The 72,089-nt window shown below is 37.5% G+C and overlaps 1 protein-coding gene across 1 annotated transcript; it reads right to left on the reverse strand.

Annotated features, from left to right (window-relative positions):
- Nucleotides 1–9,979: 9,979 nt before the first annotated feature.
- On the reverse strand, nt 9,980–54,221 carry LOC127101920 (sugar transporter ERD6-like 6). The gene is made up of 9 exons (XM_051039346.1): nt 54,188–54,221; nt 54,045–54,107; nt 53,896–53,955; nt 53,615–53,680; nt 53,467–53,526; nt 53,248–53,362; nt 10,794–10,916; nt 10,090–10,148; nt 9,980–10,000 (listed from the first exon to the last, which is right to left on the reverse strand). The coding sequence occupies exons 3-9, from the start codon at nt 53,938–53,940 to the stop codon at nt 9,980–9,982; spliced, it is 489 nt and encodes a 162-aa protein (XP_050895303.1). The 5' UTR covers nt 53,941–53,955; nt 54,045–54,107; nt 54,188–54,221.
- Between the last annotated feature and the right edge of the window lie 17,868 nt (nt 54,222–72,089).

Below are 72,089 nucleotides of genomic sequence, written 5' to 3' on the forward strand. Positions count from 1 at the left end.
TGCAAGACATGACTCAACATAACAATGAGTCATTTAAGGAATACGCCCAACGTTGGAGAGAGCTTGCAGCTCGTGTCCAACCTCCTCTCCTCGACATGGAACTGATTGATATGTTTATGGGAACTCTGCATACCCAATACATGGAGAAAATGGTAGGATCCAACTTCCCAACTTTTGTTGAGGTTGTTTCTGTGGGGGAACGGATTGAGAGCCAGATCAAGAAGGAAAAGCTGCCTTGCACCGCCAATGCTTCAGGTGGGATGAAGAAATCATATCCCAATCTCCCAAAGAAGCTAGAAGGTTAGACCAATACCATAATGGGAGGAGGAGGATATAGGGCATGTCCATATGTTCCTATACCTTACCATCAGACCGCCGTTGTCATCCCAACACCATATCAGCCACCTTATCAGCAACCATATCAACAACAACATCAGCAGCCGTATCAACAGCCAGTTTACCAACAGCAATACCAAAATCAACAGCAATGTGCTCCACCGCAATGTCAACCTAACCATCATAGGGTAAGGAGGCCAGGAAGACATTTTAATCCTCTGCCAATACCGTACAGCAAGATCCTCCCCTACCTGCTAAAGGATAGATTAATTGTTTTGAAGGAGCTAACGCCTGCAACTCCACCCTATCCACTAGGCTATGACGCCAATGCTCATTGGGAGTATCATATGGGTGCCCTAGGGCACACAGTGGAGAATCGTAAGGCCTTCAAGCACAAGGTTCAAGACCTGATTGACAGCAAAGCGGTTTCTTTCACGCCAGTTAGGCCAAATGTTGCAACAAATCCCATGTCGGCGCATGCGGAGCAGAGTGAAGATCGAAGATAAAGCTCCTCACCGGCCTGAACAAGCAGAACAATCCCTAACGAAGAATCAAGAGATGAAGGCCCGTTTATTTAAATGAAGGCAATCATTATGCCATTTTTAACGTTTCGCATTCTTGTAATTTGTTCTTGTTTGTCTAAGTACTGTATGCTTTAAACATTTTTATTTGTATTTGGTCTTATTAATGAGATGATTATGCATGTTTTGAATCAATCTTTCATATTCACTCATATCATTTATTTGCAAAGCACAAACACATACTTTTCCGCTTCACCTTCTCTATCACACTATTGTTAGTAAATGTTGGAAGGAGGATGACGAAAACGAAATACTCATAATTGTTTATTGTATGCTTTCGGATAAAATCTTGCTAATGATGTACATGCATTGTTTCATAACCCCAAACACCGGAGAGATAAGGAGTTAATCCCTAGTCAACCACTTCGAGCCTAGAAGTGGGAGTTTCTTTCGAATCTACAAAGCCTTACGCTTAACCTGGGGCAGGGTAGTGTTCAGTTGATCTGACTACACGGTCAAATTACAAGATGAGATATCCCATATACGGATCAACCACATAATATTCTTCACACACATCCTGAAGTGCCGAAGGAACCATCCGAAATCTGAAAGTTATGTTGGTTGTTCTTCAATGAGCAATGACTTGGCAGTCACAATTCACCAAAGAGAAAAAGCCCGCTAAGTCAAACACCTTAAAAGGAGACTTAGGCAAAAACTGGGTCAATCCCAATGGATTAAATCCTTTAAATCCTCACAAGGAGATCCAGGCAAAAATTAGGGATCAAAACAAAAATCGAGAGAGACAATGAAAGTCCTCAATAAAACAAAAATCGGTGGCCACCATAGACAAATCAAAGAGTCACCATCATCCATGAAGAGCAAAATAAGATGACTGTTACTTCAAGAGATTTACACTATTGAACTCTTGTAAAAGTAAAGTGTGCATTGAATTAACTGAACGTAGGATTGGAGATCATCATGAAGAATGGATGGGTTAAAAAAAGTTTTGAGCCCTATATCCTCTTGTTTCGACAACCGTGAACCAGGTCACGTTACAACCTTCAAAAGACCTAATTGAAGTAAGGTTTATTCTGAAAGCATACTACAACAAGGTTGTGTAAACTAACTCCTAGAGATTTGCTAATACTCTATTCTCACTACATCACTCACACGCTAGATAAATCAACACCGCATTTGGACTCATGATCCACTCGCCACACACTACCACAACACTCCCAAATGAATGATTGTTTTTCAAAACTTGCATAACTAGTGCATTAAAATCACCATTTCTTGAATAACAATTCTTAACTGTCAGTCAGTACCCGACATCAAGAAACTCCAACAAGGGGCAATTCAAGTGGTAATTGACTGTTGGTGCCAACACGAATCAAAACCATCTCGTAACCCTATAAATCAGAGGCATGGCATCTTTGATAATGTTGACTTAAGAAGTAGTCAGTGTAAGACAGATCTCCAAGCATTGGTTGATCAGGGAGGAAAAACACTTCAATACTCAGTCCGTCTGAGACCAGTCCCTCAAAGGCTAATCGGGGGCAGACCATTGCAAGATTTAGGAGCTGGGAAAAACAGATTCAGACCATGCCATGGGATAATCACTCCTAAGGTTTCCTTGCGAGGAGAATTCTTTTGAATACCCTACAAACTGGGGCAAGGCAAGTTGCAAGGGGCCAGTTCCCTCCATATCTTCAAGTCAGTCAAGCAGATTGTGTCAAACACTAGTGACTGCTTGAATTCATAACAAAAACATCAAAAGTTCATGCTAGTACAACATCATATGTTAACGAGAATCCTTGGGGCACATCAAGGGCATAATCATCATGCGTTGATCGTGTCGCTATGCTCGGTTATAGGCTGGCCAAACAGCTCAAAAGAAGAAGTCGAACCCACCTTAAGGGCAAAGACACAACATATCAGCGAGAGAACAAGCTCGGGGCACCGAGAGTATCCATACCCGTTTATTCGATCATCACATCATCAACTACCGAGTGTAGGGAAGTCAGATCCTTTCACCAACCAACAGTCCAATCCACAGCAACAATTACCAGAAAATCCAAAGTCCACCTTGCTGGCACCTACACAAAAACAAATACAACGAGCATTGGTTTCCAGAAAATACATCGCCTTTGAAAAGGGGGGCCAATCCCAAACAAACCAATCATCCTTTGCATTCAAACATGCATCACATGCATCGCCTCATACATAACACATACATGTCATTTATGCATATAGCACGAATCAGGACCCAGGGTTTAGCTGAAAGAATCAGGGTCAACCCTCAGTCAACTCATTGGTACTTTCTCCGAGTGAGTTCCTACCCTATGTCGTTTTCTCGTTGGGCGTTCCCCATTGAATTACATCCCTTAACCTTTTGTTGATGAGATGTTATCCTCGGATAAAGTCATTGGTATTTTTGCTGAGAAAGTTCCTATCTTCTATTGTTGGGTGTTCCCCCATTGAGTTACATCTTTTAACCTTTTGTTGCTGAGATGTTATCCTCAGTTAAGTCGAGTGATGTTTCTTTAAACTCCTACTTTTTTTCTCATTGAGCGTTCCCCAATGAGTTTATTTCCTTTAACCTTTTGTTGATGGAAATTACATCTTTCCAGAGAATATTTTTTCTGCAACCTTTTGTTGTTGATATTCCCAAGCAAGTCTTACCGAGTAATGTTTCAATACTACCCAGCAAGTCGAGTTTATTGAACTTTGTCAGTAGCCTTATTTTTTCCAATATTTTTCTCACTATCATCCTTTTGGTGAAAGTATCTTGATGAATAAAAATCACCGTCCTGTTTACGATAACCGTTATCCTTTCGGCAATGGTAAATCCTTGACATTTGTGGTCTTACCGTCATCCTTTTGGTGTCGGTGATCCTTGAAGTTTTGCCCCAACCCTCATCCTTTTGGTGAATGGTGGCCACTCATTATTAAAGATTATTGTCATCTTTTTGGTGGTAACAAGTTTTGTCGTTTGATCTTACCGTCATCCTTTTGGTGTCGCCGATCCTTGAAGTTTTAGTCTAACCTCTATCCTTTTGGTGAATGGCGACCTCTGCAATTATTATAGCTTACCGACATCCTTTTGGTGTCAGCGATCCTTGTGGTGATAGGGATCCTTGTCAGTTTGGTTCAACCATCATCCTTTTGTTGATGGTGATCTTTGTTATTATGTCTAATCATCATCCTTTTGGTGATGGCGTCCAGTTCGATCTAAACATCATCCTTTTGGTGATAGATATTATGGAGGTTGCTTTAAACTATCATCCTTTTGATGATTGCAACGTTTGGAAAGTTCAACCTTACTGTCATCCTTTCGGTGTCAGTAATTTTTGCAGTTATAATCTTACCTTCATCCTTTTGGTGACGGTGATCATTTAAGTTATCGACTTATTATCATCCTTTAGGTGGTAACAAGTTTTGTTCTGATCTTACCATCGTCCTTTTGGTGATGGTGATCGTTTGAGTTTGGTGCTTATTATCATCCTTTTTGGTGGTAACAAGTTTTGTTGTCTAATAATACCTTCATCCTTTTGGTGATGGTGATTGTTGACTTATTATCATCCTTTTGGTGATAACAAGTTTTGTTGTTGATCCTACCTTCATCCTTTTGGTGATGGTGATCATTGAAGTTATTAACTTATTATCATCCTTTTGGTGGTAACAAGTTTTGTTGTTTGGTCTTACCTTCATCCTTTTGGTGATGGTGGTCATAAGAATGTTGTGACTTATTATCATCCTTTTGGTGATAACAAGTTTTGTTTGTTTGATCGTACTGTCATCCTTTTGGTGTCAGTGATATTTAAGGTTATTGACTTATTATCATCCTTTTGGTGGTAACAAGTTGCGTTGTTGATCTTACCTTCATCCTTTTGGTGATGGTGATCGTTTGAGTTTATTTTGACTTATTATCATCCTTTTGGTGGTAACAGGTTTTGTTATTAATCTTACCTTCATCCTTTTGGTGACGGTGACTGTTGAGCTTGTTGACTTTTTATCATCCTTTTGGTGGTAACAAGTTTTGTTGTTTGACCTTACCTTCATCCTTTTGGTGATGGTGATTGTTGACTTTTTATCATCCTTTTGGTGGTAACAAGTTTTGTTGTTTGACTTTCCCTTCATCCTTTTGGTGACGGTGATCATTGGTGATCATTGACTTATTATCATCCTTTTGGTGATAACAAGTTTTGTTGTTGGATCTTACCTTCATCCTTTTGGTGACGGCAATCTTTGAAGTGGATAAGTTAACTATCATCCTTTTGGTGGTAGTCTTGCTATATTACTTTCAGCGATGGAAAGCTTTATCAGAATAACCATCCTCCTTTTGGTGATGGACATCATCCTTTTGGTGATGGAAATCTTTGAATTGTGTCTAACTTTCATCCTTTTGGTGATAACAAATTTTGTTGTTGATCTTACCACCATCCTTTTGATGATGGAGATCTTTGTTGTTGTTACTGTAACCATCATCCTTTTGGTGATAACGATCCTGAAAATCATGGTGAATTACTATCATCCTTTTGGTGATGGCAATTAATTCTACTGTCATCCTTTTGGTGCTAGAAAACCTGTTCAGTTATTGTCCTTATATCAACAAATGACCTTTGCAAGAATTGAGTGTCGACTCGAGGGTTGGCATTAACTTGACATTCTACCCCTAATACCTTGGTGTTGTAGAAGTCGGTGCATTTTCTTTCTGCATTCCTCCATTGCATTTCAAAGGACAAAATTCAGGTATTTTTCGTATTTAATTATCTTCCACCTCGAATGTATGAAGACCATTGTCAGCCTCACCTTCTAATTCAAGTTAATTAAATAGGGGCATCTATCATACCCCAATTTTGTCCGGGCATTTTAATTTTCATAAATCTGATTTCATTTTTTAATTTGCATCATATGCACAACATGACATGCATTTCATCATAAATAATACCTAAAATGTCAGTCGAAATAAATTCTTGAATATACAGACAAATTGGTTAAATCACTTCTCAAGAACATGCAAAATCAACGGGTAAAAAGTTTCAAAATTAAAATTGTAGACGCCAGTATTATTCATCTACGGTTCACGTAGTTCAACCTGGTGCACTCGTTATATTTTTCAGCGACTGTTTCAGTTGCGTTTTGACCCGTCTGAGCCTTTTAACCGGTGAAAATTTATTTCAAAATTAAAAGAAACGTTGTATTTTTTCAATAAGTATATTTTGCACTGGTCGTTTTAATGCGTCCGATTTAATTTTTCAAGCAAATTTTTGCCCGACCTTTATTCATTTTTAGTCATTTTAATTTTATTCTTTCGCCAGAATATTCAAAAGAAATAAGTGGAATTTTTGCATGTTCTTATCCTATTTTTATCATGGGTCTTTGGAAAGATATTAATTTTACTTTGATTTGGTTGATGTAAGTTCAAATTAAAGTTCAAATAATCAACTATATTAATAAAAAAAAAAAATAAGTGATATCTCACTCCCACCCATCTTTGGACGGCTGGCGCATGTTTAATGGGATATTAGGGACAAAAAATATGAATTCCCTCTCTCTAAATGGACACACGTCAGGCTTTGAAAGGGAAGAATAAAAAAATAGATACTCATCCACTAAATACTCTCCTCTCTCCAATGGTTACAAAAAGAAAAAGAAAAACCAAGAAAAGAAGAAAAAATGATTCACACACTCACGCGTCCTTTAGGGCTCTGTCCACTCACTCACCACTCTTCTCTCTTATCTCTCAGCATAAAAGAGAAGAAAAGGAAAAGGCAAGGGAGGCGGAATCACTTCACTCCCTCTCTGATATCTCTGACACGGTACAAAAAAAAAGAAGAAAGATATTTGGAAAAATCTCTAACTCACTCATCACTCCTACTCTCTCTCTCTCACCCACTAAAAAAAGCAACAGGAAAAGAAAAAAAGAGATTGTTGGCTTTTATTCTTCAGCTCACGACTTCGTCTTCCACCTTCCGCCGGAGGCACGCCTCAACCTCCTCCGATCCGCCAAACAAAACCACAGAACACTGTGATCTTCTCCTCTTTCCCTTCACTATTCATCGTCTCCCTCCTCACAAACCGGCGAAAACCACAACCGCGCCACACTCTCATCGTCTCCACAAACTTCCCTCCTCCCACACAACCTTTTCCTCCACCAAACCTCCATAACCTCCTTCCTCACTCACTTCGACGTCGATACTCCCACCGCCGCAACCTATATTTTCCGGTGAAAAACACCACCACTTCAACACTACATCGCAGCCACACCATAACTCAACGGCACTACCCATTTATTCCGTCTCAATCCGCCTTCAGAAACTAGACGCCGTTGTGAGATATTCATCACCATCGTGTTTCTGCTATCTTCCGTTTAACTTCCATAACCAAACATACATCATCTTGTTGTCGACACTCAAAATCTCAGAGTGAGAAACTCCACCGCGACATTGCATATGGTTGTTCTACAAGTCGCCGACATCAGGCCCAAAAGTTATCAAAAACGTTAAAAACGTTAACACCGCTGTGAGGTATTCAACTTATTCTTAATTTTCGAATCCTCCGTGTCTTATTTCGCTTGCCGTGTTGTTATGAAAGAGATGAGTCGTGTAGCTTTTAATTGAATTTTTTTCTTTACGTTTCTTATGTTGCTTGCTATTCGGATGGCTGGAAAAGATGATGATGGGTTTCAATGTTTTGGGGCCAACAACGGCACTACACCATCCAATTTATATAAATGACCTTTGAGTTTTGTGATTATCAATATTGGATCTCAGGCTTATTATTTGTTCTCCTTTTGTTTTGGTGACTTGATATTACTTGGTTATTATATTGAAACAAACGTCTCTGGTTTGCATTGTGAAAAGACAAATTAACTTCATGTTGAGAGCAAATTAGTTAAAGCTTTTATCATAATGTATATAAATTTGAGTGTGAGTCAATTTAATGAGTAGATGGAATATTTTAATATAGTCTTGAATTATATATATATATATATATATATATATATATATATATATATATATATATATATATATATATATATATATATATATATATATATATATATATATATATATATATATATATGTGCGTGTGTGTGTGTGTGTATGTGAGTTATATTGAAAGTTGTAAACAATTTAATTAGAGTTTCACTTATTGTGAAATGAAGGTAAAATGACGTAGGTAGATTCAATTTCATTCTGGTGCCGCTGAACCTTGCTTTAAGACTTGTAGTAGTGAAATTATGGAAATACCATAATGTGTTATTATCATTTTACTCCATTTGGGTAATGTAAGATTCAAGTTCTATTTGAGTGTCATACCCTGATTTTGGTCCTGAAACATTTCCCAGTCAATCACTCGTATAGTCATAAATGTCTCATGCTTATATGATGGCCCCAAAGGTTTTAAGTTGATTTAGGTTTCGTTTGCCCTTTGGACGGATCGGGACATCGTGTACAACGGTGTAGTTTTGGAATAAGGTGAATGGTATTTTTGTTTGAACGCCAGAGTTTGAGTCACAATGAACATCTGCTGCGGATTTGGTCACGTGTAACACATAAGGAAAGAAAGCTTGCTCTGCGGCTGAAGCAAGTTCAAAAAAACACGGGGAAAACTTTGCCTTGGGATGTTCAAATCCATTGCATCAATAACTTATGGAGCAACTTCTTCAGGTGCAAGGTCATCATATTCGCCTTTATTGGCGGATTCAGCAAGCAAAGGGCATAAAGCATGCTCAAAACCTTGAGCTGAGCAAACCTTAAGCGAGAACGGTATTGTGGATGTTACTGAATCTCCAAGAAGAGGTGCAAAAGATTCAGTCAACTCATCGAAAACCTCGAAAGCAATTATGGCAACATCTTCTTCTCTAGAGACAAGACACTATCTTGATACATGTAAGATGCTTGGAATAAACTCACAAAACTTAATCACTTCACCCCCTTCATAAGTGAACTCCATAAAAGATCCCACTGCCTTGAAAGCAGCAACTCGAACCCGGTTGCTAGTCTCATGCTACAAACACTTAAGTAAAAGAGCTTGTAGATCTGCAAAATGCGGCTGGAAAACATTCCCAATTGTTTCAGTTAAAGAGCTAAATGGAATTAATACCAATTCACGTTGATCCTCTTGAGGACCCCGACTACTATGAAGGAGGGACGAAAATAACTCCGGCCACTCACCAGAAGGAACAACGTACGTCGCAACAATGCTAATAACATTCGCACTCGCAATTGCCATGAAGTTTTTGAGTTACATGTATTTGGTTTTGAATGTTTGATTGGAGTTCTTGAGTGTGGAAACGTTTGAGGTGGGTCATTTTTACTCTCAAATTTGAGGAAACATGCCTAAATATTTGTGTTACAAGAAAACTCATGAATTTACAAAAAGACATAGTACTTAAGTATGTTTTGCGTATATCTTTGTACATGTTGCAATTTCGCTCTAAGCTACTGTAAAACAAAAAGAAAAAGGTAATCTAAAAGTACATTGGTAATACAACGAGTATGCAAGATACCCAAAGTTAGAGCCTAAACTCGGTTCGATTTTGATCCACACAGACCATTCAACAAGTTAAATCCAATCTGTTGAAGCTACTGCAATGAAATTAAGTACTGAGTTAATAGTCGGTCCTGTTGTTAACATCGCTGTTGTTCTTAGACTTAATTTGGTTTCCGCTGGATCGGGCGTTGCTTTTGATGTTGCCATGGGCGACTTTATCAAGTACAATGCAGAGTCAAATGTTGCTCATGCTAACCTTATTGCATCTCTAATTCTCAAGACCAGAGATTCAGGTTCAACAGGCTGTACTGGCACCTTCGAACAACATTCCCGCTCCGAACGCAAATATTTTATCAAGAATTTGGACAAGACAATTGATTCCAAGGCTTTGTATGACACTTTTTCTACTGTTGGACATATTCTGTTTTGCAAAATGGCTACCGTTGGTTCTGGCCAGTCTAAAGGTTTTGGCTTTGGCCAATTTGAGAATGTTGAACCTGCAAAGAATGAAATTGATAAGTTAAACGGAATGCTGATCAATGATAAACGGTTACACGATCTCACGTCGATGCCGGTTTAATTCCTGAACCAACATTGTGCTTACAGACCTCAGTTAAAACTCAACGCGGCGCAATATCATCCTACAATAACAGTTCAGTTTCAAACTACCAAACACGTTAAATCTTAGAATATAAGAAGGAAGTAAATAGCATGGTAATCTCAATCAAACCATCAGGTTATCGGGATTTGCGAGAATATTTTGGGAAGATGTTAGTGTTTTAATCCAAACTGAAACCAAACAGGGCCATGTTATCAGTAATAAGGAGAAGAGAAACAAACACTTTTCACTTGAATGTTGGTGAAATGACAGTAACCCTTAAAGATGTCGCGCTCTTGCTTGGGCTGGCAATTGACGGGGAACCTGTAATAAGCCTGACATATACCTCATGCAGTTCCGCTTGTGAAAAGCATCTTGGCCGAGCACTGAATCAGGTTACACAAATGGTAGGATGGTGAAGCTAAGTTAGTTTAAGGAGTTTCTTTTCTTGATGTCATGATAAATGCTCCAATTGAAGTGATCGAGCAACACACCCGTGTTTATTTTGTAGGTAGCACCATACTCTCCACAACTATAGGGAATAAGGTCTCTGTAATGTATTTGCCGTTGTTTGAGAATTTTGTTAGATGTGGACAATATGCTTGGGGCTCAGCGGTTTTTCCATTCTTGTATAGAACACTAGGAAATGCATCATTAAGAACTCAGAGCACCATTAGTGGTTGTTTAACACTATTGCAATGTTGGAGTTACTTTCACCTAAATGTTGGACAAACAAAGCTCAATCTCGATATGATGATGCATGATCGATTTCCCTTTGTGCTTAGATGGAAAGGAGAGCATAAGACGTGAATCATTTTTGTCTCTAGGAATTGCACCTGTCTCTGGTGGAAGAATCCCTGTTGGAATTACTTTTCCCCTGTCTTCGTTGATGCTTGTGTCACATGGCCTAAACTTGAATTTCACATACATATGTTGTTCGTCTTCAAACCACATTGAGCCTGCAATAGTTTGAGTAGTAATGCAATTTGGCATATGAATCAGAATGTCTAAGGGAACTCCATACTGCTTCACGAACATGTGGAGCACCCTTTACCAGTTCTTCCCTTGCAGCAAGTCCACACAGAAGCCAGCTTGCAAAATCAGAAGAGTGTTCGAGCATAAACGCATTTCTTGTTTTTAGTATTAAGAATAATACATCAGCAAAATAATAGCACAATCACAAAGGTCATTACCAAAACAAGATAAGATCCAAGTCAAGCTGTTGAAAACAAGGAACCGAAAAATGTTTGAAACACTCAAGGACATTTGGTAAAAATGAATGTTTTGCACAACGGTAAAAATAGAATCTCCACCACGACATGCGAATGTTTTACAGCTAACACTCAATAGAAGCTCAAGGCAAGACCACGCATTGCGAGCAGACACTACAGACGAAAGACGTACCTGTCACAAGATGGTCCCCACAAAAACTTGAGGCAAAAGGAATCCTTCTCTAACGGATAATGCCAGCTCATGATGGTACCAAACACAGGACCACACACCTGCGCATAGAAGAGAAAAGGTTGAGCATTCAAAACGATGCTAAAAAAATCAGATAGGGAAATAAAAGAAAAACCCCATTTTCTTCGACAAGAAGAGGCGAAAATGGAGAAACCCCAAGGGAATCCGCGAACAACTCAGAGGATAAACCAGAGCATAAGTTGGAAGAAGATTGAGGCAAAGCATTACCTACACTTTCATTGATCAATCCAGCTGCAACTGGTTAGTTCCACCTTTGATCTATCTTTCATCTTTGATGTAGCTTCATGAACGTTTGCCTTGCATATTCGTGTTGTTACCATGGCTGTTGAATTTCGTTGTTGTTCACAAAATAAAAATTAATTTTGAGCGAGAAGGTATATTTTTTCGGAAACAGGAAATGTGAAGGTCATTTGTGGATTTTGAAGTTCGCTCCTTTATTTATTTTTTCCAACTGATACATTGTTTTGTTTTAAATGGTATGAGAAAGTGGGATCGATATATGTGAGACTTACAGAACCCAATACTGCCTTTTCTTGTTCTTCAGACATTTATTGTCTATTAATGCACTGTCTCTTCCATGTTCCCATATCCATTAATTAGCTGTTAATTGTCTTTTGCTTAAACCAATACAGCCATGCGGCTAGGTTACAACGGCCTTTGGTTTTCCTTTAGTTCCTTTTTTTATTTTATTTATTCATTGGGCCGAGGGATTTGAAACGAACCCTCTATTCCAAGCCCAGGTTAACCGCAACCACCCATATCGGGTTTGGGTTTTGTTTGGGCTAAGATCCCAGTTTCCATTCGCATACCATTAGTTGTTCGATTTTGGCAAGTGATGTTTCATGGCTGAGTGGTTGAAACGGCAACTTGCTTCCCACATATCTTGGGTTCGAAACCAACATGTTCCACTTCCTAATTTTTGAGCATGATTTCTTCCCTTTTCCATTTTTCATTATTTTGTTTCTTATATTTTTTTAGATTTATTGAAGGATTGCATAATCACTCATTATTTTGTGCAACTCACTTGCTAAATATTTTAATGTTCATTTTTTTATATTATTTATTTCTAATCCCTTCATGTTTTATTATTCTCATTCTCGTGACACTCGTTGATTTTTTATGTTTGTCCCTGATTTATTTTTCATGAATTAGACATTGATTTTTAATCTATAGATTCAACAATTCCCGAGTTGTTATTCCATGATTGTTTTATTGATATATTGATAGTATTTCGCCGCATTTTGATTAATCACATATGACATTTCGATTGTTGTCAATATGTGCAAACCGGCTTTGAGCACATTATTTAGGTTTTGTGTGTCCCTCGACTACCATCCATCTTGCATGTCTTTGCGTTATGTGACCTTGATTCACATCTTCGCATCCCAATTTTAATCTGTGCACGTCCCGATTTTACTCCTTTTGATTTAATTATCTTGTAAATCTAACTTTGTGTTGTTGCTTTCTTCACATTGATTGCTCTTGGGCCTTCTTACAATGAGACCGTCCTCTCGCACCTAAACTCATGCATTGTTTGTTCGTGATTGGGCCCGATTTAATTATTTCATTATCTTGAAACCCCATTCGGCAAAATGTACCCCCACTCCCATGGCAAAATGATCCAACGTCAAGCCATTTTCATAATAAAAACTCAAAAAAAAAAACTTAATTCATATTTAAGACCTTTTCAATAAAGATGGAAATGGAACGTGGCGGATACCACGCACTCTTGAGACTAGGATTCGAGATGAATATCTCTCATATCTTAGCTCTCACCATCATCCAAAATTGTCAATACGGTTTCGTCAAACCCTTTCTCAATCAAATTCAAAAACACTTAATTCTTATTAAATACTTTTGCAAATAAGATGGAAATGGACTGTGGTGGATACTATGTGTTCCTCAGACTAGGATTCAAGATGGATATCTCGCCCATCCAAGTTCTCGCCATTACTCAAAACACATTCAAACTAATCAAACTCTTTTCTCGCCGTCGTGCGATTGACCCTTAAGCCCTTTCTCAAACGAAAGGTACTTTGTTTCAAGACGATGCAAAGCAATGTTTCTCCACCTGTTTTTGGTAGTCCAACAATGTTTTCGTCGATTAACACAAAGTACCTTTCGCTAAAATCGACCAACAAAGAAACATTTTTCGACCCAGAACTACGTAAGCCTTGAGTTCTCTATTGAGATACGTAGGAGCGGGATTTGTAAATCTTGTCAGGCCCACTAATAAAAGAACTTAGGTTTAGTCCTTTGTCGAAAATCCAAAAACATTCTCCTCTCTTATATTCTTTCTTTCCCACCTAACAACTTCAGAAGCCTAACATTTCAAACTAACACTAATGCGCACAACTAAACTAACGGTTCCCGTTGAGTAAAACGGACGTGAAGGGTGTTAATACCTTCCCCTTGTGTAATCGACTCCCGAACCCTGATTTGGTTGCGATGACCATAATCATTGTCGTTCTTTCTTGGGTTTTATCGATATTTCCCCTTTCCTTTTTAGGAATAAATAAAGTTCGATGGCGACTCTGTTCAGTCCATCATTGCGAGCGTGCGATTGCGTTTCGCTAGGTCGTGTCTCTCATTTTTTTCCGAGGTACGACATTGAGTATAAGTTATGATTATGTTGTAAATATTGTAAATAAATTATGAATATGTTGCTACTATTTCTGATGATTATAATGCGTCATGATAAATCGGATTCTTTCCATTCAACGAATTCGGAAACTTTATGCCGATATGCCGCCAAATTTTAATAAATTGATGGAACATTTCACCGTGTTTCGATCCACATACGACACTCCAATTCTGTTGTCGCTATGTACAAACCGATTTATGAGCACATTGTCATCGATTTAATTCAATCAATTATATCAACATCATTACTTAATTCTTTTTCTTTTAATTATAACAAATTAATTATTAAATTTTGTCCAATTAGTTAATTACCATTAATTAATTTTAATTAACTTGATTATTTAATTTTAATTAAATAATTTTGATAATTAATCTTAATTAATTTAATTAATAGATTCAATCAAACATTAATAAATTAATTTTGATAATTACAAATTGATCAATTTCTTTCACCATCACCATTTCGCATCATTTCTAAATCAAAACCCATTCAATCTCACTCATGAGCGAAAACCTTGGTCCAATACCAAGCATTTTCGTCTAAACCCAATTGATTCTTTCAAATCACTTTTCCAAATTAAAATTCCTAAAGACTTTTTTTATATAATCTAAATTTAGGATGGGAGGCGTTCGCCTCATCATCTCGCGAATGATTGAACGATTGACGCCCGCCACATTGCTCAATTTCTCATCATGTAATTTAAACACTAATCGTAAATGTTCAAATCATTTCTCTTAAATTAATAAAAAATTCTAAAACCTTTTAATTCTAAATTTCGGATAATAAAAGGATGGGTGACGTTCGCCTCACTATCTCTCGATTATTCGAATAATTGGCGTACGCCATATTGATCGATTTCTCGACTTCTGATCAAAATCTTAATCGTACAAAATTCAAATTATTTTCCCAAAATTAATATAACATCTAAGAGCATTTTTATAAATCAAATCTCGGATGAAAAGGATCGGAGGCGTTCGCCTCACCATCACTCGAATAATTGATCGGTTGGCGCTTGCCATATTGCTTGATTTTCTTTTGACTTCCGATTAAAATACCTTAGATAAATTTGGATAAGGGAATAGGTGGCGCACACCTCATTATTCCTAGAATAAGCAAGTGGGAGGCGCACGCCTCACTACCGCGTATATTCAAAGTCCACAAACAAACTTTCAGTAACAATTCAAACGAAAAAGGGAGTAGAAGGCGCTCGTCTTGTTATTTCTCAGAAGAATTGGACAACACCATATTTCTCAATATTTTGTCGTTCTTCAAAAATATCTCAAGCATATCAAAACTAATTTCTCGCCCCGTGCGATCGAAACCAATTCAAACAAAACATCAAACACATCAATTCAACTTGTCACTCCCGCATGACCAAAACTTTTTCAAAAAGAACACTGTTAATCCTTTCTAATGCGCACAACAAACTAGTGCTTAAGCCTCCGCCGAGAGTAGACAAGCCAGCGTTTAGCCTTTAGAACGCGACCTACAGAGTGTTTCATTAAAAAAACACCAACCAAATTGTAGTCCCCGAACTACGAATGCTCTGATTTCCTTATTGCACCATAAGGATACGTAGGCAGGAGATTGTTGTATCTTCGCGAGCACACTGTTGGTTCTATGTGTTGGCAGCAATTATGGTAAAACCTAGAATGTTCACAAGTTGTCACAAGTGTTGTCTTGACATAAGATAACATGTACCTGCAGGATGTTTAAAATGTGATTATGCAGGATTTTACTGAGATGTCAGACCCGATGTCATGACATCTGTATACAGAACATTCAGTCTGAATGTTATGTATTATGTGATTGCGTTTTTAATGTTAATCTATGTATGATTGATGAGATGATTGAACGCGCTATCAATCAGTAATTACAACTATATTTACTTATTTTCCAAAGAGATATAATCATCTGTCATGAGAATATTTGAATGGAAAATAGTTTTAGGGTTTTATGATGTCCAAGCCCAGCCAATTGCTTCTATATAAAGGACATGGAAAACCTGGTTTTATACACAAGAAATAACGAACGAAATATTGAGAGAGAATAAGAGTTTTAATCTTGTGTGGTCGTGTGAATTATAAGCCATTCAATTCATCCATAGATGATTGAATTGGTCTGAATTTTGAGTTATAATTTGTCCACTCTAAGCTTTTAAGCATGAGTGTGTGTTTACTTGATTAAAGCTTTTAAGTAAGATCAAGTATGTGTCTTTGAAGAGTGTCTTCTTTTCATTGTAATTCTTGTTTTATATCACTGTTGTGATTGAGGGGGAGTGAGTAGGATCTCATATCTTAGAGTTCTTAGGTAGACGTCACACGGGTAGAGATTAGGTGAAAAGACTGTAACTTGAAGTTGTTTACTGAGAGTCTTTGAACTAATTCTGTTTAGTGGATTTCCTTCCTGGCTTGGTAGCCTCCAGACGTAGGTGAGTTTGCACCGAACTGGGTTAACAATTGCTTGTGTCTCTTGCATTACTGTTCTTTATCTTTTATCCTGTTTATATTGTTCAGATATTAGTGGCGTGACATTACCTTCGACATCTCATATCTGATACCAGAATTTCAATTGGTATCAGCGTAGTCATCCTGCTCTGGCTCTGGGTGAGATCTAGGGACGTTACTTTCTGGTACTATGGATAGAGACGGAGGATCTGTTCACAGACCACCTATTCTGGATGGATCCGACTATGACTACTGGAAACCTCGAATGGTAGTCTTTCTAAAATCTTTGGATGATAAGGCTTGGAAGGTTGTTTTAACAGGCTGGGAACATCCAGTTATTACTAAGGAAGGAGAGGCTACAACTAATAAGAAGGCTGAGGAACAATGGACCAAGGAGGAGGATGATCTAGCCCTTGGGAACTCTAAAGCATTGAATGCTATATTCAATGGAGTAGATAAGAACATCTTTAGACTGGTTATGAGGTGGCTAAAGATGCTTGGAACATTCTGAAAACCACTCATGAAGGCACCTCTAGAGTGAAGATGTCTAGACTGCAGCTGCTCACTACCAAGTTTGAAAATTTAAGGATGAAAGAAGATGAAAATATTCATGAATTTCATATGAATATCCTTGAAATTGCTAATGCCTCAGGAGCCCTGGGTGAGAAGATGTCAGATGAAAAACTAGTAAGGAAAATACTCAGGTCACTTCCTAAGAGATTTTCCATGAAAGTGGCAGCCATAGAAGAGTCTCAAGACATTTCCAATATGAGAGTTGATGAGCTAATTGGATCCCTCCAAACATTTGAGATGGGAATGTGTGATGGATATGAAAAGAAAGTTAAAAGCATAGCCTTCATGTCAAACACTGAGGAGAAAGAGGAGGAAAGTGGTCAAGATATTGATGAAGATCTGGCAAATGATGTAGCATTACTGGGAAGACAGTTCAACAGACTTCTGAAAAAGATGGATGTAAGGTCTAAGGCTAATGTCAAGAACATCTCATCTGACATCAGTAAATCCAATAATGCTGGAAGAAGAACAAGATCAGATGAAAAGCCCAAAGAAGGAAAAGGATTTTAGTGCCATGAATGTGATGGGTATGGACACATTAGAACTGAATGTGGAACCTACCTCAAGAAACAGAAGAAGAGTCTTACTGCTACTTGGTCTGATGAAAGTGAAACAGAAGAGTCTGCAAATCTTATGACTGCCTTGACTGGAAGATGGGGTTCTGATGAAGACTCAAGTGATGATGAAGTGACCTTTGATGAGTTAGCCACTACCTACAGAAAGCTGTGTCACAGAAGTGAAGAAGTGTGTCAACAAGTTGAAAGTCAGAAGAAAGTGATAGCACAACTAGAGAATGAGAAGGCAGAACATTTGGAAACCATCTCTAAGTTAAAAACTGAAACAGTATTCTTGAATTCTAAACTGGACGAGATGACAAAGTATGTCAAAATGCTAAACAATGGAACTGACACCTTAGACAAAATTCTCCAGACAGGACAAATGGCAGTAGACAAGTCTGGCATTGGGCTCAATGAATCTAAACCTGAGTGCAGTCACACTGGTAGCAAACCTAAATCCAAACCTGAGTTCAGTCACACTGGTAGCAAACCAGAGATGTCACATCATATGTCACAACATTATAAAGGAAGACAACAGAAAGGGAAACATCAAAGATGGAGATGTTATTACTGTGGAAATTTTGGCCACATAAAACCATTCTGCTATAAGTTGTATGGCTATCCTAGTCCTTCTCATCATCAACCTAGACCTAAACATCACATACTTGTCAACAGAAAACAATGGGTTCCTAGGACTGGTGTTACAAACCTGATAGATCACACTTCCTTCAGAGTTTCAGCCAAAGAAGACTGGTATTTTGACAGTGGGTGCTCCAGACACATGTCTGGAAACAAAAACCTGCTAACTGGCCTTCATCCTCATGCCACCAGCTATGTAACCTTTGGTGATGGAGTAAAGGGTGAAATCAAGGGAATTGGTAAGCTTAACTTCCTTGGAGTTTCTAATCTTGACAATGTCCTACTTGTTAAGGGACTGACTGCAAACCTAATAAGCATCACTCAACTATGTGACCAAGGTCTAACTGTAAACTTCACAAAAACTGAATGTCTGATTACTAATAAAGAAAATGAAGTGATCATGAAAGGGGTTAGGTCTAAGGACAACTACTATATGTGGAGTTCTCAAGAAACTGGTTATTCATCAATGTGTACTCTAGCTAAAGAAGAAGAAGTGAAGATATGGCATCAAAGATTGGGCCATTTGCATCTTAAAGGTATGAAGAGGATTATATCTGTTGAAGCTGTTAGAGGAATTCCCAACTTGAAGATTGATGAAGGAAGAGTTTGTGGAGAATGCCAGATTGGAAAACAGACAAAGATGTCACATCAGAAGCTCAGACATGACACCACTTCCAAAGTGCTGGAACTTCTCCATATGGATTTGATGGGACCCATGCAGGTGGAAAGTCTTGGTGGGAAGAAGTATGCTTATGTAGTAGTGGATGACTTCTCCAGATACACCTAGGTCAATTTTATAAGAGAAAAATCTGATGTATTTGAAGTCTTCAAAGATCTTTGTCTAAGACTCCAAAGAGAAAAAGAAAGTCAAGTTATCAAAATCAGAAGTGATCATGGGAAGGAATTTGAGAATAACAAATTTGCTGAATTCTGTGCATCAGAAGGAATTAGTCATGAGTTCTTATCTCCCATTACTCCCCAGCAAAATGGTGTGGTAGAAAGGAAAAATAGAACTCTCCAAGAATCAGCCAGAGCTATGATTCATGCCAAGAAATTGCCCTACCACATCTAGGATGAAGCTATGAACACAGCCTGTTATGTTCACAACAGAGTAACCTTGAAGAAAGGAACTCATACTACCTTATATGAAGTCTGGAAAGGGAGAACACCTATAGTCAAATACTTCCATGTGTTTGATAGTAAATGTTATATCTTGACTGATCGTGAACAAAGAAGGAAGATGGATCCCAAGAGTGATGAAGGAATATTTCTGGGCTACCCAACAAACAGTAGAGCATATAGAGTCTTTAATTCCATAACAAAAGTAATGATGGAATCTATCAATGTTGTGGTTGATGATTAGCAGACTGATGTCACAGACGATATTGAGACATCCCTAAACGATCCCCCAGCTGATTTCACAGACAAAAATAATGAGAGTGAACCTCCTCAAGTTGAACCTGAAGCTGACAAAATCAACAAGGGACCCTCCATCAGAATTCTGAAGGATCATCCCAAAGATCTCATTATAGGAGACCCAAATAAAGGGGTCACAACTAGATCAAGGGAAGTGATCTTACATGGTTGTTTTGTGTCTAAGATTGAGCCTAGGAATGTCAAGGAAGCCTTGACTGATGAGTTCTGGATCAATGCCATGCAAGAAGAGTTAGGCCAATTCAAGAGAAATGAAGTATGGGAACTGGTTCCAAGACCTGAAGGAATAAATGTCATTGGAACAAAGTGGGTGTACAAGAATAAATCTGATGAACAAGGGGTGGTTACTAAAAATAAAGCAAGATTAGTAGCACAAGGATACACTCAAGTTGAAGGAGTTGATTTTGATGAAACATTTGCCCTTGTAGCTCTCCTTGAGTCCATTAGACTATTGCTTGGAGTGGCATGTATCCTGAAGTTTAAACTGTTCCAAATGGATGTAAAAAGTGCCTTCTTGAATGGATACTTAAATGAGGAAGTATATGTTGAACAACCTAAAGGATTCACAGATCCAAATCTTCCAAAGCATGTGTACAAGTTGAGAAAAGCCCTCTATGGTTTGAAACAAGCTCTTAGGGCTTGGTATGATAGACTCACAATGTTCCTCACTAACAATGGATACAGGAAGGGAGGTATTGACAAGACCCTATTTGTTAAGAATGAAGGAGGAAAACTCATGGTGGCTCAAATATATGTGGATGATATTGTGTTTGGTGGGATGTCAGATCAGATGGTCAATCATTTTGTTAAACAAATGCAGTCTGAATTTGAGATGAGCCTTGTTGGAGAGCTGACCTATTTTCTTGGGCTACAAGTCAAACAGATGGAAGATTCTATCTTTCTATCTCAAAGCAAATATGCCAAAAACATTGTCAAGAAGTTTGGCATGGAGAATGCAAGTCATAAAAGGACACCTGCTCCTACACATCTGGAAGTCTCCAAAGATGAAAATGGTGCTAGTGTAGATCAAAGTCTATACAGAAGCATGATAGAAAGTCTGTTATATCTCACAGCAAGCAGACCTGGCATTGCTTTTGCTATAGGTGTTTGTGCTAGATATCAAGCTGAACCAAAAGTCAGTCACATAAACCAAGTGAAGAGGATACTGAAATATGTCAATGGCACCAGTGACTATGGGATGTTGTATACTCATGGTTCTGGATCTATGCTGATTGGATACTGTGTTGCTGACTGGGCTGGAAGTGCTGATGATAGGAAAAGCACATCAGGAGAATGTTTCTTCTTAGGGAACAACTTAATATCATGTTTTAGTAAGAAACAAAATTGTGTGTCCCTATCCACTGCTGAAGCTGAATACATAGCAGCTGGGAGTAGTTGCTCTCAACTGGTTTGGATGAAACAAATGTTGACTGAATACAATGTCACACAAGATGTCATGACATTGTACTGTGACAACCTGAGTGCTATAAATATTTATAAGAATCCTATTCAGCACAGCAGGACAAAACACATTGATATTCGTCATCACTTTATTAGAGAACTAGTCGAAGAGAAAATCATAGCCCTGGAGCATGTTACTACTGAAATGCAATTAGTTGACATATTTACAAAGGCTTTGGATGCTAATCAATTTGAATGTTTAAGAGGGAAATTAGGGATTTGTATCCATGAGAATTTATAGCAATTAATTTGGAGTGGAAAAGGTAATAAAAATATTGTCTGCCCACTTAAAAGAAAGTGCCCCATTTATGGTAAATCATTACCTAGTTTTGGAACTACCGTCTATAGCATTTTCACACGTAACCTCAGCTCAACCACTTCCATCTTCCTCAAACTTTATCGACCATCTCTACTAGGGCAACAAAAATTCTTTCACAAGCTCAACAAGATGTCACAACATCCTTCATCTTCTAGTTCTAAAAACACCAAACCTGTGCACAAAGCAAGAACACCATCCATGGATTTTCTTCATGAGGACATTTTGGAAGTGATTCCCCTATCAGTCATCCCAAGCGACGCTCCTGGTCCATCTTCCACTGCTGGACATACTCAAGGTAACAGTTCTGATAACCCTACCTCTAAAGATGACATGCATCATATTGATCGTGTCATTAGAAACCTTGTCACGAGGATCCTAAATGAAGGACACTTTGTAAAGGGTGTTTCCACTCCCCTATGTAGAAGAGACCCTTCTCCTGAGGTTGGACCTCACAATGAGAAAGATGATGATTCATCTAGGTCTGAGAAAGATATTGTTGCAGAAGGACTGTGTTCTTTAGAGAAAACCTTGCCTAGTAAGAAAGTTGTAGATGCTTCTCAGTCTAAGAAGCATGACTCTAGTAAGAAGGTGATTGACTTGGAAGAAGAAAGCTCAGATGATGAAGATGACAACTTGCTTCATCACTTGAAGCCAAGTGTTGCAAAGAGAATGAAGACCAGAAAGGGGAGGTCTGTGGCTGAGATGATGACAGCCAAAACTAGTAAGAAGGCTACTGATGTAGGCCCTTCAAAGTCATGGAGTAAAGTGGAGGTAAAGAAGAGAAAGGTAAGAGAAAGTTCTGATTCAGAGGAAGATGTTGAAGACGATGTCCCAGACATCTCTCCTGTCAAAAGGTCAAATGTTAGAAAACCCCCTGCTAAGGTTGTTGCTGTACATTTGGATAACATTTCCTTCCATCTGGAAGATGGTGCAGCCAAGTGGAAATTTGTAATCCAAAGGAGAGTGGTTGTGGAAAGAGAACTGGGAAAGGATGCTATGGAAGTTAAGGAGGTTATGGACCTGATCAAGTCTTCTGGTTTAATGAAAACAGTTAGTGGGTTATCTCAATGTTTTGAAGGTCTTGTTAAAGAGTTTGTGGTGAACATTCTTGAGGACATTGCTGACAAAAACAACAAAGAGTTTTGTAAGGTGTTTGTTAGAGGAAATTGTGTGAAGTTCTCTCCAACTGTGATCAATAAGTTCCTAGGAAGAGGAACAGAAGGTGTTGTTGAACTAGAGGCCACAGACAATGAGGTCTGTAGGAAAATAACTGTTGGTCAGGTCAAGGAGTGGCCAAGCAAAAAGCATCTCTCTGTTGGAAAATTAACTATGAAATATGCTACCTTGCATAAGATAGGGTCAGCAAACTGGGTACCAACAAACCACATCTCTACAATCTCTAATGCTCTTGGAAGGATCATATTTTCTATTGGAACCAAGCTTAATTTTGATTATGGAAGGTTCATGTTTGAACAAATTGTCAAACATGCTTCCACAAATGCAATGAAGTTGCCCATAGCTTTTCCCTCAATAATTTGTGGGATAATCCTAAGCCAGCAACCTGGAATACTGAGCACAAGTGATATCCCTAGTAGAAGAAAACCTCCATTGTCAGTTCATTATAAATTATTTAAAGGCAGTCATGTCAATGACATTGTCATGACATCTGCTATGAAGAAGCCAGCCTCTCAAGGTGGTCTGATTGCTGAACTGAAAGAGACCTGTAAGGAATTGGAGACTGGGATAAGGGTGGCTAAAGCTAGGAAAGAAGCTCTAGAGGTTCTCATTAATAGCTTGGAGCGAGGAGATATGGATAATGTTGGTCAAGCCAAGGAAATAGATGCCCACACCTCAAGTGAGAGGTCTGAATCTCAAGATAAATCAAGTGGTAGTTCTGGATCTGAAGCTGATGAAGATGCTAGCTCCTCTGACTGAGTGGTGGTGAAGGTGGTTCCCCTGTTATAATGATGTGTTGTTCTGGATGCTTTGATGCTTGATGTTTGATGTTTGATGTTTGATGTTTTTTTGGGCAGCCTTGTTTTGATGCCTTGATGTAATTTTTGGGTTCTCTTTGTGATTTCTCTGGATTTCTTTTTATCTTAGCTTATATAGCTGTGTATAATTATGGTTCTGTAACACCTGACAATATGTTTTAACATTCTATATGTTTTAACATTCTATGTGACATTCTCTGTTGGACTAATAGACGTTTATTTTGTCTCATTGGTCTCTTTGGTCTACTTTGACTAAAAAAAGGGAGAAGTATGTGGGGAGAGCCGCAGTTAATATGTGCTGAAGTAGCTAGGCTATAAATAGTTGACAGTTGCAGCAGTTAATATGTAGAGAGTTGAAGTTAATATATGCTAAAGTAGCTAGGCTATAAATAGATGACAGCTGATGTTGAACGGAATGATGTTCTGTGTTATATAGGTGATGTTGAAGGAGATGTTTGTGTTGAACAGACTTAGGGGGAGAAGAAGCACATATGTGTTTAATGTGTGTTTATTAGTTGCTATTATAGCTAGTAAATGTGTGGTTTATTACTTCTGTTGCTGCTTAACTGCTGATTTGTTTTTGTACTCTTGTGAACAAATGGACTGATGTATGTTTTAGCCAAAATTTGCCAAAAGGGGAGTGTAGCGGTGTACTCGTCGCTATATGATTTATCGATTAAACCATAAGCAAAGCATACAATGAAATTTTGAGTCGCCACCGCACTTTTATTTATCCAAAGGATTGACTAAAAAGCGAACAAAAGCCTAAGAAGTTTTACACGTAGAAAACTAATAAAAAGATCAGAGAGTCTGGGTAAGGGGTAAATTACGCAATGGGAAGGTGTTAGGCACCCACTACGTCCTAGGTACTCCTAGGGAGCCCTTTTCACACTTGTTGTATAAAATTGTTATTTGTTATGACATAAGTATTGTGCAAACATGATTGGGATGATGAGAAAAGAATGTACAATTTTATTGGGTTTGAACGGATGAACCCGCTGCCTACGTACCTTCCATCAAAGGTAAGGATCAAAACGCCGTAGTTCGGCTAAAAAATTTCCAAAAGTTGGTGGATTCAATTTTAAACAATAGCACTGAGGCTTTTCATTATCAATGGGAGAACACTCGACCAAGACCAACATCCACCATGCGAGGATAGCTTCGACGTACTAGAGGGGTTAACCCTGTTTTCAGTACGGAAGTCTTACTGTCGACTCACTAAAGATAAGGTGAGGTTTACATCAACCACAATGATAATTGAAACCTATGGCTAATGCATGAAAAGATTAACAATGGACAAAGCCAAAACAAGTGAATGGGTGAAGTTAATTGATTGTGATTATGAAAATGAAGTCAAAGTATGATTAAGATTAATTCAAAAGAAGTGTTATGAAATGGAGTTTGGAAAAAAAGTCAAGGACTTGGGTCCAGGTTTTTAGTTAAAAAGCATGAAGATGTTTGCACAACACTTATGTCAAGTTTGAAAAGTAATGTGTGAAAAGGTTTAGGACATAATGGGGATGAATGGATGAAGATGGATTGTAAAACTTCTTAGAAGGTTCACTTCTTGAGATCATATAGGAGATGATTCAAGTGTGTCCTTTGGAATGGAAAATGAGTAATAACAAACAAACAAAGAAGAAAACCAAAAAAGCGGATACCAGATGCCAATCACTGGGCTTATACCAATCTCCTAAAACAGAACTGGATATCAGAGGCCACTCAATGGTCTTACACTAATCTCCTCAAACAAAGAAATAAAAGGCGGATACCGGATACCAATAGATGGATTTACACCAGTCTCCTAAAACAGAACTGGATATCAGAGGCCACTCTATGGACTTACACTAATCTCCTCAAACAAAGAAATAAAAGGCGGATACCGGATACCAATAGATGGATTTACACCAATCTCCTAAAACAGAACTGGATATCAGAGGCCACTCTATGGACTTACACTAATCTCCTCAAAAGAAAACAAGAATGAAATATGGAAATCAACTGCCAATCTATCTGGACTTAGGTTAACTCCACATATGATCATAGGAAAACCAATGCCACATTACAGGGACTTACAATGGATCCTCACATACAAGAACAAAAGCAACATATGATCATAGGAAAGCAAATGCCAACTTACAGGGACTTATAATTGCAACCTCACATAAACAAAGAAAAGCAAAATATGGATGTCAAATGCCAATCTGTCTGGGCTTACTCTAACATACACAGTATGATCCTAGGAAAACAAATGCCAACTTGCAGGGACTTACAATTGTATCCTCACATACTAACAAACAATGCAACAAGCAAAGATAAGATGACTGGCCAAGGTGATGGTCTTATACTCACTTCCATATCATAGGAGCAATGGCCAATGGATGGTCTTACAATTGTCCTCAATGGGTAAACAACAATGATAATGTCACACAGACAAATGAGATGATCATGCACTAATGGGCAATTAATGATGATAAATGCATAAAGCATACAAGCAAACATGTGTATATGAGATAAACAATCAATCCAATGAAGTCAATCAGCACACACTATAACCATACAATGAGGCTCACACAAAGGGTTAGGCACTAAGGCCAACTGGAATAGGGTCAAAAGTTGCTCTTAACCTTGCCATTGAGAGGCTAAGGTGAAGCAGATGAAAGGATATGAGGGGTGTGCCTCATTGCTCTTATCCCTGATCAGGGAGAGCATTTGAATATCAGAAAGTGTGGGAGCTCAGAAAGATGGAGCTCTTTCCACATATTATTGACTCGATAGATCTTGGGTTTTGATCTCAATGCTACAACCATGTAATGGGAGCAAGGAGAAGACTCACAGAATAGTAGGAGATAGGTTGCTTATCTCTTTGATCTACCAATTGCCTTATTTGAAGGACTTTTCCTGCTTGGGACAAATATAAACACACACAAGCATTGCCTCTTAAGGAGGACTTCAGACAGTTGCCTGGCCAAGTAACAGGCCCGGTCTTCCAGACTACATGAAGAAAAGGGATTTATACCTCAATGCAAATTGCTATAAAAGCAAAGCAAAGCAAGTTCAAAGAACTAAGCAACTAATGGTACCTGAAATAGTCAAACAAATCAGTACACAATTCAAGAGTTCAAGCAAAAGGAAGTAAGAATGAACAGTTAAATCAACAGACAAATGTGCAAAAGCACAAGACCCAAATCATATGAGTCAAGTCACCTACAAAACAAAGGTTAGCTCATGATAAACAGATAAACCCAATCAACTTGCAAAAGCACAAGACCCAAATCATATGAGTCAAGTCACCTACAAAACAAAGGTTAGCTCATGATAAACAGATAAACCCAATCAACTTGCAAAAGTTTCTTTGAAGCATTTGTTGCTCAACCTGAAACAATGAACTCAAACATAAGCCAGGAGACCCCTAGGACAAGCCTAGGGTCAAAAATGAATGAGAAAGTCAAAACAGCAAGCCATAGTCAACCAAAATCAAGTTTAAACATTTAAGAAGCAAACTCAATTGGTCCCACATTCATATCATTCATCATCATGATTTCATAAGCAAAAGAAGTCAAAGCATGGCAAATGAAGGCTCATAAAAGTCAACAGCAAGACTTAGCTCAACACCAAACATAAACAATTCCAAAAATTACCAAATAATTCATGCTCAATCACAATCCATAACATGACATGCATATAAAATTTCAGCTCAATTGGATCATGGGAAGATGGTCAATAAAAATCAGAAAGTCAAAGCAAGTTTAAGCATGCTCAAAGAAGTCAACCAAACATGTATCAACTTCAAAAAATCATAAGTCAGTGATAACAAATGATAAATGGATGGGATCAACACCATGGCAAAGCTTAGGATGTCTAGTAATCACATGTAAAATTTCAAGTTCGTCCAATAAAGTATGAGAATTTCACAAATGGAATGGCAAGATGTGTCACACAAAGTCAACATTTGACTAGACAAGGGAGAAAAATCTCAAACAATTAGGAAATGGCATAATTAATTCCAAGAAAAATCACAAGTAAACTAGACATATAAGAGAAGGTTCATGCAAAATTTCACATCAATTGGAGGTCAGGAAGCATGTCAACAAAAATCATGAAATTGCATATCATTGGTGTGACACAAATTGTCACACCCTACTTCAAAAATTCATAACTCAGCAACCAAATAAGATAAATTCAAGAACTCTACATCAAAATAACCATGGATGAATGTAGATTAAGCACAAAAATTTCAGGGTCATTGGATATATCCTCATCATTTCACAATTGAATTGGCAAAGGGTACAAAATATGCATACATGAGCAAAACCCTAATACCATTTAAAATTCGACCAACCAAAAATTCAGCAAAAATTATGATAAAATACTAGACATCAAGATGAACACAATGCTGAAATTTTCATGAATTTTGGATTAACAATGAATGAGTTGTGATTTTTGTAAGATGATGAATCAAATTGAAATAAATCTTAAACAAAAAAAAAGAAATACCACATGATTATTTAAACAAAACATGGCACGGTGGCAATATCGTAATTCTGGGCACAAATAAATGAAACGGTGAGTATCGATGGTGATGTGGCATGCTGGGACAGGCAGCATGGCTATGGAACAGTAACAGGGCAAGTATGCAATACGTGAAAACAAGAAAATCTGGGAAAATTAGGGTTTGCTATACAGCAACAGTAACACTCTTCATCATCTCCAACAATCGTGGAATTAACAGGTGCCCAGAAATGGAAGTTAAACATGGCATTCGAATCAACAAACATCCAGCATGCATATTCCAAACATCATTTGCATTGAATCCAACTAGTTAACACGAATCGAGCAACAATCATCATGAACAACAAATTTCAATTCCAAATATTTCACTCAATACTCAACCATTTCAAATGATACAAAGTTCAATGGAATCAGCATCAAAAGATCTATCAGAAACATCTCATGATTTTTGAAATAGAGAGGGTCGAAAACTTACTTGGATTTGAAGAAAAGAGTGAACCAGTTGTTATTTTGGAGATGTAGGCTCAAACAGATGAAGATTATGGTTGATATTGATGGATACTTGAAGAAGCTTAGCTCGAACAACTCAAATCCAACTTGGATCAACACTTGCCATGGCTGAAGCTTGAAGAAAAACAGAACACGAGATGAACTTCCAGCTGGGGTTTGATGCTACAAATTGCTTCCAAATGATGGCCAGGTGATGGATCAACCAATGTGGCTCGTGGTTCTTTGGAGTTTTTGAGCAGAAATTGTAAAATGTGAAAATGGTGTTCTTGAGAGAAGAGGGTTTTCCGTCTGTTTGTGAGGCTGCCGCTAGGGTTTAATGTGCAGAAAATGAGGTTTTATACTTCTGTTTTAACTTGGTTAATGAAGTGCTAAACATGCTTATCTTAAATGAAGCCATTTTGCCAATTGCTAATTTTGAACCAATATGCACATGGAGGTGTGGTCTGCCCGAGTTTGGGCCTTGGACAAGCTTCAAATATCATCCCAAAACAATTCCAATTGGCTACAAGTGTTAAAAATGACTAAATCAAAAAGTCAATTTTTCAACATACTTGAATTTAATTAAGGAAAGTCCAAAAATGCCATTTTGCATGGTGTGGTTTTGATGAATGATGAATGCATTTTTGGAAAGAGGGGAACAAATAGAGCTTGTAGGAAAAAACCCCACCAAAATTGGCCAAATGGTTCATGAGATATGGCCTTTTGAAGTTCACAAAATTTTGAAATTGAATTGATCATATCTTGCCAACCATACATGGGAATTGAGAGTTCTTGGACTTTTTGGAAATGGGAGAACAAGATATTCAACTTTCATGTTGGGCAAAAATTCATTTGAAGCTTGTATCATGATGCAAGTTTAAGATCAAGAAGTTTCCATTTTTGGCAAATTCCAATTACAGGTCAACTTTCTATTTTTGGAAATTTCTTGTCTGACTTTATTTTCTTCACTGTGGATGCTTGACATGATATATGAAGCTTATATAAGCATGAATGAGACCTCTCAGACCAAATCCCATCACCAAATCCTTGATTAAATGGACAGTTGACCAAGTTTGACTTTCTAGGGTTTTGCCTGACTGAAGCACCTTCTGATGAATTCCAAACCCTAATTCCTTGATATCTTGATTCCAAATGATGTCACAACATATATGAACCCTTGATGATTGATCATGGTGCCCAAATTCTGCAAGAATGGCCACCATCCACTGCAATGCCTGATCTTGACTGATTTTGACCTAATTGGCTGATGACTGCTTCAGCTGCAAGTAACATGGTTAGATGACAATATTTTTGTACTTTTTAGTTAGTAAACATATGAAAAGCAAAGATGTACAAAAGCAAGTCATGCTTGGTGATCAAGAATCACACTCACAAGGCAACCTACCCACTAGGAGGGAAACTAGGGCATGCAATGATCCTTGAGGCCATGATATGATATGATATGGGCCATGAGGGGTCCTAGGGCCAAAATTGGGGTCTTACAGATGCCCCTATTTAAGGTCATTCTAGCCGGAGAAGTGAAGTTTAGAAATCTTCATCTCGACGCGGTAGAATGGGCTTAAATAACAGTAATGAGACAAATTTTGGTCCCTAAGAGACCTCATGATGCAAATGTATGTATGCAAAAGACACAAATTCTGTGGGGAATATGATTCACACAGAAGAAAAGACGATCCATCGGAGTAATGCACTCACCAGGAACAGAGACTCTGACAAGACTCTAGTTGGGGATAAACAAAACTGACACAGCGTGAACAAGACACGACTCTGATTAGGAAATGAAATCTGACTGGAGACCTCACTGGGGAGTGAAGGACTCACACTGGGGAAAAGAAAATTCCAAAGGAAAATAAATCCTTTGGAGAGACACAAGCTGACTCCTGGGGAGAAGCAGCAAGAACACTTCACTGAGGAAGCACCAAAGAAAATGAGGTGTTACCGGGTATAAGGGTAACAAACTCAGGAAGGAACACCAAGGATACCGGGTTGTAGGTATGTAACAGGTGACCGACCAAAGACGTGAATTGGTGTGTGTTCCAAAACACTCATCATCCTGAAGAGAGCGAAAGCAAACTTGTTTATAGGATGGATATTTGATTCTGTAAAGAATGCAAATCTTACTCAGTTGGGGAAACAAACAAAGTGTTCGACAAAAGAGTGCATGAGATATATTATCTATAGCCGTCGAAACGTAGATAATATACTCGCATGGAAAATTATCCTGAACCGGGTTGTAGGTTGTTTATAGGATAAGATCCGAAGACGTGAATTGGTTTGTGTTCCAAAACACTCATCATCCTGAAGAAAGCTAGAACAGCAGACTTGTTTATAGGATGGATATTAAATTCCACAAGGAATATGAACCTTACTCTGCGGAGAAAACAATCAAAAGATTGACCCAAGAGTGAACGAGATATAATATCCATTACCGGCAGACCGTGGATAGTATACTCAAAAAGGAAGATTATCCTGAACCGGGTTGTAGGTTGTTTATAGGATAAAATCCGAAAACGTGAATTGGTTTGTGTTCCAAAACACTCATCACCCTGAAGAGAGCGAAAGCAAACTTGTTTATAGGATGGACATTCGATTCCACAAGGAATACGAATCTTACTCGACTGGGGAAGATCAACAAAGGACTCCAACCAAAGAGCGCATGAGACATATTATTCATTACCGGCAGACCGTGAATAATATACTCGAAAGGAAAAGACACTAGAGATACCGAAGTATATAATAGGTGACTAACCAAAGACGTGAATTGTTATATATGCCAAAACACTCATCATCCGAAAGGAGGGCTTGAAAAAAAAAAGCAAATCGACTTACAGGATGGGCATTCGAATCCACAACGGGAAAACGAATCTTACTCAACTGGGGACACAAACCCAAAGAGTGCATGAGATACAATATCCATTACCGGCAGACCGTGGATAAGATACTCGCATGAGATATATTATCTATTACCGTCAGAACGTAGATAATAAACTCGCATGGTAAGAAACACCAGAGATACCGGTTACTGGGTATATAATAGGTGATTTACCGAAAACGTGAATTGGTATATATGCCAAAACACTCATCATCCAGAACACAAACTGGTTAAAGGATGGATATTCGATTCTACAAAGAATACGAATCTTGCTCAGCTGGGGAAAATCAACAAAGGATTCCAACTAAAGAGCGCATGAGATATAATATCCATTACCGGCAGACTGTGGATAAGAATACTCGCATGAGATATATTATCTATTACCGTCAGAACGTAGATAATAAACTCGCATGGTAAGAAACACCAGAGATACCGGTTACTGGGTATATAATAGGTGATCTACCGAAAACGTGAATTGGTATATATGCCAAAACACACATCATCCAAAACACAAACTGGTTAAAGGATGGATATTCGATTCTACAGAGAATACGAATCTTGCTCAGCTGGGGAAAATCAACAAAGGATTCCAACTAAAGAGCGCATGAGACATATTATTCATTACCGGCAGACCGTGAATAATATACTCGAAAGGAAAAGACACCAGAGATACCGAAGTATATAATAGGTGACTAACCAAAAAGAGAGACCATCGATACCAAGCATCCGGGTAAACGAAAGATAACTCAAAGGGATAAATTGCAAGCATCCGGCAATTATCCGACAACAAAGAAATATTCGATTCCGCAAAGGGAAATAACGAATCTTACTCAACAAAGAAAACACAAAAGGCTTCGACTGAAGAGTGCATGAGATATATTATTCATTACCGGCAGACCGTGAATAATATACTCGCATGGAAGATTATCCACAACCGGTTACTGGGTTAATAAAGGATAAATCAACCGAAAAGAAAGGCATCGGGATACCAAACCAGGTATATAATGATAACCAATCAAAGGGAGCGACAGACATTACCAACAAGAGGGTAAATGAAAGGCGATCTGCTGAGGATACATTGATGAATCAATGGTCCGGGGAACACAATCACTGACACAAGGTGAAAGGACCCGCTGGGGATAAAATTGCTAGCATACGGCAATTATCCACAAAAGACTTGCTAGGGATATAAGTGCTGATCTGAGCAACTTATCCGAGCAAAGGGAAATCAACATCAAGAACTAGATGAAGATAACCACAAGGGGGGAAATTGTCATCGGTTGGGATGAACAACAAAGTTAACTCTGCAAGTGGAGAAAACAGGGTTTATGACTACCGGTTTGTAGGTAGAAAAACCGCAAAGATAGGACTTACGACTGCTGGTTTGTAGGCAGAGGGCCAAAAGGGTGGAGATAACCACAAAAATTAGGGTTTACATCTACCGAATACGGGGTAGAAGACCAACAACTCCGCGTGGGGATAGAACAAATCACAAATCTGCACGGGAAACCAAGATAGGGTTATAACAAACCACAAACTGCTGAAGAGCAGGAAAATAGGATTTACAACTACCGGTATGAGGGTAGAAAACCAAAACTCTGGCTGGAGAATAAAAGGTGTATAACCACAAATTCTGTCAAGAAAGCCAGGAAAAATAGGACTTATAACTACCGGTATGAGGGTAGAGGCCCAAAACTACTCCGCTGGGGAACAACCCACTGGGAAGCACAAGACATTTGACAAATAGCCAATTCGGGAATAATCCGAAAAGGCAGACTGAATCAAGACACGTCCTAATGAGGATATAACTCAAATAGGAAAATCCATCCCAATATATGTGTTGGGAGGAAACGGAAGAAACCGTCATCCACGAGGATATATCTCAGTGGGGAACTGCAGAAGGAAAGACAACATTTTCCACTTATGGGCTGACTCTATATGGAGAGATTTATAACGCCCGACATCTGCTTGGGGAGATCTATAAAGAGATCTGTATTACCATAGTAGGAGACACGACAAACAAAAGATATATGGCAAGAAATGCGACATGAATATCTGAATGTTTATGAATATGCATGAATATGCGTGATTTATGTTTGATGAATGCTGACAAAACAGACAATTCTAACACAAACAGGTTCAGGAACCAAACGTCCGGTATTATACTTCCAGGGGAAAAACCAGCTGGAAAGCCAATCTGCGGAGATCTACATGCTGTAAAGCAAAGATCTGCGGGTACTGCTGAAGAAGCAGAGGATCATAGATATCAGGAAACAACCCAATCGGGTGTACAGAAAGTCACAACAGGCAAAACAGCCACCAAGACTAATCTGTAGGGGAACAAGAGAAGTCCCAAACTATATGCAGGAGATCCCAGTGTTAACTGAGAAACAAAAAGTGCATTGCACAAGTACGAACTGCTGTAGAAGCAACTCCACATAACTCCACTGGGGAATAACCCACTGAGGGAGAATGATATCATCCAAATAGAATCTGACTGCATAAGCAACTCTACTGGGGAAAACTGTTGGCTACTCTCTTGGGGAACAAACCACTGAGGGAGGACAGATCAAACAAGTAGATTCTGCGACAAACCACTCCACTTGGAGAGAATATACATAGCCAGCTGATCACAACAAGTAGATTCTGCAATATAAGCCACTCTACTGAGGATCACAAATAGTCAGGAAATCAATCCATTCTCTGGATGCTAACGTCATCATCCGACCATACTGGGGATTGAAGGAGTAACCAACGGGCAAAAACCGCCACAACAAACACTCTGCAGACTATGCTGAGGAAAAGATGATTGTAATATACTAGGATGTCAACCCAATCAACCACTGAATAGGAAAATAAATCCTGCTCTGCTGAAGAGGAAAACTCTGATGGAGAGATAGCAACAATTCCGCTGACGACTTTGCCGGGGAAAAGGTAAAGTACTGGGTATCAAACCACTGACTTACCGAGTCTTTAAAAAGAAAGCGATCGCGCCGAGGAAACAGACAATTCCGCTGGCAACTGCACTGGGAAGAGTGATAACAACTCTGCTCGCGAATCCGATGGGGATATCAATAACAGCTCTACTCATGACTGTGTTGAGGAGACAAATAAAGTCTGGGGCAGGCGACCCACTGGAGAAAGTGACGGGGCACCAGGATGATAAACCATCAACCGCCGAAACTTCTACAAGGAAACACCCATGCTGGGAAAAACTGTTGCTGGAGAAAACGAAGTCTTCAACAACACTCTGCTTGCGACTATACTGGGGAACAACCCCACCAACAAATCTGTTTGAGGAACAGCCTCAACAAAGATCTGAAGAAAGAAGATACAACCAAACCAGGAATATGAACCAATGTCTTACCTGTTGGAGATCGTGCCACCCTCGGGAGAGCACTGAGATATTCTTGAGTATCCTTTCAATCTTGTGAATGTTCACTTTGTTTAAAACAAAAATTTTGAAAAATTTGATTTGTTTAAAACAATGACATTTTATCAATTTAAAACATGCAAAACATTTGTTGAATTGAAACAAATAAGAGTGCAAATAATTGGATAAAAAGCTCAAATTGATTTAATGGAATGGTAGCCTGCAAATGGCAAGACTCCATAGATCTGTACAAATTTGAAATCAGTGATATATATTGGAAGAGGGCTACATTGAACATAATGATCCTTTCTCTACCAATTTGAATCTCGATGTATCCGAAGCTTCAGTTAACGACGAATCGAGAATCTTCTGACGAAATGACGACTGATAAACCAGAAAGTCTTGTCAGGATGCAGTTACTTGCCAAATCCCTAATTTTTGCCTAGATTGCCCCAGGGTGAGGTACTCAATCTAGCGGGATGCAAATATTCTCTTTTTTTCAAGTCTCTAATTTTTGCCTGGATTACCCTTGCAGGTTCTCCACCGAGACGCTCATTTTTGCCTAAGCCGCCCTTTCGGGTTTTCAACTTAGCGAGCTATTCTGTTTTTTTCATTTGCATATACTTTTTTTTTAGGCAAAGTATCTCTTAACTGCATCTGAATTCACAGGACGAGTGAAATCCTCCCCATCCATTGTTGTAAGCATCAAAGCACCGCCTGAAAAGGCTCTCTTAACAACATATGGACCCTCGTAGTTTGGAGTCCACTTGCCCCTGGAATCGGGCGCGAAAGACAAAACTTTCTTGAGCACGAGGTCACCTTCTCGGAACACACGAGGCTTGACCTTCTTATCGAATGCTTTCTTCATTCTCTGTTGATATAACTGACCATGACACATGGCAGTTAATCGCTTCTCTTCAATCAAATTCAACTGGTCGTAACGACTCTGAATCCATTCAGCATCAGTCAACTAGGGACTTGAGGGTATACTTTTCTTTTTTCCTTTGGAAATATTTTGAAAATTTTTTCCTGATTTTTGATTTTTTATCTTTTTCACCCTCTCTCTTTTTTTTTTTTTTTTTTTTTTTTTGTTTTGCGATGCCCCAGTTTAACTGTTTAGCTGATTCTTATGATACAGCTGAATGAACTCCTTTTGGTGCTCAAGAAGGTGGGTAATCTCATCAGGAATCCCCTTCAACATCATCTTCCTCTGCTTCGAATACAAAGAATTCAAGATTGGGAGATGGCGTTGGATCATTATGTTCAATGGGTTTAGAAATCCCTGCATAATGATTCTGGATAATGAAAAGCTTTTGATATTTAAACAAGCAAATCATTTATGCAGATGAAAAATGTTGTTTTCTTGTTTTTCAGGGTTTTTTGTGATCACTGATTTCATGCAAAAGCAAAAAGTGAAAACAAATGGAAAAACAAATGTTTGACAATGCATTAATTGAATGAAAACATCATTGTATTAAATGCTGCCAACAATGTCATCGCTTCTCCTTTTGGCATGGGAGAAGGGTTTTGAACAAAGTGAACAAATCACGCTGACTTATGAATGACTGTAGGAACATCCACAGCGACCCAATTGTGGCAGACACCACCAGGAATGATGAAATTGTTCAGGTCCTCTGCATCCTCTTCCAAGATAGCAGCAGCTTCCTCTTCAGGTTGATCAGCATGGATGAATCCTCCACTCGTGAACAAACCTTGCTCATTGAATGCCCCAGAACAGTAGACAATGCCAGCCCGGGATCGGTTAACCAGGAATAAATCCATCAACAGGAATAAATCCATCAACAGGAATAAATCCATTAAAAGCACTTAGTCTAGCAAAATCCTCCTCGAGTTCACAATTCTCTTGCTCAGGATGATCCATCAATCTGGCAGAATCGGCTCTGGTATAGTACCGGCGAAATGCGTCTTCAAAATAAATGAAGATCGCAGGGTCAGACCACAGGACGGGAGACCGGAACAAAACACCTGCTTATGCAAATGATGCATGAAGTGTTTATGCATATGCTTGTTTTTATATCAAAGGAACCCGAGGGTTTTATTTGCAAACTTTGAAATATTTGAGCATTTTGATCATATATGAGAATATCTCATCAGATATATCAGGTGAAAAATTTTTCCCGGTTTTTTCATGTTTTGAAATTTTTTGCAAATAAACTCCTTTAAGTTCCTTGAAAATTTTCTTTTTTCTGATGACATGAATGCGGATGAATGCGTGAATGCATGAATGCAACAAACACACTCAAGGATCAAGCAAGGCACACCAAACAAAGGTCGTGGGAAAGCTCATTGTATCCCTAATATCAATCATCCATTTTGGTGGATTTAGGTTTTCACCTTATCGACACCCAAGTTCCATTGATATTAACGGTATATGAACCGACTCGAACATTCTTAATATCAACCAGCCGCTTTGGTGGATCTTAGGTTTTACACCTGATCCGGGTTCCATTGATATTAACAATGTTTGAACGACTCAACCACGAATCACGGGTTTGCTGAGAGTCACGAGCATAGAGTCTCGGTTAAGAACCACCCAAAGGGAGTGTACTAGGGTTTAAACCTGCCAGACATGTTCTATCAGAGGTTCCCATAATCATCTTTCCATCTTTCGAATATTATCGGAGGAACGAATACTCGTATTCCAAGAATATTCTCAAGAGAAACTCTTATGAGTGTAGTATCGCGTAACAATCGTATCAGAACTGACATCTGAACGACCTCCGCACTACGGTCCTAAAAATAGGCCAAGATGGGTTTGGTAAACTAAGGTCCTTGGCTTCTGCGGCACATGATTGAAAGAATAATGCCTAACCACAAATAACTTGTGTGACATTATTAGTTCAACATGACCTCCACCAAGTGAATGGACTCGCAAGTCAACTGGCTAAGGAATACTCCACGCCAGTCAACAAGACTATGCCATTCTCCTATCCTAGAGTGCACTCGAGTTCGGGTATAGAACTCATCTCACAGATCACCAAAGCAAACAGCAATTGTATATCAAGCAATTCAAACATTACAATCAATACAGTGATCCCAAATTGTACAAAAATATGTCAAATAACAAATAATAGTATAGCACAACAAGGGTGAAAAGTAGGCAATACCACCAGGGAAGGTCTAACGTCATCCCCAGCAGAGTCGCCACTTTCTGTAGCGGTGTATTCGTCGCTATATGATTTATCGATTAAACCATAAGCAAAGCATACAATGAAATTTCGAGTCGCCATCGCACTTTTATTTATCCAAAGGATTGGCTAAAAAGCGAACAAAAGCCTAAGAAGTTTTACACGTAGAAAACTAATAAAAAGATCAGAGAGTCTGGGTAAGGGGTAAATTACGCAATGGGAAGGTGTTAGGCACCCACTACGTCCTAGGTACTCCTAGGGAGCCCTTTTCACACTTGTTGTATAAAATTGTTATTTGTTATGACATAAGTATTGTGCAAACATGATTGGGATGATGAGAAAAGAATGTACAATTTTATTGGGTTTGAACGGATGAACCCGCTGCCTACGTACCTTCCATCAAACGTAAGGATCAAAACGCCGTAGTTCGGCTAAAAAATTTCCAAAAGTTGGTGGATTCAATTTTAAACAATAGCACTGAGGCTTTTCATTATCAATGGGAGAACACTCGACCAAGACCAACATCCACCATGCGAGGATAGCTTCGACGTACTAGAGGGGTTAACCCTGTTTTCAGTACGAAAGTCTTACTGTCGACTCACTAAAGATAAGGTGAGGTTTACATCAACCACAATGATAATTGAAACCTATGGCTAATGCATGAAAAGATTAATAATGGACAAAGCCAAAACAAGTGAATGGGTGAAGTTAATTGATTGTGATTATGAAAATGAAGTCAAAGTATGATTAAGATTAATTCAAAAGAAGTGTTATGAAATGGAGTTTGGAAAAAAAGTCAAGGACTTGGGTCCAGGTTTTTAGTTAAAAAGCATGAAGATGTTTGCACAACACTTATGTCAAGTTTGAAAAGTAATGTGTGAAAAGGTTTAGGACATAATGGGGATGAATGGATGAAGATGGATTGTAAAACTTCTTAGAAGGTTCACTTCTTGAGATCATATAGGAGATGATTCAAGTGTGTCCTTTGGAATGGAAAATGAGTAATAACAAACAAACAAAGAAGAAAACCAAAAAAGCGGATACCAGATGCCAATCACTAGGCTTATACCAATCTCCTAAAACAGAACTGGATATCAGAGGCCACTCAATGGTCTTACACTAATCTCCTCAAACAAAGAAATAAAAGGCGGATACCGGATACCAATAGATGGATTTACACCAGTCTCCTAAAACAGAACTGGATATCAGAGGCCACTCTATGGACTTACACTAATCTCCTCAAACAAAGAAATAAAAGGCGGATACCGGATACCAATAGATGGATTTACACCAATCTCCTAAAACAGAACTGGATATCAGAGGCCACTCTATGGACTTACACTAATCTCCTCAAAAGAAAACAAGAATGAAATATGGAAATCAACTGCCAATCTATCTGGACTTAGGTTAACTCCACATATGATCATAGGAAAACCAATGCCACATTACAGGGACTTACAATGGATCCTCACATACAAGAACAAAAGCAACATATGATCATAGGAAAGCAAATGCCAACTTACAGGGACTTATAATTGCAACCTCACATAAACAAAGAAAAGCAAAATATGGATGTCAAATGCCAATTTGTCTGGGCTTACTCTAACATACACAGTATGATCCTAGGAAAACAAATGCCAACTTGCAGGGACTTACAATTGTATCCTCACATACTAACAAACAATGCAACAAGCAAAGATAAGATGAGTGGCCAAGGTGATGGTCTTATACTCACTTCCATATCATAGGAGCAATGGCCAATGGATGGTCTTACAATTGTCCTCAATGGGTAAACAACAATGATAATGTCACACAGACAAATGAGATGATCATGCACTAATGGGCAATTAATGATGATAAATGCATAAAGCATACAAGCAAACATGTGTATATGAGATAAACAATCAATCCAATGAAGTCAATCAGCACACACTATAACCATACAATGAGGCTCACACAAAGGGTTAGGCACTGAGGCCAACTGGAATAGGGTCAAAAGTTGCTCTTAACCTTGCCATTGAGAGGCTAAGGTGAAGCAGATGAAAGGATATGAGGGGTGTGCCTCATTGCTCTTATCCCTGATCAGGGAGAGCATTTGAATATCAGAAAGTGTGGGAGCTCAGAAAGATGGAGCTCTTTCCACATATTATTGACTCGATAGATCTTGGGTTTTGATCTCAATGCTACAACCATGTAATGGGAGCAAGGAGAAGACTCACAGAATAGTAGGAGATAGGTTGCTTATCTCTTTGATCTACCAATTGCCTTATTTGAAGGACTTTTCCTGCTTGGGACAAATATAAACACACACAAGCATTGCCTCTTAAGGAGGACTTCAGACAGTTGCCTGGCCAAGTAAGAATGAACAGTTAAATCAACAGACAAATGTGCAAAAGCACAAGACCCAAATCATATGAGTCAAGTCACCTACAAAACAAAGGTTAGCTCATGATAAACAGATAAACCCAATCAACTTGCAAAAGCACAAGACCCAAATCATATGAGTCAAGTCACCTACAAAACAAAGGTTAGCTCATGATAAACAAATAAACCCAATCAACTTGCAAAAGTTTCTTTGAAGCATTTGTTGCTCAACCTGAAACAATGAACTCAAACATAAGCCAGGAGACCCCTAGGACAAGCCTAGGGTCAAAAATGAATGAGAAAGTCAAAACAGCAAGCCATAGTCAACCAAAATCAAGTTTAAACATTTAAGAAGCAAACTCAATTGGTCCCACATTCATATCATTCATCATCATGATTTCATAAGCAAAAGAAGTCAAAGCATGGCAAATGAAGGCTCATAAAAGTCAACAGCAAGACTTAGCTCAACACCAAACATAAACAATTCCAAAAATTACCAAATAATTCATGCTCAATCACAATCCATAACATGACATGCATATAAAATTTCAGCTCAATTGGATCATGGGAAGATGGTCAATAAAAATCAGAAAGTCAAAGCAAGTTTAAGCATGCTCAAAGAAGTCAACCAAACATGTATCAACTTCAAAAAATCATAAGTCAGTGATAACAAATGATAAATGGATGGGATCAACACCATGGCAAAGCTTAGGATGTCTAGTAATCACATGTAAAATTTCAAGTTCATCCAATAAAATATGAGAATTTCACAAATGGAATGGCAAGATGTGTCACACAAAGTCAACATTTGACTAGACAGGGGAGAAAAATCTCAAACAATTAGGAAATGGCATAATTAATTCCAAGAAAAATCACAAGTCAACTAGACATATAAGAGAAGGTTCATGCAAAATTTCACATCAATTGGAGGTCAGGAAGCATGTCAACAAAAATCATGAAATTGCATATCATTGGTGTGACACAAATTGTCACACCCTACTTCAAAAATTCATAACTCAGCAACCAAATAAGATAAATTCAAGAACTCTACATCAAAATAACCATGGATGAGTGTAGATTAAGCACAAAAATTTCAGGGTCATTGGATATATCCTCATCATTTCACAATTGAATTGGCAAAGGGTACAAAATATGCATACATGAGCAAAACCCTAATACCATTTAAAATTCGACCAACCAAAAATTCAGCAAAAATCATGATAAAATACTAGACATCAAGATGAACACAATGCTGAAATTTTCATGAATTTTGGATTAACAATGAATGAGTTGTGATTTTTGTAAGATGATGAATCAAATTGAAATAAATCTTAAACAAAAAAAAAAGAAATACCACATGATTATTTAAACAAAACATGGCACGGTGGCAATATCGTAATTCTGGGCACAAATAAATGAAACGGTGAGTATCGATGGTGATGTGGCACGCTGGGACAGGCAGCATGGCTATGGAACAGTAACAGGGCAAGTATGCAATACGTGAAAACAAGAAAATCTGGGAAAATTAGGGTTTGCTATACAGCAACAGTAACACTCTTCATCATCTCCAACAATCGTGGAATTAACAGGTGCCCAGAAATGGAAGTTAAACATGGCATTCGAATCAACAAACATCCAGCATGCATATTCCAAACATCATTTGCATTGAATCCAACTAGTTAACACGAATCGAGCAACAATCATCATGAACAACAAATTTCAATTCCAAATATTTCACTCAATACTCAACCATTTCAAATGATACAAAGTTCAATGGAACCAGCATCAAAAGATCTATCAGAAACATCTCATGATTTTTGAAATAGAGAGGGTCGAAAACTTACTTGGATTTGAAGAAAAGAGTGAACCAGTTGTTATTTTGGAGATGTAGGCTCAAACAGATGAAGATTATGGTTGATATTGATGGATACTTGAAGAAGCTTAGCTCGAACAACTCAAATCCAACTTGGATCAACACTTGCCATGGTTGAAGCTTGAAGAAAAACAGAACACGAGATGAACTTCCAGCTGGGGTTTGATGCTACAAATTGCTTCCAAATGATGGCCAGGTGATGGATCAACCAATGTGGCTCGTGGTTCTTTGGAGTTTTTGAGCAGAAATTGTAAAATGTGAAAATGGTGTTCTTGAGAGAAGAGGGTTTTCCGTCTGTTTGTGAGGCTGCCGCTAGGGTTTAATGTGCAGAAAATGAGGTTTTATACTTCTGTTTTAACTTGGTTAATGAAGTGCTAAACATGCTTATCTTAAATGAAGCCATTTTGCCAATTGCTAATTTTGAACCAATATGCACATGGAGGTGTGGTCTGCCCGAGTTTGGGCCTTGGACAAGCTTCAAATATCATCCCAAAACAATTCCAATTGGCTACAAGTGTTAAAAATGACTAAATCAAAAAGTCAATTTTTCAACATACTTGAATTTAATTAAGGAAAGTCCAAAAATGCCATTTTGCATGGTGTGGTTTTGATGAATGATGAATGCATTTTTGGAAAGAGGGGAACAAATAGAGCTTGTAGGAAAAAACCCCACCAAAATTGGCCAAATGGTTCATGAGATATGGCCTTTTGAAGTTCACAAATTTTTGAAATTGAATTGATCATATCTTGCCAACCATACATGGGAATTGAGAGTTCTTGGACTTTTTGGAAATGGGAGAACAAGATATTCAACTTTCATGTTGGGCAAAAATTCATTTGAAGCTTGTATCATGATGCAAGTTTAAGATCAAGAAGTTTCCATTTTTGGCAAATTCCAATTACAGGTCAACTTTCTATTTTTGGAAATTTCTTGTCTGACTTTATTTTCTTCACTGTGGATGCTTGACATGATATATGAAGCTTATATAAGCATGAATGAGACCTCTCAGACCAAATCCCATCACCAAATCCTTGATTAAATGGACAGTTGACCAAGTTTGACTTTCTAGGGTTTTGCCTGACTGAAGCACCTTCTGATGAATTCCAAACCCTAATTCCTTGATATCTTGATTCCAAATGATGTCACAACATATATGAACCCTTGATGATTGATCATGGTGCCCAAATTCTGCAAGAATGGCCACCATCCACTGCAATGCCTGATCTTGACTGATTTTGACCTAATTGGCTGATGACTGCTTCAGCTGCAAGTAACATGGTTAGATGACAATATTTTTGTACTTTTTAGTTAGTAAACATATGAAAAGCAAAGATGTACAAAAGCAAGTCATGCTTGGTGATCAAGAATCACACTCACAAGGCAACCTACCCACTAGGAGGGAAACTAGGGCATGCAATGATCCTTGAGGCCATGATATGATATGATATGGGCCATGAGGGATCCTAGGGCCAAAATTGGGGTCTTACAGGGAGTTTGTTGGTTCTATGTGTTGGCAGCAATTTTGATAAAACCTAGAATGTTCACAAGTTGTCACAAGTGTTGTCTTGACATAAGATAACATGTACCTGCAGGATGTTTAAAATGTGATTATGCAGGATTTTACTGAGATGTCAGACCCAATGTCATGACATTTGTATACAGAACATTCAGTCTGAATGTTATGTATTATGTGATTGCGTTTTTAATGCTAATCTATGTATGATTGATGAGATGATTGAACGCGCTATCAATAAGTAATTACAACTAGATTGACTTATTTTCCAAAGAGATATAATCAACTGTCATGAGAAGATTTAAATGGAAAATAGTTTTAGGGTTTTATGATGTCCAAGCCCAGCCAACTGCTTCTATATAAAGGACATGGAAAACCTGGTTTTATACATAAGAAATAACGAACGAAATATTGAGAGAGAATAAGGGTTTTAGTCTTGTGTAGTCGTGTGAATTGTAAGCCATTAAATTCATCCATAGATGATTGAATTGGTCTGATTTTTGAGTTGTAATTTGTCCACTCTAAGCTTTTAAGCATGAGTGTGTGCTTACTTGATTGAAGCTTTTAAGTAAGATCAAGTATGTGTCTTTGAAGAGTGTCTTCTTTTCATTGTAATTCTTGTTTTATATCACTGCTGTGATTGAGGGGGAGTGAGTAGGATCTCATATCTAAGAGTTCTTAGGTAGAAGTCACACAGGTAGAGATTACGTGAAAAGACTGTAACTTGAAGTTGTTTACTGAGAGTCTTTGAACTAATTTTGTTTAGTGGATTTCCTTCCTGGCTTGGTAGCCCCTAGACGTAGGTGAGTTTGCACCGAACTGGGTTAACAATTGCTTGTGTCTCTTGCATTATTGTTCTTTATCTTTTATCGTGTTTGTATTATTCAGATATTAGTGTCGTGACATTACCTTCGACATCTCATATCTGATACCAGAATTCCACACACTAATAAAAAAAACCTCCCTTTTCCCCCTTCTGAGGTTCCCATCCATATCTATTATCTATTTAATCACTCGAAGAAAGCGAATAACATTCAACTAACATTCAAATATTAGACAAAAAGGTTCCCGTTGAGTACAACGGACGTGAGGCGTGCTAATACCTTCCCCTTGCGTAATCGACTCCCGAACCCGAATATGGTTGCGACGACCATTATTCTCCATTTTTAAAGGTTTTATCGATATTTTCCTATTCCTTCATTGGAATGAATAAAGTTCGGTGGCGACTCTGTTCGAACAAACATTTGACGCGTCCATCGCGAGGGATCGTATTTTTTTCGAGGTGCGACAATTGAGAATCAAATCAAAGATCAAACCCTTCAGATTGTCAAGCTTAGGTTCCTTGTACTTAAGTGTGAAAGTGTTTCTCCTTGGAGTTGTCATTTTCAAGTTCTCAATTCCTGAAACAAATAAGAGACAACTAAGAGTTTGCTTTTTATGATGTTGATGCAATGTATGTGTATGAATGTGATGCATTTTTTTGTATAAGTTCAATAGGCTTAAGCCATAGATAAGTCTAATTGCTTCGTATAGAACAGGGATCTCACCAGGTATGATCTAAGGTTTCAAAAAAGGTTCCTAGAGTCATGGATCCATTAGATTGTTTGCTACCTGCGATAACTTACTTGTCGGGCATCAACTTCATCTAAAGAATCTACTCTAAGTGAGGTTCTCGCATCGATCCAACGAGAAATTCAACCCGCAAACCCATGCTACGCAACCATATTTCCTAGTTGGACAAAGGATTAAGGTTCTACAAATGGTCCCTATAGTCATGGATCCTAAAGAAAATATCTAAGCTTACGGCAACTTACTTGCCGGGTGACAACATCCTCTCAAGGATCTACTCTAAGTAAGGTTCTCACACTGACCCAACGAGAAATTCATCTCGCGGACCCGCACTACTCAACCTCGTCCTATCTTATGTTTTTACTCGAGACTCGGGTAAAAAGTTTTCCCCGCAAGGTTTGCAATCAGAGTATCCAAGTACCAAAGCATAATGGAACCAATACAACATATTTTATCAATATGACAATAAATATAGCAAAATCAATAATGAAAGGCCACACAAGTAAACAAACAAAGGCACACAAACGACCTAACTAGGCTTGACTCACTTAGGGAGATTGGATGTTCCCCAGCAGAGTCGCCATCTGTCGCACCTCGAAAAAATGAGAACGCGACTTAGCGAAGCGCAATCGCACGCTCGCATGATGGACTGAACAGAGTCGCCATCGAACATATATTTATTCCTAAAAAGGAAAGGGGGAATATCGATAAAACCCAAGAAATAACGATAATGATTATAGTCGTCGCAACCAAATCAGGGTTCGGGAGTCGATCACGAAAGGGGAATGTATTAGCACCCCTCACGTCTGTTGTACTCAACGGGAACCATTAGATTAATTGTGCGCGTTAGTGTTAGCTTGAAATGTTAGGCTTCTCAAGTTATTATGAGGGAAAGAATAATAGGATCAAAAGAAAAAGAGAAGATGTTTTTTGATTTTGCAACGAATGGGACTAAACCTAAGTTTTTTATTAATGGGTCTGACAAGATTTACAAATCTTGCTCCTACGTATCTCCGGGTGCAATAGAGAACTCAAGGCTTACGTAGTTCTAAGTAGAAAAATATTTGTTTGTTGGTCGACTTTAGTGAAAGCTATCTTGTATTAATTGACTAGAAACATTGTTTTACCCAAAATAGACGAGGAGCAGACGTATACATCACATCGAATGGATTTACAAATCAACATTCGGAAAAACGTCACTTATCTCAACTCAACAATTATGGATGAAACATTTCTTTACATCACCTTAAAACAGGATGTCTTTCGTTTATGAAAAGGTTTTTAAAGATCAATCGCACGGCGGCAAAAAAAGAGTTTGATTGGTTGAATGTATTTTTTGGCTTGAAAGACGAATATTTATGACTTGCAAGCTCTTACAACTTGGGTCTAATACTCGGGACTACGTTTGGACCTTTCACCCAGGTAATCTTTTTCTTTCAATTTTAATGAGAAAAGACGTTTGAATATTTACAAATATTTTGAAGAGAAGATGAATACATAGGGCTTACAAGCTCTTACAACTTGGGCCTAATATTCGGGATTACGACTGGATATTCCATCCAGGTAATCTTTTTCTTCCAATTTTATTGAGAAAAGAAGTTTGAATATTTACAAGTATTTTAAAGAGAAGACGGATACATGTGGCTTACAAGCTCTTACAACTTGAGCCTAATATTCGGGATTACGACTAGATATTTTATCCAGGTAATCTTTTTTCTTCCAACTTACTTGTGAAAATAATTTGAATATTGGAGCATTTTGAAGAGAAGACGAATATATATGGCTTACAAGCTCTTACAACTTGAGCCTAATATTCGGGATTACGACTGGATATTTCATCCAGGTAATCTTTTTCTTCCAACTTTAATTAGAAAAGATGTTTGAAAGATAATAATATTGGAACATTTTGGTGACGATTTGAGATTGAAGTAACTGAAGCAGAAGTTTAGACAAACATTTAATGGAAGTTTTTACAAAGGTTTGATGTGGGGTAGACCTAAATATGTTGATTATAAATAATAAATAAATATACGAATAAAATATAAGTTTCATTTTGACGCCTAAAAAACGAAAATAGAAAAATAATAAAAAATAGAGTTTTGAAATAATTTGAACTAAATGGAGATATAAAAATTATTAACCTAAATAAAATAAACACAGAAGAAAAGAGAATAGATAAATATGAACCTACAAGAAATAAAAATGAGGAAAAGAGAAAATAATCAAGGCAGGAATCGAACCTAGGATCTAGTGGGAGACAAAGGAAGTTTTAACCACTAGGCCAAGAATGGTTAGTTGTAAGTTGGATGCATATGTAGGTACATATATAAAACTATAAAGAATAATTAAAAAAAATAAAAAAAAAAGGTTGGGACGCACATGAGCGGGTGAGCATGCGTTCTTGGGGCGGGTCGGGCCCGACCCAACCCCACTTAGTGATTACAAAAATTCTGGAAAACCTAAACCTAATGAGAAGTCGCCGCCCCTTGGTCCAATTACCTCCAAGTTGAAACCAAATATGCAGCAACTAATGAATGCTCGACCAACTAAATACCAACGGTCACTATGTGGGAAGTGGAAAGTAACTTTTGGCATTTCCTAACAGACCTCGAGCCAACCAAAAGGACAAGACATTGATGGTAATGGGTAACAGTAAAACTAGCAGATTCCCATTAACACAAAGAAAAGGGCAAAATTTGTACATGTCTCTTCTAGCTTCTCTGATGGAACCGAAGCAAACTCTCCAAACTCTTCTAAAAAAACGGCCAAAGAACAACTCACGAACCAGATCCAAAAACCTAGATCACAATTCCGGCCTGTCCCTCACCGCATTCATGGCTTCGTCCACCTTCATCAAGAAACGGCGTCAAGAAACCGCAACTGATTTCATCATGATTCTGAATGCAACGTGCTTGCGACGGTGACGTTGATGAAAAAGAGCTCGATGGCTCCGACTATCAAGGTTCGTGACGCATATGGCGTCAAAGACGGCAGCCACGGACGCGATTCCGGCCTCACCACCTGTGACGGCGACGTTGATGAAAAAGAGCCTGAACGACTCCGACCGCTTGCATGCTCGTGACGGCGGACGACCGCCTAACATACGATTCCGTCCGCATCACCCTTCATCAATCACCAAATATCCAACAGGGTTTATAAAGGTCACAAAGAAATACTTGCAACAAATCAAGCTATGCAAAAAAAACACCACGCACAGGAAGTTACAACAAATAAAATGTGAAAGACAAAGGATAACTCACCGATGGAAACCGGGTAATATCTTCCTCTTGCTTTTCGTTATTTCTGCTTCTTCCTCTATGTCCACTGTATGAGTCCAATAACCTTGGATATGTTGCTTCGAATTTTTACTGGTTACCGAGAGATTTTTTTATATTAATTCAGTAACAGTCTTAGGATTTTTTTTGTGTCAAAAATTTCTCTTGTGAAAAAAATCCGCCCCCTGTCTCTGATTTTTTTCGAATTTATGTGGGAAGAAATTAGGGTTTAATTTGATGCATGATGATGAAGGTGGAATAGTGCAGAGGAATCAAATCTGTTAGGTGTACGTTTTTGCTATTTTGGTGAAATTGGGGTTGCTGTACTTTTTGTCTTGCTGAGTTTGTCTCTTTGTGACAATGAAGATTTTACTGTTATTTACAAATTACTGTACTTTTACTTACTTCACTCTCTTTTTTTTGAAATTTTTCTTTCCTTTGCTTAGGTCTCAAGGTATTAAGAGGAAGATTCAAGTGGAATGTGCTCTAGTGATTTTGGGATTGTAGAGACATGGAGTAAGGATCATGGAAGATTGAAGAAAGTGCCATAATTTCTTTATGGCATTAAGTTTGTCATTATAACTTGTAATGTAAACATTCATGGATGTTCCAAATCCAATCTTAATTCAAAAAGAAATTATTTTGTAATTTTCTATTCAGGAGTTCTTCTTATGATGTAAAAACTCTTTTTAAAACATTTCACTCTTGAAATGAATTGCCTTTGAAATCAACTCGAGTCAAAAAGGGTAAGATGGAAATATAAAGAAAAATTAAAAGTAAAGTAAAATGTTTATTTATAAACGTTTTATGAATTTTTCTCAAAAGACAACAATATGATTTAAACCAAGAAAAATAATACACTCATTATTTAAATCTAAATTCCAAGCCAAAGTCAAACATTATTCAAGAAATAAGACTTATTTGTAAAAATGGAATTGTGATGACCATGGTCATAGATGGTAGATTCAAATGGTATGAGATTTACAATTATTCTAAATTGAATGAAAAGGATGTATGCATGATAACAATATATGCATTGGTCTTAACAAAATAGCACAATCAAAATTAACTAATCCTTGATTAATGAATTCCGACATGTGCATGGAAATGAGATCTTATGAAAGGCTCATGATGCACTGTACAAATGAGATGCTAGTGAATCATACAGATAATTTTATGCAAATGAATGTATGCAATCGAATGAATGCAGATAATTGAAATACAAATGAAAGGTCTTAGGTGGGGCAAAATTTAAGGTGTGACAAGAGGAACATTAGAGAATTCACCACAACTATCCATAACATCCACACTACTCAATGTAGAATCATACCAAACGATATCATCATTAGTGAGAGACATAAGTCTCTGAGACCACCGTAGACATTGTTTGTTCTCCATAAAAGCAGGCATCTGAGGCAAGTGCGAAATAAACCACTTGTACAGAAGAGGAACACAACACACAATAGTCCCACCACCTTTAGAATTCCTCAAATGCAAAAAGAAGTACATATCACCCAACAAAGTAGGCACAGGATTTCCAATCAAGAAAATTCTAATGGCGTTAACATCAACAAAATTATCAATGTTAGGGAACAAAGCCAAACCATAGATGACGAACACAAAAATGGCTTCAAAAGTATCCACACTACTGGCTTCAGCAAAAGTAGTAGCTTTCTCAATAAGGAACTCAGAAGTCAACCCAAACATTCCTCCTTTCTTCACCCAATGAGCCTCAATCTCATACTTCTTCAGATGAAGGGCTTCGGCTATAATATGAGATATGGGAATCTCCTCAAATCCACTAAAAGGCAACTTGTCAGAAACAGGTATTCCCAAGAGATGGGCATACTCCTCCAACATAGGCATAAGCTGATAATTGGGAAAAGTGAAGCAACGGTAGAGAGGGTCATAAAACTGAACCAACACACTCAAGAGTCCTTCCACTACATCAGCAGATAATACAGATAAAAGCTTCCCATTACGTTGCTTGATGTCCAAGGGATCTAATACAAAAGATGATAGCTTCCTTAGCTCTTTCAAATTGGGACATCTGAAATTGTACTTCTTAGTGTTCCTTCGTCCATAATCCATGGTCTGAAAATATTTGCAAATAAGACCTCAGTTCCTTGAAGTTATTTTTTGTGTGATGAATGTCATGATGCACATGGATGCATGAATGCAACAATCACAAATAAGGGATCACACACAACGTAAACAAACAAAGGTCAAGGGATGAATCAAGTCATTGTCAAGATCAATCATCCATTTTGGTGGTTTATGGTGTTCACCTTATCAACACCCAAGTTCCATTCATATTGATAAGACTTGATTGGATCAATCAAGAATCAAGGGTTTGTTGTGAGTCACGAGCATGGAGTCAGGTTAAGAACCATCCCAAAGGAGTGTACTAAGGATAAAAACATGTAAATCATGTTTTGAAAAGTTCCCATAGTCTTACTTCCATCTATCGGATATTATAGGTTAGGATGACTGACTCATCAACCCATAATATTCTCAAGAGAAACTCGTTTGAGTGTAGTATCGTGTAACAACTGTTATCAAGTCTACACTTGAAGAGTCTCCGCACTACGTCCTAAATAGGCCAAGTGGGGTTAAATGTTCTAAGGTTCTCAACTTCTCGGACCCCAAATCAGAGAAAGTAATGCCTAACCACAAATAACTTGTGTGACATCAATAGCTCTAAAAGGGTCTCGACTGGGTAGATAGGTCTCAAGCCAACTTGTTAAGAACTACTCCACACAAGTCGAACATGATTATACCATCCTCCTATCTTAATTGCACTCAAGTTCGGGTTAGAACTTATCTCACCACTCAGAGATCACCAAGCACAACAAGCAGATTATATCACATAAATAAGTATACAAACGATATACAATTATATACACATAAAAAAGTAGGCTAAACCCACTGGAGACTACTCCCCAGCAGAGTCACCACTTAATTTTTGTAGCGGTAAATTCATGACCATTAAACTATGGATAAACTTAACATCAATAAAACCAGAGTCGTCACCGCGCTTTTATTGTTTCCAAAGGAAAAGGAAAAAGTACGAACAAAACCCAAAGATAAGAAGTTTTCAAATCAAAACTAATAAAATGTCAGAGATTACAGGTAAGGGGGTTGGTTACACAGAGGGAAGGTGTTAGTATCCAAAGTGTCCTAGGTACTCCTAGGGAGCCCTTTTTTATGTGTGTATGTGTTTTTGGTATAAAATATGTTTGCAATAAATAGAGTGTGGGGATAAGAAGAGAATTCATTAATTATATTTTTGTATTTGACAAGATCTTCAGACTTGTGTCTACGTACCAACATAAAAATGAGGGATCAAAACCTCATAGTTCATGGTAATAATTTCAAAGTGAGTGAATTGCTTTTAACAAAAATTTAAATTTAAAAGAGACACAAAAATCCTAAAAGAGTTTGAATGAGTGTTAGTTCTTTTTGTCATTTGAAAATTTAAGTCAATATGGTTAGATTCATTTACAAGTTTGATTTAGGAAAAGAGTTTTAAAATACAATAGCATAAGGCCAAAGTTTCTAATTTGCAATAAAGTCTAAGTTTAGAAATCACAAACAAAGAAGGTTTTTGAAAAGAGGGAGAGATTTGAAATTTAAGAGAATGGGAGGAGATGAAGAGACTAATCCTAAGAAAAAATTTAAAAGTTAAGAGTTGAAAAGATCTTACCAATGGGATCACTACGCCAAATAAGGGAAAAGAGGGCGCTTTTTTTGGCCTATAACAGCGCTTTAAAGCGCCCCTCTAATCTGGCGCTGGCATAGGTAAAGATAGCGCTTTTTTTCCTGGTGAAAGCGCTCTCTAAAGTGGCTCTTTAAGCCCTTTAAGGGCCACTTTAGAGGGCGCTTTTTAAAGAAAGCGCCCTCTAAAGTGGAAACTTTTAAGGGTTTAGAGGGTGCTTTTACTGGAAAGTGCCCTCTAAAGTGGAAACCTTTAAGGGTTTAGAGGGCGCTTTTACTGGAAAGCGCCCTCTAAAGTGGAAATTTAAAGGGTTTAGAGGGCGCTTATTTTGGAAAGCGCCCTCTAAAGTGGGTGGTTATTTAACATTTACATGCATCACATGTCTCTGTGACCATATTCTCATTTCAGGTTATGTTGCAGCCACAAGAGGTAACCAGAAGAAAATGGCATACAGCTGCTTGTTATAATTCACAAGAGCAACTAAAGGTTCTTTTTATGCTTTTATAATATTAAAATACAAATACTGATATATGCTTATTGTTTATATGATCCTCTTGCTATTTGAAATGTCATGAACCGAAACCACTGCTACTCTAATTGAAATGTATAATAACCACTCTCTTTCATTTATTTGTTTATAATCAATCAATTACAACAAAAATGCAAGTATGCTGCTAGATTAGAAAATCATACTGTTTTGGTATTTTTCATATTTAACAAGACCAAAGAGCACCAAAATGAATTGAGTTGATTCAGAAAAAAAAAATATGAATGTGAATACATGAGTGAACACTAGCTGAAGTGCTACTCGAAAGGAAACTTCATCTGAAAAACTGTTGTATTTCTTCAAGAGTTTTTCCCTTTGTCTCGGGGACCCAAATGGCAACAAATCCTGCTGTGAAAACACACACTGCAGTATATATTGTGAAGGTTCCTGATAAAAACATAGGAAACTTCTGGTTAGAAATAATAGAGATTTATAGAAAATTAACATAGGCAATGCACACAAACCTCCCGAACTCCAATCCAAGAGCAAATTTGCTGTTAATGTAACCAACCAGGAAAAGAACCAATTGGCAAGTGTTGCAAAACTTCCAGCTAGGCCTTTGATGTTAATCGGAAGAATCTATTATGTAAAATATATTCAACACATCAACTATCACATTATATTACAACAAAGGTTTGTTCATATAGGGTTGTCATGCATATTATTATTGAAGAAAATTGTACCTCAGACATTATAATCCATGGCATTGCTCCTAATCCCAGAGAGAATGCAATAACCATGACCTGAAAGAAATTGAAAGTTTATAATAATGAAGTTAGGGAAACAAACAATAGAAACCATCATTTGTGTAATAAAGTTGTATTTACACACCACAACTCCAGCCACCGATACGAGGCTCAATGTCGCATATAAATCAGAATCTGGTGATATATATTCCTGAGAGCAAATTCAACATAAAATATATTATCCATATAAAAAACCAAAAATATAAAGAAGAATTTACTGATATATAATCCTGTGAATCTGTGTTACAAATTTCTGAACATTTATGCATGAATGCATGTGTAATATCTAGTTAATGTTTATGTATATATAAAAATAAACAAAAAAAAATGTTCAAAAAATATAACAAACAAAAAAATTATTATTACCTTCAAGTAGAATGATATTGAAACAACCAAAAGACTCAAAGCCATTGCAGATGAAGAAACCTGCAATAGGAGATTTTGATTAATCTCTTATTACCCTCCAAATAAATAGTAATGTGAATGCAAAAATTATCGAAAAAGCTCAGACTCACAATAAGTAAAAGCCGGCGACCAGATTTGTCTGCTAACCACAAAGTTAAAATCGTAGCAAGAACCTAAATGACATGTAAATATTGTTCAGATTATGGTCTGATAAATTTGGAACGTTACAAATTTAGTTTCCTTTCGGTCGAACCTGAACAGCACCGACTCCAAATGTTGCTACATCACTCGAAACATGCGTCTAAATCTCGGAATAACAGGAAAATACCACAAGACTTTTGCTGGAGACAACTTGTTCTTATATCGCGAGACACCGCATTTAGGACACTCATTTAACGATGCATACTCATTTCGAAACAAAACGCAATCGTTTGGACTTGCATGTATCTTATCATAGCTCATGCCAATAGAGCACAATAATGCCTAGTCTCCATTGCTAGCATTGCAACACAATAATTATTGTTGAGAATACTCAATAAATGTATGAACCAAGAAAAATGAAACCAAAAATGAACAATAGCGAACGTCAGAAGAGAAACCAAGTAATATGAAGATTAGAAAAATACTTATGGTGTCAAAATCGAACAGCTAACAACGAATTAATAGAAGGAGGAAACGTCGTAGATCTAACAGGGGTGGAAGGAGAACACCTTAGAAGTAGCGAAAATCGTAGCAGTGAGAACCCTAACGTGAAAAAGAACGAAAATAACAGAGAGTGAAATAACAAAACGCGCAGTATGTTATAATTTTAATGTTTACTAAAGGGGACCTTAGAGGGCGCTTGTGGAAAAAAAGCGCCCTCTAAAGGGGGCCTAAGAGGGCGCTTATGAAAGCGCTCTCTAAGGCTTTCCAAAAGCGCTTTATAAACTGGAAATGCACATGGACTTATAGAGCGTTTTTTTAAAAGCGCCCTCTAAGGGTAACCTTAGAGGGCGCTTTCTAAAAAGCGCCCTGTATTGTTGTCCCTCTATCTCCTCCTTATTTTTTCGCTTCACCTTAGAGGGCGCTTTATTACAAAAGCGCCCTCTAAAGTGCGCTGTCTATTCCAATTGTTCGCTCCTTATTTTTTCGCTTCACTTTAGAGTGCGCTTTTGTAATAAAGCGCCCTCTAAGGTGCGCTGTCTATTCCAGATTTTGGCGTAGTGGATGCAATCCAATAGACAAGAATGTCATATAGAAACCCACTTTTCCTTTGAACTTTAGAATCAAGCAATATTAATAAACAAGTTGCAAGATAAAGAGCAAGACATCAAATAAAGATAGCCACATCCAAGAAATCAATATCATAGTCTTCTTCTTAATCTTCCCATGTATCAGATGAAATACTCCTTGATTGACTCAGAATAAAGCATTAGACACAGGTTCAAAGTAACATTTGCATCAAGACCATGTAGCAGATGAATTTATGTGGATCCTAATACTTGCATCAGATGGAAGCTCAACTCACAATAACTTGGTCTCAGAAAAGTTGGTATTTGCCAAGTCCTTTAGCATATGGAAGGTTGCCTAATTCTAAGTCCAAAAGCTCAGATCAAATCCAACAGTCCACACAATCATTTTTTAGGGTTTTTTTTGTTTATTGAGTAATTTAAGGTCCTAATACCATAAACACAAACAAAATATACAAACAAATATATACAATCACAATATATGGCTCAAATGAGCAAAGTGAAAATGACATAAACATAAACAAGTTAAATGATATGTAAGTGACAAATGAAATGGTAAATGACTTGAATTTAAATTGCATAAAGTAAATGACTTGAAAATAAAAGAAATATAAATAAAATTTAGTCCAATGTTAGTTGTTTAGATGTTAGTGATGTTTTACTTTTCAATTGATTAAGTCATTCTTTGGAGAACACTCAACCCTCTATTCACAAGCATGGATCCTTGAACCAAGACATCTTCCAAAGAAAGGAAAAAAGGTCAAGTTTCCACACAATACCATGAAAGGGGGGAGACTTACAATCTCACTTACTAGAATGTTATGCTTTTGGGTCAAAATTTAGCGCTATGTTAAGCAATCGTAATTGGACTTATGTAGAAGTCACAACTATCTGAGGTTGGGCAATAGAAATTTTGGTGTTAATGCATGTTACAGATATGGTATTATGAACCATACTCCTAAAATATACCACAGACAAAAACAAAATGATCAAAGGATGGACCTAATCTCATCCATACTTGAATTGGTTCATCTAACATAAAGTTATTGATGAACCAATTAGCCTTAGGATATTGAGACTTCATTGGTCAATGAAAGGAATGGGATAAAGTGGGATTGAAGATGAATAGGGAGGGGAGATGAGATAAACATAAATTGGTCATGGGAGGAATTTTGTCAAATTAAAATCATTCATTTATTTTGGGAGATGAAATATACATTTCATCAATCCCCTAAATCCAATGATTTTAATCCAACAAAAGTCAAATCAACCTTGACCAAGGCCCAAACACATAGTCAAACTTCACAAGTCAATAAAAATGGCTCAACATAATTTCTACACAATTACTCAATTAAAAATCAAACTAAAATGCATTTAAATTAAATTATGTTTAATCAAAAACCTAAAACCTCTTCAAAACACCAAATAAATAGCCAAGAGATTTATCCTAGGTCAAATAAGGTCATAGGACCTTAGACAAAAAATTTCATAATTTTTAAAAAGTCAGAAGTATTTTTAAACAATTAAAAATATGCACAAAAACAATTAAATCATGAAAAATATCAAAATAAATCCAAAAAATAGTTCTAATTTAGAAAATGAATTAGGAAAATATTATAAATTTTTTGGTGAAAGTCCCATATTTTTTGGATTAAAAATAAAATTGATATGAATTAATCAAAATAAAAGGATTAAATGGAAAAATCAAAAAATCAAAAAGACAAGGACCATCTGATCTCCCTCATTAATTGAGGTGGCAGAAGCGCGCATTCCACATGGACACAAGTCAAATGCGCTTCAGGCATGGTAATCAGTTTGGACGCATAAGATTAAAACATTTCAAATGGATCATATGGCCTGGATTGATCCAGCGCACCACCGGAGCCCTAGCTTCGGTCATCTTCTCCGGTGAGGACCACCAGACTGGTGCAACTCAAACCTTATGAAAAATGAAATGTGAATACACTAATTTGAAGGAAAAATGCTCAGGAGCACGAATCTGGCCTCAATTTTGTCCAATTCCAAGTATATAAAAAGATCAGGGATTTGAATTTTGAGGATCATGAACTGAGTTACTTCGATTTGATCTCAAAGCAACTCAATCTTCTTGCCTACATTGATAGGACTTCAAACAACCAAAAATCAACAAGAATGATGAAGAATTGAGGGAGAATCGAAGAGATAAAAATTCTGAAAATTCACCTTCAATGGAGCTTCAGATTGGCACGACCTTGCTTTCAATTATGCTTGGCCTTGCTTCAGATGCTTGATGGAGGTGAAATGGATCAAGGAGAAGTATGGACTCTTGGAGTTTCAATCTCAAAATAGATGGAGAATTGAAACTCGACTTTCAAAGAAAATCCTCAAGTTTATCCTTCAATGGTGAGGGTTTGGGGTTACCGGTTCAAAGCTTGGGCATGAGGTCCTTAATTTTGAGCAATAAGGGTCTTATTTATAGGTCATGAGATTGATTTTTGCACACTTCCAAGTTTGGCAAAATTTGAAAATCCTTTTTGCATGGTTGCATGGGCGTGCACTAGGCCTGTGAAATGATGTGATCCGATCCATAATTGAGTGTGTGTCATGCTGAATTCATGTTGGAAGGCCATGCAAATGTGTATGAAAATGGAAGTGGAGAACATCCAAATGGTCCTTCAACTTACACCCATGCGCAAGTCACTCATTCTTTGGACAAATGAGGTGATCTTAGACTTTTTGGAAAGGTGAGATCAAGGGGAACAACTTTTATGTTTAACACTTTTTCATTTGAAGCTTGGATAATGATAAATTTTGAGGTGTAAGTTTGGGAAATCAAACATATTTGAAAATTTTCTAAGTCCCAAGTCAAATGTTCACTTCTTCCACCTTGAATAACTCTTTCTATGGACTTCAAATGAGAAACATTTCTTCATAAAAGTTATATCTCTTTCAAACATATTCAATTTGGTCACAAATTTTACCTCATTTGGATTTGGCTTAAAGGAGTTATGCATTTTAGAAGTTGAGGAAAATCACTTGTTCAATGGTATTGGCCCAAAGTGACCTATAATGTTTCCTCTTGGCACATGCATTTGCAAGTTGAATTTGCACTTCCTCCAAACATAAAAGTTGAATTAGATATATTGAATTTAATCATGGAATTTTAATGGCTTTCATATCATAAAAATTTAGCAAGTTATGGTCTTGGGAAGTTAGCCTCCAAACTAGGGTTCAGACAAAATGACCTATAATCTTTCATCATAAAAAATGACTTTCCAAGAAAAAATAGATCTTGAACTCAACATGAAAGTTGTTTGGAATGTCATTTTGAGTAACGTTTCTCTTGGAATCATTTTCATATGACAAAATGTGTAGGAGATAGGGTCTAGGGAACCCCAGTTTTGACCAATTGACTTTCTCTAGTCAACCACCATGAACCATCTTGCTAGCTTGACATTCTCTTGACTTTTGGGACTCATGGAGGATCACATATGCATAAAATGATGACATATGAAGTATCCCTTGAAATATTTTATCAATTGTTGAAGAAACTTGTTGAAGAAGTCACATGAGATACCTAGATGAATTAGGGTTTCCAAGGCAAACAAACTCCAAACTCTTGATGATTTCTTGATCAAAATAACATGTGAAGATCATGGGCATCCATATATGATGCTTAGATTCAATGTGAACCATTTTCTTGATTGTGCTCCTTGTATTAGGGGGTCTTAAACCCTAGATATGAGCTTGATAAAGCATGGGTGAGCATACACACTACCTACAAAAGCAACAAACTATACATTGACATATTTTTTGGTATTTTGGTTAGTAAACAAAGAAAACAAAATGAAATATGATATAATAAAATGTGCTTGGTGATTTCTCCCAATGCAAACCCAATGGATGAGGGGTAAGGAGGATGCCAAGGTGTGATCTCAATGCCAATGCATATGATGAGATAGCATGAGGGATCTTAGGGTCAAAATTGGGGTCTTACACTTAGCCTTAATTCTTAGTCGTATGACTTGGAAGATTTTATCTTTCCACCATCTCTTTGGAGTTAGGTAGAATTTTAGTTCTTAAGTGGTTGAAGAAGATTAAGTTTGGGGTTACTATTGGAAGTGAGTAAAGTATTAAGTTTGGGATTGGGGTACTAGAGAGAAATGGTCAAACATTTTAAATTTTGAGAAAATAAGAAGTGAAAAAAACTTCTTCAAAAAAATGATTAAAAGAATGCAAAATGCATATGAAGGACCACAATGGAAATATGTCTAGTACCATAAATAAGGAACAAATGGGTATGATAATAGAATGAGAACTAGGCACCTAACTCCAAAGGTTTAAACCTATTTTTCGAAAAATATCCTACCCGAACATAAGCCAAGTTACAACCGAAAAAGACCTAAAATGTGTGTGTTTTTATTTCTTTGATGAATTATATTAGTACATGATCAAACTCAGTATAGACTATTTTGCATGTTGATTGAGAGACTACCATGTCAAATGAGTTAATCAAGGTGAGATGAGAGACAGGCTGAGTACTTATCAAAGTTTGTGGTTATTTTCTGAATTTGATGCATGGAAGATGGAAACTAGAAAAATTGTTAGGTAAATCAAAAATTACATAATGAAGTTCAATTATTATTATGCAACTTGTTTTTTGTTTGGAATTGGCACTGCAGACAACTTATTTTAGGACAAGCAATGATTCATGTTTAGGATTGTGATGACACTCCTTCATTGCATGAATTCGGTCGAAGAAACAGATCAAAACAAGTTAAAGAGGAGCAAAAATTAAGATCAAAGGCACCTACTGGAATAATCACGTGCAACATCGAGTGCGTGATAGGGAAGTAAAAGATGTATCACGCACGGGATGCAGGTTATCTCGCGCGCGATGACCATTAGTCTATGTGTTGTACCTAAGGCAATTGTTGTGCTTACACTGGTTAAATAGAGATAGGAGACCCTTAGTAGTGGCTTAGGAATTAACACTTTGTTGCATTGCCTAATCTTGCTTACACTGGTGGACTAGGGATAGAAAACTGGGAGTTTTAATTAGTGAGCTATACCACAGGGGATTAGGTATAGCAGTTTGTTAGTTCGTCGTGGGATTATAGTATAAATATCATTCATGTAATGCATCAAACATAAACAATAGAAAAATAGGGGATTATATACACAACATGGCCACTTTCTTCTTATTATCAAACAACTTCCTTTTCTTTTCGCATTCAAACTCGAAACCCCCCAATTTACTATTTTATATGCATTGTACACATTTGTCTTGTTAAATAGTAGTCCATGTGGATTCGATCTTATTTTATTACTACGACATTATTAGTACACTTGCCGAAAAGCCATCACAAGCCAAAGCATTGAGTTTTAGTTTTTCCTCAAGTTGAATTTGCTTATAAAACTATTGTCCACTCAATTATATGAAATTACCCTTTTCTAATATTTAGACTTTTGTTGCTAATCATATGGTTGATTTGTTTAGAAGGGTTCAAAAGCGCCTAGAGTTAGTGCAGCTGCTGAGAATATGGCTAGGGAGATCGTAGCTATTAAAGAAGTTGTCAAACGCAAGAGAGTTAAATTTTTCATTGTGGAAGATGATGTGATATTGTTTTTGTGTAATGAGAGGTCCCCAGTTGGTACTTACGGCAAGTCGCAACCATGCCAGTATGGTCAGTTTAAAGTGACTCGAAAAATCAATGATAATGATTATGTGGTAGCTCTCCCGGATTCCATGAATATATCCAATACTTTGAATGTTGTTGATATTCATGAGTATCAAGTAGATGAGGCTCTTTATCAAGAAGAAAACTCGGGGTCGAGTTCTTCAGAGGCAGAGGAGACTGATGTAAGAAGGTTAGTTGTGTGTATCAAAGAAGAAGTCAGGCGTCAGAAAGGTTCGAGAAGATTTGCTCAAGTTTGATGTCTGATGTCAGAATGACTATTATTACACCTTTTCGAAAAACAACATTTTAATTATTTTCCACAATTTTCTATTTTATTTATATTTTTAGATAACTTTCACATTATTATTTATTTTCAGTATTTAAACGCTTTGGGGAGGTGGCCCACTGACCGTTAGGGGATCTTTTATCGTAATTGTTGATATTTATATATATACTATTAAGAATATTTGTATATCGAATAGTCCCACATCGACTATATCATGTAATTAGTTATAATCTCTCTATATATAATAAAGTCCCCGTAGTGCTTTTCAAAATACACGGTTTATTCAAATGTCTCTAAATCTCTTGTATTTCAACATGATATCAGAGCCTCGTTTAAGATCCGGTGGGGCACCTATTATGGTTTCCGCTATCAGACCATCCACCATTTATTTCCATGCTCTAGATGTCCAGTCCTAGGCGTGAGGGGTGTGTTAAGAGTCCCACATCATATAATATATGGCTTGAACATGTGTTTATAAGTGGGGGCAATCCTCACTCTACCAACCGGTTTTGTAGGGTTGAGTTAGGCCCAACCACACTGCTAAGATGCAATTCTTTCTTTGTCGTGCTTTACCCAGTTAACCCACTGTCTTCCGGTGAGACTTTTTTTTTTGCAAACTGTGTCATCACTCCGGTTTGCCTCTCACTTTTCAAAATTCTTCGGTAACCTATCAGCAGAAGCGCCTATTCCAACCCAGTCGTTCCCCACTTTTCATCAGCAAAAACCTTCACACGTGACAACACATCCGACGGCCGATCCCGACAATTTTCCCACCGCCCCACTCTCCATAGGGCAACTATTTCAGATCTGATACTCATGGCTACTCCTTATAATTTTACGTCAAACTACGATGATTTCCTCAGGTGGTATCAGAATTATCAGAACTTAGATTTTACTGCTTCGGTAGCACACACTGGTAATTCATCTGCTTGTCTCTCTCAATCATTTTCTCTTGGATCTTGGGTCCTTGATTCTGGTGCATCTAATCATGTTACCGGTAATAAAAATATTTTCTCTTCCCTCTCTACATCCGGTTTCTTACCTACTATAACTTCTGCCAATGGTTCTCAAACCTGATCTGAAGGGATTGGTAATGTTCAAAATCTACCTTCTCTCTCGGTTACTTCTGTCGTCTATGTACCTAATTGTCCATTTAATTTAATTTCAGATAGTCGTTTAACTCGTTCTCTTGATTGTAGGGTCACCTTCACTAACAATAATGTTACCCTGCAGGATCGAAGTCTGGGACGGACGATTAGTATCGGATGTAAGTCTTAAGGCCTTTATTACCTCTCAGTGTCATCTCAGACATGCTCAGACAAAGATTCTCCACTCGCTATTCATGCTCAGTTAGTTCATCCCAGTCTTTCCAAACTACATAAGTTGGTGCCAAATTTATCTAAGGTATCTAATTTACATTGTGAGTCGTGTCAACTAGGGAAACACAGTCGTGGTCAGTTTCCCAATCGAGTCAATAAATGAGTTTCGTCCCCTTTTGCTTTAGTTCACACCGATGTTTGGGGTCCCTCGCGTATTGTCTCTACTCTTGAGTCTAGGTATTTTGTCACCTTTATTGATGATTTTTCACGTTGCACGTGGTTATTTTTAATGAAAAATATATCTGAATTATTTTCTATTTTTGAACAATTCTATCAAGAAATAAGAACTCAATTCAGTGTGTTTATCCGTACCTTAAGAAGTGACAATGCTTCTGAATATTTATCCCAACAATTTCAGAATTTAATGTCACGCAATGGTATTCTCCATCAAACATCTTACCCTCACACACCTCAACAAAATGGGGTAGCCGAACGCAAAAATCGGCATCTCGTAGAAACCACTAGGACCTTACTTCTTCATGGTAATGTTCCACTTCGGTTTTGGGGGGATGTTGTGCTAACGGCATGTTACCTTATAAATCGCATACCCTCATCTGTCCATAACAATAAAATCCCTCATTCAATCCTTTTTCTCAATTCCCCACTTCACCCAATTCCTCCCCGAGTCTTCAGGTCCACATGTTTTGTACACAATCTCTCTCCTAGTCTTGATAAACTCTCATCTCGATCACTAAAGTGTGTCTTTCTTGGTTATCGTCGATCTCAAAAAGGTTATCATTGTTATTCACATACTCTACAATGATACCTAGTATCGACCGATGTTACCTTCTTCGATTCGGTTCCATATTTCGGGTCCAGTCACGTAACTCCAGAACCCATTCAAGAAAGTACTCTCACACTTTTCCGACAGTTATTAATGTTCCTCCTATCATTATCCCTCATCAGTCTAGGGCTCCTGACCCACCCACTTCTCGACCACTTCAAACATATCAGCATCGTCACCGAACACCTGTCATCCCTGTCCCTGAGGTCATTGCAGACTCTCCTTCGATGCCTCCGCCATCACCGAATCTGATCCTACAACCTGAGTCTGATCTTCTGATTACCCTTCGAAAAGGTATACGTCAAACACAAAATCCTTCTCCACATTATATTGATTTATGTAATCATCGTCTTTCCCCTTTGCAGTATACTTGTTTGTCTTCTTTGTCTTATGTTTCTATTCCTAAAACTCCAGGTGAAGAATTATCTCACCCTGAGTGGAGGCAAGCAATGATTGATGAAATGTGTGCTCTTCAAAGTAGTGGTACCTGGGAACTGGTTCCTCTACCCCATGGGAAATCTTTAGTAGGTTTTTGTTGGCTTTATACAGTGAAGGTTGGTCCAGATGGTAAGATTGATCGATTTAAAGCTCGCTTGGTAGCCAAAGGATACACTCAGATTTTTGGATTGGACTATAGTGATACCTTCTTTCCTGTAGCCTAGATGGCATCTGTTAGACTTCTTCTAGCCATTTCCACCATTCGACATTGGCCTTTTCATCAACTTGACAACAAAAATGCTTTTTTACATGGTGATATTGAAGAGAAAGTATATATGAAGTAACCACCTGGATTTGTTGCTCAGGGGGAGTCATCGAATATGGTGTGTAGGTTACACAGGTCTCTTTATGGTCTTAAGGAATCTCCAAGAGTTTGGTTCGGAAGATTCAGCCTTGTAGTACAACAGTTTGGTATGGTCCGTAGTGAAGCTGACCATTCTATTTTTTATCGTCACTCAGCCCAAGGGTGTATTTATATTATTGTGTATGTAGATGATATTGCCATAAATGGTAGTGATCAGCAGGGTATACTTCATTTAAAGCAACATCTCTTGAATCAATTTCAGACAAAAGATCTTGGTAAACTTCGTTATTTCTTGGGTATTGACGTAGCCCAATCTAAAGATGGTTTGGTGATTTCTCAGCGGAAATATGCTATGGATATTTTGGAAGAAACAGGTTTGCTGAATGCTAAACCAGTTGATACTCCTATGGATCCAAGTGTCAAACTACTACCCAATCAGGGGGAGCCTCTATCTGACTCAGAAAGGTATAGAAGATTGGTTAGAAAGTTGAATTATCTCACAGTCACTCGTCCACACATTTCTTTTGCAGTTAGTATGGTAAGTCAGTTCTTAAACTCCCCATGTCAGGAACACATGGATGTTGTTATCCGGATTCTGAGATACATCAAATATGCTCTAGGAAAAGGTCTAGTGTATGAAAATAAAGGACATACTCAGATAGTTGGATACTACGATGCTGATTGGGAAGGGTCATCCATTGATAGACGATCCACTTCTAGGTATTGTGTACTTGTTGAGGAAACCTTATATCCTGGAAAAGTAAGAAATAAAACATAATTGCAAGATCAAACGCCGAGGCAGAGTATAGGGCCATGAAAATGGCAACATGTGAACTTATTTGGTTAAAACAGTTGCTCAAGGAACTTCAAATTGAAGAAGCAAGACCAATGACACTTATTTGTGATAATCAAGTCGCATTGCACATTGCTTCAAATCCAGTCTTCCATGAGAGGACCAAACATATTGAGATAGACTGTCACTTTGTCAGAGAGAAAATTGAATCAGGTGACATCGTCATAAACTTTGTCAACTCTAATGATTAATTGGCAGACGTGTTTACAAAATCTCTGCGAAGCCCCAGAATTAATTATATATGTAACAAGCTTGATGCATTTGACTTATATGCTCAAGCTTGATGGGGAGTTTTGATATTTGTAAATATAGTATTAAGAATATTTGTATATCGAATAGTCTCACATCAACTATATCATGTAATTAGTTATAATTTCTCTATATATAATAAAGTCTCTGTAGTGCTTTTCAAAACACACAATTTATTCAAATGTCTCTAAATCTCTTGTATTTCAACAGTAATAAAATTTGAGAGTTCTTTTCTAGTAGATTTTAGAGTTTTATCTAACAAGTTTGTCGCTTACAAACTTGTATTTTCGTTATAGACTTAGTAGTTACTAATCCTTCGAGACTTTGATTGCATCATAAACAAAACAACATAACTATAATACCAAAAACTGGAGAAAAAAATACTAAACCATCAAAATAATCCACTTAGTTCAACCATGTTATGGAAGTAACATCATAATAACAAAGAAAAACCAACAAGTAGAACCTAGTTAAGGATGTCCATTGACACAAATAAGCAAAACAAACTAGCACAAAATAAACAAAGACAACCAAGAACCATCAACAAAAAAACCAATCCCAAAAGCTCCATGACAAACATTTCATCAATCGTCATCTATGTCATAAAAATATGAAGCTTCAGTTGATGTCGTGACTATTGACTAGAACCTTCCACTGTCTCTCTCTTCATCTTCACCCACTACATTTGCATAAAATAAAATGTAAAAAATAGTCACAACCATATATTTTATGTAGCCAAACAAACCACATATAAATGAAATAAATAAGTTAAAAAACATGATTAAATATGATTATATAGCTGAAATATTATAATCGTGAAGCCAATTCCGAGAGAAAATCAAAGCCTCTGTATTCTCCGATAATAAACGACTTCTATATTTGCTAAGAATGATAGAACCAATGTTAAAAGTTAATTTAGATGCAACAGTAGTGAGAGATCACTAACAAATTAAGTTGAAGCTTACTTTAAATGTGTGTCTCTAAATAGGAATAAAGAACAAAACAAAAGTGGTGGGTTGGATTATTGAATAGAAAGACGGTAGAATTTAGGGATAGGCACAATCACAAATAAAACAAACATATGTTTGGAAGAATGAAATAAAATTATATTTATTATAAAAGAGGAAACATTCAATTTTTTTATCAATAAGAAAAAGAAGAAAAAATATTAAACTCCTCACTACACTGTACAATTTTATTCTAAGGAAAAAAAATTACAAAAAAATCCACGGGAAAAACTCGTCCCATCCCGCCCTGCCCTATTTTCTTTAATGAATTAGACGAAACAAACCAATTTAAGATGCCGAAGCGAAAATTTCTTTGCAACCCATTTTGCCTCAAGGTGGTATAACATATTAAGGTTCTTTTTGGTAAAAATAGCAGTTGATTGATAAGCTATCTTATAATTTATGATTAATGACAGATGGCTGATGACTGATAGTTTATAATTAATTGTTGATGACTCAAAGTTGATAAATTAATTGAAGTGTTTGGTAAAATTATCGATTCAACTAACTTATAAATATAAAATGATATAAAAAAAACACTTAATACATATTTATTTATTTTTAATTAAAATAAATTATAAAAGATAAAAGATTATTTTTGTTAAAATAATAAAGAGAAAAATAGAAGAAAAAATGATAACTATAATATATAAATTAAAACGCTATTTGAAATAACATCTGAAAAAATAAATTATAAATTAATAAAATAAATTATAAACATGAAAAGACTGTTACTAAACATTTCCAAATTATTATATGAACTTATAAATTATAACTTATAAATTATAAGTTATAAATTCGAAAATATGACTTATTCCTAAAAGTGTTTATATCTGATATAAGTTTATAAGTTGTTCGACCGGCATGGCTTCTTAATGTTTTTTTTTTAATTTGGGATGGACTTTTCTATGTATTTTGGGTTTAATATTTCTTGTACTATGTTTAGTTCCATTTGCTTATTTAAAAAAAAATATATAGAAAATGCTAATACAAAATAGCTATTAATATTATTTTAATTGTTCTGTTCAATTATTAGATTTTTTTTTTAAATAATCAGTTTTTTAAAAAAATTCGAAAATAACCAATAATTCAAAAAAAATACCAAAATAACCAGGTTTACAAGAGGGTGCGCCAAATGAATTGGTGTACCCCTAGAGCATGAGGAGGCACCAATAGTATTGGGCGCATGCATTGGACTCCTCACGAGGAGGCGTCAATCCTATTGGCGCATGCATTGGCCCTCGTGAGAAGGCACCAATGCCCCTGGCGCCTAAATGTAATTCATGATGTGGACGCCAATCCCTCTGGCGCCTGCATGTCCTGTCATGTGGGCGCCAATCCCTCTGACGCCTGCGTGTCATGTACACTTGATGTTCAGTCTCCATAAATACCACACCCTGGATTCAATATATTTCACTCAAAATCATCTCCTAATACCATAATTTCTCTAGTTCCACCACCATCACCTTCAAGTTTCTCTGTTTTAACAATGTCTGCATACATTCAGAAACGAAATGATGATGTAATATTTTCCACCGTTGCGGCTCCGGTACAGATTCGACTTTGGAACACAGATACGTTTGAACGTCTTAATCGGACGTTGTACAGTTGGTTAGAGGGAGAAATTGGAGAGGGTGAAAGGATTAGAAGAATATAATAGCTTGTGTCCACGTTTAACCAAAACGGAGAAGCGCGTGAATGGGTGGATATTAAGACCAACCAAGACGCCCGTAGGATGATGCATTACATGTTTAAAATTGTTTTGATGGTTGTAATCGCATAATTCTTGTATTGTATTTGTTATAATTATTTGTGTTACTGTTTATGTAATGGTACTTTCGTCACATACGTCTAATATGAAATAAATTTAGTTTTTCATATATTGCAATAGAGGTACATGTCAATTTATCTAGTTGTGCTCGTTCTAACACTAGGACAGTTATTATGATTGTGACCTGGTTGACGGCATGAATTACATAGTCTAACCATTTTGTTCGCCGTATCCATTTCGGTTCGAATCCGGGTGCTGTTTGGGCGATCTTTTTTCTTCCTTCGCATAACTTCATTGTGCCAGATGATGTCCCCTTGATATTCTGGCCAATAATCCTCTTTTGACACTACGGAAAAACTAATTTTATAAACATTTGAAAGGCTGACGATTTTGTAAACTTCAAATAGCAAGTAGGATGGATCTCTTTGAACCTTTGAGCAGGCCGCAATTACATGGGAGTAGGGGGTACAAAAGGCTTGGAACTTTCCGCATTCGCACCAACCTCTATCTAGTTCGACTCTGTAATGTCCCATCGGCATTCCCTGATTGTGATTCATGGACTCGGCAACACTATACCAACCTTTAGTGCGGTCAAAGACCGTAACCACATGTGTGTTTGCTTTGGCAGCTTCATGTCTAATAAATTTCATTGAAGCATCACTGAACAACTGTCCAGATTACAACACTGAACTCCATTTTGAGCGTCTGGTTTCAAACAGCGCCCCTAGCCTGAAATATGTTGCCTGCACCAAAGCGGTTATAAGTAGGTTACAAATGCCTTTGAAGATAGAGTTCATAGATTCCACAAGATTTGTTGTCATGTGGCCTTAACACTGACCATTATCGTATGCCCTAGTCCACTTCTCCAATGGAATATTATCGATCCACCGTACTGCATCTTCGTTTGACAATCTTATTTCTTCGCGGTAGTGTTTGAAAGAAGATTCTGATAATGCGTAACCTGCATTGACAACCTTCTTCCGCAACGTCTTATCTTTGATTTCCCGCATGAAATTCTGAGCAATGTGTCTAATACAGAACACATGCGTCGAGGGAGGATTTTGCCAGTCGTTATCAATGTTATTATATGCACTGATGATTGAAGGGTGTTTGTCGGAGATCAAACATAAGTTAGGCTAAGGTGCAACATGCAATCGTATATTTCTTAGGAAAAAAACTCCATCCCTCAGTAGTCTCCCCTTCAACTAGGGCAACTGCGATTGGAAAAATATTGATGTTCCCATCTTGTGCCACTGCCATCAGTAATGTTCCTTTGTATTTCACGTATAACCATGTACCATCAATTTGTATAATTTTTTTATAGAAAGAAAAACCTATGATGCATGGTTGATACGCCTAGAAGAGACGGTGAAATATTCCATTTCCAACAGCACGCGTACCGTCTGGGGTACACGTGTGCAATGTTTCCAACTTGACAATAGTCCCAGGAGCATATTGTTTTAGAGCCAACAGGTATTTTGGAAGTTGTTTGTAAGACTCCTCCCAATTGTCAAACCCTTTTTCAACAGCCTTTGTCCTAGCTATCCATGCCTTCCTATATGATGGAGTGTACTCGTATTTTACCCTAATATGCGAGATTATTGTACTCACCTTTAACGATGGATTATCACCAATGACAGACAATATTTCATCGCATATTAGTTGAGAGCTTAATTTACGATGATCCTGCATTGGGTTTGTCAGCATGCATGTGTGATCTGGACTCATTGATTCAATCTCCCAAGACTCGCTCCTCTTCCAGTACGAAGCTGACAACCTAAAAAGGCAGTGCTCATTCCAACAATAAACTTTATACCTCAATGCGCCAGTTATGTTAACTCTGAAATCAGCTGATAGTTGCATGTGTAATTTCTTAATGGCTTTTACACATTCCTCTTTTGTGCGAAATGTGTCTCCTTGTTTCAAAGATCCTTGCAATTGCACATAAGGATTGTACCACACATCAAATTATTTGGCCCACATTATTGCACTGCAATTTCTTTTCTATTCTTTGTTTCAGATGTGAAAAATTTGATGGTCGATTTATTGTAAACCGAGTTACCTCTGTGTTTCGAAAATAAAAACCGAACAACTGATGATCAAATATTTCACCTTCGACATGGGCACTGATCATGTAATGTTGTGTGGAAGACATTTTGTTCAAATATTAAAAATCTAAGTTTCTTTACTGGAATTGAATGCATTACTAAGTTGTTCATCTGCACAGCATAAATAGCGTAAACATTAAACGCACTGATCACTTGGTTAGTCTGTACAAACTTGACCATGCATGCAGTGAAAAGAATCCACATGCAGTGACAAGAATGACAAGAACACACATGCGCCCAGGGAATCTATGAAGCAAGGAATCTCTGAGCCCTAATATTCCTAACATGCACCCATTCCCTAGGCTCCATAAAGCAACTTGGGCGCCCAGAGGAAGGGCGCCCCTTCACTTCAAATACATTAAGGCGCCCTTAAGAAGGGCGCCCATTCCCATTCCCTACACTTAGGCGCCAAGAGGAAGGGCGTCTCTTCCTTGCATGTGAAGAATCACATGCAAGCTTGCACGTGATTCTTCACATGCATGCGCCTAGGACAAAGACAAAGGTTAAGGGTAGTCTGCATTTTGTCATTCCATTGTCTACTTTTGCCATTGCATGCAACCAATCCCATTCTTCTTAGGTTGCAAACCTACTAACTCATTCATCTATAAATAGTCTTTCATATCAACAATATCAAATCTTCTCCAACACTACTCATCTATAATCTTTCTTTGCCACACTATTTCTCTACCACACTCAAGCTCTACAACATCAAATCATGTCTTTGTTGACTATGGGTGATGAACACAGAGGAACACTCGAGAATATCTCGGCTTTTGTATGTTATCCCTCTCTTTTTACTTATTCCGTTCTTAAGTCGTATACCTTTGTTATCTATGTTTTTCTTACTTCTTATAGAGTTGTCTTTGTTGATTATGTATTTCTTCTTCTTATTGCATTCCTTACTTTGTTGTTATTACGATCTGAAGCGTTTTAGATGTCGTGTACATGAATATGTACCCCACGATCATTTAATAGAACCATATATTAGAGGATGTGGATTTGGAAATCTACTCAACATTGTTTCGTACTCGGTGGACTACAAGTTCATTCTTGCATTGCTGGAGCGGTGGAGACCTGAGACCCACACATCTCACCTTCCGATTGGTGAGTGTACCGTCACACTTAAGGACGTGTACATGTTGTTAGGTCTCCGTATAGATGGAAAGGCCGTGAATGGTAGATTTAACCAAGACAACTCTATCTGCAATGAATTATTGGGTGCTCTTTTGTTAGACGACGAAACTGAGGGAGAGACATCCGGTCAAGCAAGGGGGCAAGGTATAAATTTAAAATACCTTAAACAATATTATGCCAGTATAGTATTGTCCGAAGATTCAACAGAGTATGAGAAAATAATTAAAGCTCGGTGTTATATTATGATTTTATTTGGTAATTTTTTGTTTCCAGAAAGTACACGTAATTCTGTAAATATAATATATTTACCTTTGTTATGCAACATTAATAAGGTAAACACATATAGTTGGGGTTCAACTGTGCTGACCCATCTATATAGTGCAATGTGTAAAACTGCAAAAAAGAATACTTGTACTTTTTTTTCATGTGCGTATTTGCTACAAGTTTGGGGTTGGTCAAGAATGTCGTCGGTCGCCCCGATAAACGAGCGTCCATTCGTGTTCCCGTTTGCAACCAAGTAAGTCTAACATTATACCATTTAGTTAATTATATTTTATATTATAATTAATAGTAAATAATATTTTTCACTTTTTTTTATCTAAGGTGGTCAGTAAGGGGGATGAACTACAATAGGTGTATGAAACACGCTATTGTAGTCTATCGCAATCTATTGGACCACATTGGACATTATGACGATGTAATACTCCTACACAACTATATTTTAATATAAAAATACTTATCAAATTATTTTTCATCTAATCGTTTCGTATTGTTTTACAGTTTATCTGGAGGCCATATCTGGGTCTTTATCATGATGTGAACCATGACGATGTTGCAGTTTGGACAGTGAAGATGTTAGACTATGGCACGGATCTAGAAGGGGGGGTTGAATA

This window comes from Lathyrus oleraceus, chromosome 7 (assembly GCF_024323335.1).
Source record: "Lathyrus oleraceus cultivar Zhongwan6 chromosome 7, CAAS_Psat_ZW6_1.0, whole genome shotgun sequence".
NCBI lineage: Eukaryota > Viridiplantae > Streptophyta > Magnoliopsida > Fabales > Fabaceae > Lathyrus > Lathyrus oleraceus.

What these genes read in the sequence shown, in the direction of transcription:
- LOC127101920 (XM_051039346.1), bottom strand. Translation starts at nt 53,940, where the DNA reads ATGGCTTTGAGTCTTTTGGTTGTTTCAATATCATTCTACTTGAAG. An exon ending in TATCGGTGGCTGGAGTTGTG is followed by an intron (nt 53,527 to 53,614) that starts GTGTGTAAATAC and finishes AATTTCTTTCAG; the next exon opens with GTCATGGTTATTGCATTCTC. An exon ending in CATGGATTATAATGTCTGAG is followed by an intron (nt 53,363 to 53,466) that starts GTACAATTTTCT and finishes TTTACATAATAG; the next exon opens with ATTCTTCCGATTAACATCAA.